The sequence below is a fragment of the Cryptomeria japonica genome, chromosome 4 (genome assembly GCF_030272615.1).
Source record: "Cryptomeria japonica chromosome 4, Sugi_1.0, whole genome shotgun sequence".
In the NCBI taxonomy this organism is placed as follows: Eukaryota; Viridiplantae; Streptophyta; class Pinopsida; order Cupressales; family Cupressaceae; genus Cryptomeria; species Cryptomeria japonica.
Genome location: NC_081408.1, coordinates 310,770,434 through 310,842,522, shown reverse-complemented (window position 1 = coordinate 310,842,522; position 72,089 = coordinate 310,770,434). Strand labels below are relative to the sequence as shown.

General features: G+C 34.5%; 1 protein-coding gene across 2 annotated transcripts; it reads left to right on the top strand.

Annotated features, from left to right (window-relative positions):
- Window positions 1-46,092: 46,092 nt before the first annotated feature.
- Window positions 46,093-51,769, top strand: LOC131043391 (copalyl diphosphate synthase 1). Of its 2 annotated transcripts, none has more exons than XM_057976586.2 (14): window positions 46,093-46,254; window positions 46,747-46,841; window positions 47,055-47,385; window positions 47,988-48,168; window positions 48,329-48,546; window positions 48,633-48,753; window positions 48,844-48,953; window positions 49,179-49,384; window positions 49,472-49,584; window positions 49,690-49,788; window positions 49,896-50,117; window positions 50,476-50,614; window positions 50,757-51,002; window positions 51,228-51,769. In XM_057976586.2, exons 1-14 carry the CDS (start codon window positions 46,125-46,127, stop codon window positions 51,513-51,515), a joined length of 2,499 nt encoding a protein of 832 aa, XP_057832569.2. In that variant the 5' UTR covers window positions 46,093-46,124; the 3' UTR covers window positions 51,516-51,769. The 2 variants fall into 2 exon arrangements, with proteins under 2 accessions (XP_057832569.2, XP_057832573.2); XM_057976590.2 differs by having other exon boundaries at window positions 46,099-46,254; window positions 46,791-46,841.
- Window positions 51,770-72,089: the final 20,320 nt, after the last annotated feature.

The window sequence follows — 72,089 nt, the reverse complement described above, 5'->3', positions numbered from 1 at the left end:
CAGATATGTGAAGTATGAATCCATAAATGATGCTGAAAAGAGACAAATAGAAGAAGTTGTCATCTGCACACTTCTGAAATTTCGATTGGTCCCATCGGAAGTATCGAATTCTCTTCCAAAAGAATTGTATGTGCATATTGATAGTAGGTGGAAATATGCAATGGAATCAGAAAAATAGATTAGAGAAAGAAATCTGGTACATCTCTTTGCAGACATGTCGGTAGATGAAATCAAAGAAAATCTAACAAACTACCACAAAAAATTCCTAGTCAAGCAAAAAGCTTTAAAATTGATGAATGGACTTTATCTGGAAGTAGAGAAAGACACCAAGGAAAAATGGCAGGAAACCTTTAGAATCAAGGATGCTGGTGAGCAAGCTACAGTTGAAATAGTTGATGTCACCGAGCAAGATCCTGATGTCATTGAGCAAGACCCTGCTGACACCATACAAGTAGATGAAGATATCATGGATACAGAGGCACCAGAACAGGAAATGATAGAAGGGAATGCTTATGCCCAACTTGTATCCAGTGAGTTAGTTTTGGAACAAGTTTAGCCCTATCCTCCCATCAATCAACCTATCTCAACCGAGGCCCCTCAGGATACGGAACAAGGCACCGAAGGTCACAAGTCTACAATAGGAGAAGGTACTTCTCAAGAACAGACCTCACAAGCACCTTCTACCACTGAAAATGTTGCAACCGAGACACCAAAGGACATGATAGAGGCTAAAGAAACTGACCAAAGTGTTGCCTCTACCAAGCAACCTACCGAGGGTCATCAAGCCTCACAAGCCATTGTCTTAGTTCAATCGGTGGAAGGTAAAGAAAATAAGATGAAAAAGCATAGTTTCAAAGTAGATTTGTCAAAACCAATAGTGTTGCCCAATGTTGATATATCCAAATTAAAGGGGCAAGCACTCATTGATTTCGGTGAACTATGCAAAGCCAAAGCCGAACAAGAGAAGCAAATGGCTATTCAAAAGAAAAATAAAGTACTTCAGAAGGTGAAAGCACTCTTAACCGACATGCTACCTGAAGCTACAGTGACAACAGATGTAGCCATCCATGTACAACTCGATGAACTCCTAACCACGATAGAGACATCTGGAGTAGATGCATCAGAATATTTGAGCAAATTAAAGGACAAGGAGCTCACTACAAAAATGATTGAAGAAGTATAGAAAGCTATTACCATTGGCAAAGTTAAACTTGTCAAATTTATTGCTGAGTTGACCCCTCAACTCAAGCACATTCTTTATTTATTTCAGAAACTCTGTACATTCTCTTTATTTATTAAAGATATCAAGAATAAAACTGAAGTGATTGAGAAAGAGATCACTGATCTCTCTAATAAGTTGACCATTGAGCCTAATTCCATTTAGAATTTTTATACCAAGCTACAACAACGCATGGCTCAACAATTGGAACTAAGGAATGAAGAACACAAGATAAGGATGGACATAATGACACTTCAAACATTATTCCTTCCTCATCTTTCATCCGTCCAAGAGAAGATTAACAAGGCTACATCCCTATCCACTCAACAAGAGGGAAGCACATTAGATGGACTCATTTCACTGTTAGCTGACATTACAGCTCAGAATTCATTCATGGATAGTGTTAAGGATGCCCTCTCTACCACTCTCACCGATGCAAGGACAAAGTATAAATCCATTTTTGACCAGTTGCCACCACTGAGTGGTAACTAAATTTTGATGTTTTTCAAAAAGGGGGGGTGATATCGTATCAATGCATCGAAGTATCAAACAAAAGGAGTGTAGTATACAGGGGGAGTATATACCGAGCAAAACATAGTATTCAAAATAGAGTCAATTTTGACAAAGCAGTGAACCGAGCAGTTATCACAGAACATTGATCACCGAGCATGCAAAATCAGAATTTTGTACAGTATATTGATAAAGGGAGTATATCAGAATATACTATTTCATTGACTAATGTATAGACTATTTGTTTAGTCAAATTTTGTAAGTATATAGATTTTTGAGTTATGACTTTGAAAGTAGTTTTGTCAAACATCTCAACTAACGTCAAAAGGGGAGATTGTTACTACTTATCAAGTTGTCATTAATTTTACATCCAAAGTCATTCTATATACTCTAGTTGGTTACTACTACCCAAATATTCAGTCATTATGAACAGAACAGTCGGTTAAAGAAGAAAGCATTCACAGACCCCAGTATGCACTGAGCTGTCTACCGAGTACCATTCCATGTCTACCGAGCAGAAATAATGATACACCAAGTTGATATACACCAAGTGAAATGTGTTACTAGATTCATTGAACCTGGACACACATATGAAAATGTGTTACAAGATCAAGGAACATAGAACCGTTATCACATTGGAAATTGCACTTAAAGATTGTGTATGATATTGAGGTCATTTATCCAATGAAATATTTTGTATAGTTATTCATTCGATAAATCATGTTTGTAAGATTCAAGCAATGAATCAGATCATCGACATAAGAGATCTATTTATACAACATGGATTAAGGATAGAAGTGTGACAGACAGAGATATACAGAGGTGTATGAAGCAAGACATGTGTGATACATGAGAAAGCACTAAGTGTTATGATTGTTACAGAGACACAGAGGTCACTGAGAAGGATTTCAGAGAACAGTCAAAGAATAGAGTAAACAAAAGGGTTTACCAAGTTACTTTATGGGTTACCGAGGTATGCTATAAGCAAGGTAATCTTATTTTGAGCACATAGAATCTGCTATAACATTCCAGATGTAAAGTTGCAGATATTTGTAAAGATTTTATTGAAATATTTTGAAGTTGTAAGAGAAACCTTTAACAGGGTAAAAGACTCTAACCAAGTCTATAAATTGTAAAGCCTCTAAGCAGGTACAACATTTAGTTTTAGTGTTGTAAAATCCTTTAGCAAGGTAGATCTAACAGATCTTGATACTCCTAACAGGGTAAGCTATCAGAAATAGCTAAACATGTAGCTCTAACCGAGCACTCTTTATTATTGCAGTAGTGAAGTTGTGGGTACCATCCCCACTACAGTTTTTCTCTCTAACCAAGAGTTTCTGCATAACCAAAATATATGTGTTATGGAGTGAATCATGTATGATTGTTATTTATTTGTTTTAGCTTTATGTTATGTTGCAACAATTTTTAGTTTATGCATAACAATAAAGATATTGTTGTTAAAAGGATTTGAAGTACTGATTCACCCCTCCCCTCTCAGTACATTAGCTTTCCATATTGGGCCTAACAAAACTAAAGACCAAGTTTCATTCTTCTCTATTTGATCTAATTCATCTTCCATAGCCTTTAACCAATGTTTATCCTTACAAGCTTCAATAACAATTACCAGTTCAACTTGAGAAATAAGACATACCTCTTCATTTGCTAGTTTTCTTCTTGTCATTACTCCCTTGTTTCTATGTCCAAAAACTTGATCTTTAGAATGATTTAATCTTACATACCTTGGTGTCTTTTGAACTTCAGGTTCACCATTCTGATCGTCAGTTACAGTTGAATGTTCTGATTGTGCCGATGTAACTATCTCAGCTTCCTATACTGGTTGAGGCATTGTCGATTAAGTTATTATCATTTCCACTACCATTTCCTAGTCATATGATATAGAATGATTTTTGTACTATTCATCCACTTTCATATTAGCACTCTCAACAATTTTCTATAATCTTTTGTTATAACATTTGTATGCTTTTCTCTAAATTGAATAACCAAAAAATATCCCTTCATCACATCTAGGATCAAACTTTCCAATTAAATCATCTCTTTTGATATAGCATTTACTTCCAAATTTTTTGAAATACTTAACAGTAGGTGTATGTCCAAACCATAGTTCATAAGGGGTCTTACCAATTTCACCTTTGAGATGAATTTTGTTGAATGTGTAGACTATCCTACTCACTGCTTCTCTCCAGTAGATATGAGGCAATTTGGCTTCCATCATCATAGATCTAGTTGGATCCAAAATGGTTATGTTCTTTCTTTCAACTACTCCATTTTGCCGAGGAGTCCTAGGTGCAAGTAGTTGTCTCCTAATTCCATTTGTCTCACAATAACTATTAAATTCATTAGAAGTGAACTCACCACCATGATCTGATCTTAGACATTTAATTTGTAATCCAGTTTCTGTTACAACCTTCGCTTTAACGATTTTGAATTTCTCAAAGGCTTCAAACTTCTACCTCAAAAATGTCACCCACATGATTCTAGAATAGTCATCAATAATGAACATGAAATACCTATCACCTTGAAATCTTTAGTTCTTGTTGGACCACATAAGTAATTGTGAGTCAAATCAAGTACATAATTAGATTTATCATGTATGCTCTTAAAATAACTTCTGACTTGCTTACCCTATTGACATTCCTTACATACCAGATTATGAGGCTTCATAATCTTAGGTATATCTCTAACTTCCTTAATTCAAGTGATCCTAACAATGCAATCAAAATTAACATGACACAAGCTCTTATGCCATAGCCAACTCTCATCAATATGAGTAATCAAACATGTCTTATTACTAGTGTTCAAGTGAAAGATATTACTTCATATCTGAATACTGGTTGCAATTTCTAAACTAGTCTTGTTAATGATTTTGCATTTTCTATCTTTAAACTAAAGTTGAAAACCCTTATCAACTAAATGACCAACACTCAAAAGATTATGCCTTAAACCTTCTATATAATAGACATTATTAGTTTTATTCTTGTCATCCAAAGAAATAATACTTCTACCTTTGATCGTACATGCCTTATCATCTCCAAATCTGACTTAACCACCATTGTATTCTTGTAGGGACATAAATTTTCTTTTATCTGCAGTCATATGATGTGAGCATCCACTATAAATTACTCATTCATCCTTATCTTCAACTTTTGCTGCCAGGGCCTTCTCTTTATTTTTTATAGCCGGTTCTAGTTCATCTTCCTTGAAAGCATAGAACACCCAATCTTTTCCATTTCCAGATCCACTAGTAGAGTCTTCTATCGGTTCATCTCTAGAGTCATCAGTTACTCCATCATCATCTGCTATGTAGCATTCTTTACTTTTCTTGAATCTATATCTGTTCGGGTTAGGCTTAAAAGTTTTCTTAACTCTTTCCTCAAATCTTGCATTCCTTTCAGGACATCTAGATGCAAAATGACCAATCTTATTACATACAAAACATTTAAAAGGTGCTTTTCCTTCATACTTACTTCTAATTGGTTCTTTAGGTATTCTTCTGGCAAATAAGGCTTCAAGTTGCTCAGTCTCTTCATCTTCTTTCCTCATGTCTTTCAATTATTTTACATATAGGGATCTCCAATCACTTTTGCACGTAGATGTTGATAATGATGCATGAAAAGAAGGTTCAAACTTTACAACTCTAGAAGATCCAAATTCTTCAAGCTCAAAAGCACATAATTTCCCAATCAGAATGTCTCTGTTGACTAGAGTGTTTGCCATTGTTCTCAACTCATTAATTGCAGTTGCCTTCATCTTGTAAACTGGTGGAAGGGATCTCAATACTTTGGAAACTATTTCATCTTCACTTAGAAATCCTCCACAACATTGAATTCCAATAACAATTTCATTTACTCTTTCCATAAACACAACAATTCTTTCATTTTCTTTCATTTTCAAGTTTTCATATCTTACCCGGTAACCATCAAGTTTAGAAATTTTGACAGTAGGGTCACCTTCATTTAGAGTTTGTAATTTGTCCGATATAACCTTATCCGATGATTTTTCAGTCAATCCCATAATCTATTGATCAGTAAGTGCACACAAGAGGGCTTCTCTAGCTCTGCAATCATTTCCAATATTCTTATACAGGTCTCCAGGAGAAGGATTGCCAAATGCCTGATCATAAGGTGTGTATCCTTTCTTAGTGATCTCCCAAATATCCTTACCAAGACATCTAAGATGAATCTCCATTCGAATATTCCATATCCCATAATTTGTTTCATCAAGCTTAGGAATTTATCTTCTGAAAATAGTTTCTGATGGATTAGAAGTGTTAGCTGCCATAAGATCTACCTCAAGTGGTTAAGCTTCTGCAAAAGAGGACCAAAGCTCTGAGAGAAATTGTTAGGATAACTGATGAACAACCGAGAGTGGGGGGGGATGAATCAGTTGTTAACAGATTATAACTTTTAATCCACAATACAATCTTAAACAAATGAAGTACATGAAAGGAACAAATACCGGTAAACAATACAACTTAACAATTAACCAAATAATCAATGCAAAGCAACCATACCACATAACACCATAATTTGTACGTGGAAAACCTAGAAAGGGAAAAACTATGGTGGGAAGCCTACCCACAGTCAGATGATACTTCTGCAGAAAGTATGTGTTATAATGAGGGGCCTGCACTTGCGAGAAGGCACACTGCCTAGAGCGTACTGCACATTACAAAAGAGATACTGCACATTACAAAAGAGTCTCACTGACTACAAAGAGGCTACAACCTTCTCAAGATAAATGGACAACAATCCAATAGAGTGAACTGCTAGAAATAGCATCTACCATGCCTGATTATAGTCTTGGTGAAGCTCAATGTCGGAGGACTAAATCCTCTTCTGAATCTAATTCAATCATCAATGATCGATCAACTCCTCTACTTGAATGATATTACAATATGCACACATTACATTCCTTGACCATGACCCTTTTAATAACCATGATACTTTACAAAGAGTTTATATCTCTTATTTATACAAACCCTAAGGCCTAGTCGGCCACCTAAAGATATTACAATAATATCATTACATAATTCCTTATTACAATGATATGCCATGTCGGCTTAAGACCAAAACAATAATAACAAGTCCATAAATCATCTTGAATCATCCAGATAACATGTAGAGTACATGATAGCATGATACTGATCCATAACCTAGATAGGTACAGACATATTTTGGGTCCACCACACCAAAGCAACGTCTTCAAGCAATTGAAGCATGATCAACAAACATCTTCAGCATCCTGAAATCCTTGAAGAAGCTGCACCAACACCAATTGTGCATCCTATCATGATTCCTTAATGAAATCTCTATCGGTAAAGCCTTAAACCAATGCCGGTAAGGGTTTACTAGAGTGTATGATAACATCCAATTACCAATCCAATGCCAACTGACCAAAACATGCTCATGGAGAATATAACTCTTGAAATCCAATATAATTAACTAATCCAAACATGTTGGAAGTGTCCAACAGATAATCTCTTCTACTGGTAACACTAGATCTTCTACTAGTAACCAAAACTTGTCTGTCGGTAACTACCCATATCAGCTAGTGTTGACATCAATGAAAAAACATCAATTCAACACATAATCAATTCATCCATAATGCCAAAACGCTTCAGGTACATTCTCTTCCAGTGTCGGAACATCTTCCTTGATAGCCAAGAACACCCATTCCTTCCTATTGTTGGAACCATTAGCAAATTCTTTTGTCAGTTCATCATCATAATCAGTAACACCTTCCTCGTTCACTATGTAGCATGATTTGTCTTTTTTTTTCCTGTACTTATACTCTTTCTAATATCCAGGATTAGGCGTAAATGATCTTCTAACTCTTTCTTCAAATCTTGAATTCCTTTCAAGACGTCTAGATGCAAAATGACCAATCTTATTACATGCAAAACATTTAAAAGGCGATTTTCCTTCATACTTACTTCCTAACGGTCCTTTAGGTACTCTTCTAGCAAATAGTGCTTCAAGTTGCTCAAATTCATCATCTTCTCTCTTCACATCATCCAATTCCTTTGCATATAAAGCATTCTAATCTTTCTTACTAGTTGACAATGCAGATGGATGAAAAGAAGGTTCAGACTTCACAGCTCCTGAAGGTCCAAATTCTTCAAGCTCAAGAGCAGATAATTTCCCAACCAAGGTATCTCTGTTGATAGAAGTTTTAGCCATTGTTCTCAATTCATTAATTGCAGTAGCCTTCATCCTGTAAGCCAGTGGTAGGGCTGTCGGAACTTTAGAGTCAATTTCATCTTCACTCAGAGTTCCACTAAAATATTGAATTCCCATAACAATCTCATTTACCCTTTCCATGAATGCATCAATCCTTTCATCTTCTTCCATCTTCGGGTTTTCATATCTCACCCGGTAACCATCAAGTTTAGCAATCTTCACAATAGGGCCACCTTCATTAAGAGTCTCCAACTTATCCCATATAGCCTTTCTAGATGATTTGTCAGTTAATCCCATTATTTGTTGATTAGAAAGTGCAAATAAGAGGGATTATCTTGCTCTACAATCATTCTCAAGCTCCTTATCCAAGTTTTTCGAAGAAGGATTGTGAGATTCCAGATTATGAGGTGTAACACCATTCTATGTGATCTCCCAAATCTCATTACAGAGACATCTCGGATGAGTCTCCAATCGAATCTTCCATACTGTGTAATTTGTTTCATCAAGCCTAGGAATATCTCTTCGAATGATAGCTCCAGATGAGCAAGATTAACTTGAACGGTTAGTCGCCATAGGATCTTCCTCAAGTGGTTAAGCTTTCTGCAGAGAGGACTAGAGCTCTGATACCAATTGTTAGACAATTCAAATAATCAGAAGACAACTAAGAGGGGGGGGGTTGAATCGGTTGTCACAAATTACCATAACATTTAGCAATTAAAACTTTAATACCGAAACCCAAAACATTAATACCGGAATGCTTAAACCAAATACCGAAATAAAAGATAAACCGATTAAGCATAAACAATAATCAGAGAATAATACCATCCACATGACACCAAGATTTATACGTGGAAAACCCGGTAAAGGGAAAAACCATGGTGGGAAGCTACCCATAGTCAAATAATACTTCTACAACAAGTATGTGAATTACAATTGAGGGGCCTACACTTGCAAGAAGGCCAACAACCTAGAGTGCACTGCTCATCACAAAAGGAGTCCCACTGACTACATATAAATCCAGACTACAATCCAAAAGAATGAATGAACTGCAAAGATAACATCTTCTATGCCTGAATATAGTTCCAGTTAAGCTCAATACCAGAGGACTAAATCCTCTTCCATAAACTCAATGTGATATCCAATGATTTACCAAATCCTCTGCCTGAATGATATTATATTATTCACTCCTTAGATATCCATATCCCATACCATGATGATCTACAATGATATCTTACAAGATATATATACAAACCCTCGACCATAAACAATAAGGTCGGCCACCAGACAATAAAACAATTACATAATTACAAAACATGTCTTCCTTAGACCAAAAAAATAATATCCAACCCATAAGACATCTCAGAAACACATCGAGAGGTCTAATCCATAGGTTACATTAAGTCGGTCCATAACCTAGATCAACCGGGACTCAATATAGGTCCACATGCTAAAGAAATAATCTCAATCCACCGAGTCTCAAACATGATCACCATCAACATCCTGAATCTCCACTAGAAGTCTCACCAACACCACTTATGCATTTCATCAAAGATTTTCATCAAAGCTCTACTGGTGAAACCCTCACCGGAACAACAAACCAAGCTTCCAAGCAAGAAGGATAGAATCCTATCACTAGACCAAAACCAACTGACTAAATATCAACATGAATAAGCAAATTCCATAACCCAAACATACTGGAGCATACCAAATCATGCCAAATCCAAACCAACCAAAAACCACACAACCTACCAAGACCAGAAGGGTGTCAAGTAAAGCATGCAAAAAAACTAGTGTTGACATCAATGACATCAATGAAATTTCTATTGGATGTGTATTTCTATTAAACTTGGAACCACATTTTTATAAGAATTCCACATTTTAGAGTGAACTAAGGGAAAACAAACATAAGGGATTGTGGTTGATTTCAACACAAGTAAACACAAAATATTCAAATAAATCTAAAGCAAATTATTATACCTTCACATGTATTCTCTTGCTCCTTAGATTGCACCTTTGATGAAGCCAAGGATGCACTCTTCCTTTGCTTGATTGGATTGGTCCTTGATATAGATGTAGATTTCTCTCCACTACACAACAATAAGGTGGATTGCTGGCATGGTAGATAGAGAGTGAGAAAAATGGTTAAGTGTGGATGAATTTGGCTATAGCATGAATGCTATGAGAGATTTCTAGGCTCAAAGTAGAAACATAAGATTGCATGAAAATGAGATATGGAAAGGAGGGGAGGTGACTCCAATTTATAGATTAAAAAATGCCAAAATGGAGGGCCAAGATCAATTTGAAATGGAGGGTGGAGATAGAATGAAAGTGATGGGAAGGATTGAGAGGAAATTGGTGTGGAGACCAAGAGATTTTCCATAAAGGTATTTCTTGTCTCCACACTCTTCGAGGTGCATAGGGAATAGATCCCAAGGCACATTGGAAGAATAAAAGGAATTTAAAATTCCTTGGGAAGGGACAAGGGAATTAAAAATTCCCAAATAGAAGACTGCATGAGAAAAAGAAAAGAGAAAAGGAATTAAAAATTCATTGGGAAGAGAGGGCATGGGAATGTGCAAAGGATTTGAAATCCTTTGACATGACCAAAGTAGGTGCATTTAAGGTTTGGAAGGTGAAGGGGACAAACCATTTATGACAAATGTTTGACTTTCTCCTAATCATAGTGATTAGGATTGTGAAAATGATTAAGAGAGGTGATTAAGTGAGTTGATGAGAGATTAGAGAGAAAGTGGATAAGTTAGAAGGATGTGACATGAGGAGAGAGAATGAATGGAGGAATTTAAAATTGAAGGATATTGATAAGAAAGGTTCTAGAAGAATTAATTAAGCTAAGTCAGCATTAGAAGAAATGATTTGTAGGAATCACATCATTGAGTTAATTGATTGAAATTAATCAACTAAGAATATTTTTAGAAGAATGAGGGAAAATAATTAATTTACTTGGCAAACTAATTATTAGACTATAGTTACAAAGTCAATTAAATTTGATTTAATTAATTTTAAGAAGAACAAGGATAAACATAATAAAATAAATAAATAATGTAGGAAGGCTAAATTAATTAAATATTTAATTAAATTAATTAAATATTTAATTTAATTAATTTTTTATGTCTACATTTGCCCCTCTTTTATGTAGTGACAAAATTGGTAGTGGGTAAAAGACATAATAAATATTCCCCAGTGTGAATACGTAGGTGGTATATTCCCGGTTGAGAATTTAACCAAAAAAAATTAAATTTTTTTTGGGAAAATTATCAAAAAAAAGAAAAAATTAAAGTCAAGGAGATGAGAAATGGGAGGACAAAATGTGGAAAAAAGGGAAAGATTTGGAAGGAAAGGAGAAGGGAGGTCCTATATATGCCACATAGGGCCCAAGGAGGGGTCTTTGTTACACACACAGTTGCTAGAATCTAAAGAGAGTAGAGAAACCAAGAGCTATGGCCTGCATTCCCCACCATGAACATCACAACGAGAGAGTTTGAAGGTACCGACAACTGGCCTATGTACCTCGACCTTGACTTTGTGATTTAAAAGAATAAAAATTATTAAGGGGTAATAAATGGGGGGAAAAGATAGCAGGGCATAGACATTGATTTCCATTTTGATGTCTACGCATGGGATCGATGCCTGCATAGGTGTTCCTTGCCCATGCAAATGAGACATTGTCTAAGAAAACACTGATCAATATATCAACATATTTGTTACTGGGTAGGGGAAAATAAGGACAGAGTATCGAATGATGTCTCCACCCTAAGGATCAACACAAGTCTCGTGGTATTGACGTCTCCACCTAAGGATAAATGACGTCTCCGCATAGAAGAGAAAAAGGTAAAAAGAGGAACAAGGAAAGGGTTATGGGGTGTCAAAAAGATGCTCAAGAGGTAGAAGTAGGCTACAATAGGCTAGAAAGGAAGGCTAATGAAGTGGTTTACTTGAATGTAGGAGGATCCAGATATTTTGATGTCATGGGAGCATTGGACTCCCATGATGGCATTGTACAGGTAGCTAGATCACATTGAGCAAGTTGTATTAGCCTCGTTAGGAATAGGATATGTTGTACGATGGCCACAAATTCATTGCCATGTGGCTCTGATGCCTGCACTACTGGAGAGGTAGAATAGTGAGACATGCACATTCCACCTACCTTCAGGTGAGGTCTACATCACTCTCCTAGGTGTGTGACAGATCCTAAAGGTATCATTCAGAGGGGTGATTCTAGAGTACCACCTAGAGCATGGTGAGGAGTGTCTTCGGAGGGTGTTCCTTAGAGATGATCTTCCTATGGATTATACATGGATGACCATGCGGAGGGTGATGGAGCAACAATGGGGAATCCCACAATTAGTCTTATTCATCTATTGATTGATTAGTGGGTGGATGATGCCAGACATGAGTGGACATGGTTTCTCTATTGGTTGGAGCAGATTCTTATATTATATGCTTGAGGACAAAGTGTAGTATGCTTGGGGTGTGGCGATGTTAGTCCAGATATACTATGACATGCATATGTGCATATACCGAGGTTATAAAAAATTTGGCAGCAATATGACACTCCTACATATATGGGCATGGGAGCATATTGCAATCACATGGTCTCCTGGAGAACATGACCAGTGGAGGAGATATCCTTATGTGGATAGGCACAAGGGCCTACTACACTATACTAGAGCTGGTGCTTGTTGGTTATAGAGGTATATTTTTGATGAGATGATGGAGTTCTCATGGCAGCCCTTCAGAGATATCAAGCAGTGGTGGGGGTACTATATGTTAGCTTAGGTGAAAAGAAAGTGTTGGTTGTTTGGAAGGACAATGTACATTATAGATCAGTACCTCTTGCATCAGGTGATGAGGCAGTTCAAACAAAGATAGGACATAATGGGTCACAAGTGGACACACCCACAAATTACCAGGGAGACAACCACTTGGGGGGATACCATTGTACCGTTCGACATACACCTCAACTAGACAAGAGTAGTCACAGTGGTTTGGGATGAGAGGCCAAAGGTAAATGATACTAGCTACACAAGGGCTTATACAATATGGTGGGAGGCTCACATGCTGTTTCAACTAAGCAGGCCAAGGATCTTATAGGAGGATGAGTTTGCACACTTTGTGGATGAGATACTAGGGGGAGGGGGAGATGGAGATGAATAGGGGAAGGCTATAGGGGGAGCCAGGGACCAGCTACAAGTGTAGAGGGGAGGTAGGAGGATACAAGTGCTATGAGTAGAGGTACCTTTATAGGCTCAGGCACCAACAAGACAGATTGGGGGTCCTCATCAAGAGGAGGCGGCAGGAGGAGTAGAGCTGATGGACATCCTTGCAAGGGGAGGAGAGGAGGGAGGACAAAAGGAGGAGTAGGTAGCAGGGAAGGTACCTTAGGTTGTTGTGGATCAAGCCATGTTGGAGAGGAATACAAAGAGATCCTGAGCATAGAGTCTACAAGATTAGTTGGCAGCTGAGCGACAAAGGTTTGAGAAGGAGAGCACTAGGGAAAATATCTTGTAGGTGGAGTTGGATCGGGTGAGGTAGGAGGGGGATGCTCTTTGTAGGGACTTGGAAGTTGTTATCTTAGAGTAGGATAGCTTTAGGATAGATGCAGAGACTACCTGAAAGTTGCTAGAGGCAGCAAGGAGTGGGGGAGCCATCAGGCAGATGGGAAAGGATATGTGGAGGATGGATGAGGAGATAGATACCCTCAGGGTCAGATTGAGCAGGGAAGAGGTTGAGGTAGTGAGGCTTTGGGGGGAGAGTAATATGGTGAGGCGGGCACTAGATATTGGTCATCGGATGATACTATTCATTGAGGCAATGGATGCATAGAGGGCTTCAGACAGGTCCCTGCAAGAGGCTCAATACTATAGGAGTCTATATAAGAGAGTATTTCCTCAGGAGTAGAGATATCCGAGCTATGTGGAGCACACCTAGTCTAGAAAGACACAGAATTCAATCCATACATCAAGAGAGTCTATAGGCATGAGAGCTCCCCAACCACCACTAGTAGGACCCTATGGAGGTGCAGGAGATAGAGAGAGCATAGGATAGTGCTCCCATATTTATGTGCAACATTTTGACCCTTAGGGGCTGTCATTATACTATGATTGGATGCATTATGATTTTTGATATAGTCATGATTTTGGTGGTGACATGCATGTGTACTTTATTATGGATTGTTTATGGACTTTATTATGGATATGTGATGGATTTGATTATTTTTTATTTATGATTATGATGATGCATATGTGTTGACATGTTTGTAATGTAGGATATATGCCTATATGATATGTATGCTTATGATTATTGATATGATGGTGCTAACATGTTGTGGATGCAAGGTGGGTGCATATGACTTATGTGATTATCTCATGATTTTGCCTAACTTATGATGTATGCAGGATGACATGATGATGCAATGTCTGATATTATATGATATGTAGTATAATGATGACATGGATATTTGTAATGTTTCTAATAATGTGTAAAAATGTGATGCCATGGATGAGATTAATAGAACTCTTTTTATTTCAAATCATGCCTTTATTACATTCAAGTTAAAATATAGCTTGTAATATACTTGTTATTGATACTGATGTAGGACAACGAATGCAATGAATGTACAATAACTAAAATAATAATGAAAAATGTTTATGCAACTAAAATGATTATGAAAATGAAATGTCATGAAAATGATGTAATGCAACTAAAATTATTATGAAAATGATGATGGATGTCATGCTAGTAAAATGATTATGATACTTCATGTAATGAAAATGCAACTAAAATGATAATGTCAAAAATGAAATTGGTTATGCAAGATGATAATAAAATGAAACTATATGAAATGCCCAAAGTTTTTATAATGAGTCAACCATAATACAATGATAGAGGATAGGATAAAAGAAAAGGAGGGGGAAATGGAATAAATTGAAGTCTTCAAGATAAGGAGAATGAATTGAAAAATGAAAATGAGTGAGTGATTTGTTGTTGTGTAGATGTGGAGGGAAAACCTAGTTTAATATTGCCAAGGATGATCTACATCACTGATTATAGGAATCAGGATGTTGTGAGGATCTAAGGTATGGACTAGACTCTCAAACAATAAGTATCTCTATGCACATAGGCTCACAAACATCATGATGATGGAAATGCGAGTCTGCGAGATCATATAAGAGAAACCCTCAAACACATCATACCATAAAAAAAGACGCCCCAATATATAGAAATCAAAGACATACGAGGATATAGAATTATCCAGGCAAGCTTTAGATAGGAGTAGTCATAGGACACAAAGTTACAAATCAAAGCAAAAAGATCAAATAACACAAAAACCACACATAGGCAACTAACATCTCTTGCCAAGAGTAGATCAAGGATTATAAAGGTGGTGCCTGGAATGGGAAGGATGCATCCCAACTGATAGGAATGATTAGGAAACAGAGGTAGATGACATGCATAAGTGAATGTGGATGTGAAACTCACTGCTAGGATTTGGTTAAGCTCATGTGGATGGATGTTTGGATGACGTGCAAGTCAAGAAGAATCTCAACATGATGGGATAAGTTCAAAAACATGGGAGGAAGCTCAGTGTGATGGGACAAAATCTAGGTTTATTGGGTCAATCATAATCCAAGGTCTAACCAAAAGCTCATCATCTCATGAGGGGGAGTAAGTGCAAGGGATGTGGGCAAGTGACCAAAACATAAGTGACCTATTTGTCTAGGGCTTGTGAAAATGAATGACTTGGGGTAGTCTAGGGCTTGTCGTCTTATTCTCACATGAGAAAACTTAATAAAAAAGGGTAAAGTCTGAATGATTGATGCGTAGTTCCTTAATGTCAAGACAAGTTATCTCATCGATGATATCACTAAATAATAAGTATGTAATGGAGGTGGGTATGTTGTGGCAGTTAGGAGACCAGTTAATGTCTTCCATGTCAAAATATGGATACCGGGTGGGAGGGTTGGAAAAAGATGAGCATCCAAAGAGATAATGGATCTGACCTATTTACCTTGATGCCTGGAACCAAGTTTCTACCAAGGTGCTTGTCGATAGCACCATAGAGTGGTTTTCACTGATGGACGAATTGATTTTTCTCTACTTTTTTCTATTTATTTTTGTTTTTAAAATTGGAAAACCTCCGAAGGCTAGGTATATAATCTCTTTAGATGCATGATATTCATGGGCTCATCTAGGGGATCTCCTTTAGGTATAGCCAACTGATAGGCTCCTGATCCATATTTTGTAGTGATCACGTAAGGTCCAAGACAATTAGGCTCAAACTATCCTTTCTTTTAATGACCTTTAAGATTCTTTTGATTTTCCATAAGCACAACATCACCAATGCCAAATTTTGAGGTTTTGACTTTTTTGTGGTAACTTAATCATAGGTGATTTTGATACACCCGAATATGATTCAAGGCCTTGAGTACGCCTTTCATCCAGCAGTTCTAGCTCTTGTAATATGGCCACTCGATATTATTCATCAGGGAGAATGTTTTTTAGCAAGACTTGAAGTGAGGGAATCTCTATCTTAAGGGGGAGGATGGCTTCAGAACTAAAGACTAGGGAATAGGGGGTAGCTCCCGTAGGAGTGCAAATGCTTGTGCGGTAGGCCTAAAGAGCAGGATGGAGTTGTAGGTACCAATCAAGACCAACTTCATTGACTATTTTCTTGAGGATCTTGATAAGTGTTTTTATTTCAAGCCTCAGCTTGACTATTACCTTGCGGGTAGTATGGGGTGGAAAACTAGTGTTGCATGGCAAATTTTTGGCACAATTATTTTACATCCTATCTTTTAAAAGGTTTTCCATTGTCTATGATGATGACTTTAGGGATTCTATAATGACGGATGAGGTAATCCAGGATAAACTTAGAAATCTAATTTCCAGTGGTGAAGGTGAGTGGTATGGATTCTACCCATTTAGTGAAGTATTTTGTAGTAGTTATTATGAATTTATGGCCATTGGATGAGGCAGGATGGATTTTTCCTATGAGATCTAGCCCCCATTGAGAGAAGAGGCAAGGTGTGATAAATGGCTGTAAATCTTGAGAGGGCACATGAATCTTGTCACCATTTTTCTGACAAGGGATACATTTATTTGCACAATGATAGGCATCTTATTCAATTATTGGCCAGTAGTATCCTATGTGCAAGAGCTTCTTAGCTAGAGTGAGTCCGCTTGAGTGTGCTCCATGAATACCCTCGTGCACTTCACATAGTGCCCATTCAACCTCCTCTTTTCCTAAACACCTTAGGAGGGTTCTTTTGGGACCTCAAAAATTTTGCCTAATTTTGGGTGCCCATCAAAAATTTTGCTTGATAACACTCAAAAAGCACCCTGATGAATAAGCTTGAGTTGCACATTTTGGAAGCCTGTATTTTGGTACCTGTTGGTTGTCATAAAAAATCCTCTTGGGAGATTTTTATGCACCTTACAGAGATGCCATTTGTCTATTTGAAACCTCCTATGATCAGTTTTGATGAGTTTGTGAAGTCTCCTTTGGAGGTCTAGAGGTTAAGGTTGTTGTTTCTAGATGTTTCACCTTTTTGAGTAAGCCCTCTTTAAGGCATTATATCTTTATGTCAGTTGATTTTCAAGCTCAACTACTGGTTTCCCGTGATTCTCTGCTATATTTTGAAGCCCCATGCCAAGTGGCTAAGCCCCATGAGTCCGTTTGACAATTTTTCAAAGTTGATTCCATTTGCAAAGGGTTCAGTTTTTGCAAACTGAACTATGTCAAACACTAGTTTGGTGCCCTCTTTGTGAATTTTTATTTCATGTCCAGCTGACCTATAATTTAAAGTGGATATACTTTGTGATTATCTATATAGTTATCTACCAAATCCCCAGTTTGTAACTCCCCAACTCATTATTTGATCAGTTTTTGAAGTCCATTCCAAATGAACATTTTTAGGGTTTCTCAAGTAGTAGCTTCAATGTTTTCAGAGTAAGCAAATTTGAGGGTTAATAATTTGCGCATGTGACCTAATCAGGCCAAAATCTCTTGCACACATGTTCGAGGTATATTCGTGTGCCAGTGTGCCAAGTGGCATCCCCTAAGGTGTTGTTTTGATATTTTTTCTAATCAGTGTTTAAAGGGGTCTCAGGTTGATTCAATGAGTGCAAATTCAGAAAACCCTAAGTAGGCAACTTTGATGATTAAAATATTTTCCCTCAGAAATCGTAATGACGATTTCCTCTGATGCCACAAATTCTTTATAATACATCCTATCAATGTGTCAGCTCTCAGGATTTGATCAGTAGTTTTCGTCAGTTTTTGAAGCTGATTCTAAAGGCTACTCAGGTGTTTTGGGAAAAATTTTAAAGTTGCAAAGTGTAAAATTTCATGATCCCGAATTCAATTTCTCACATCCAAAACATCTCCAGTCAATGTATCTGTAGGTCAAGTTGCTTACAAACGAAATGTTTTTTAGCCAGGGGCCCGCATGGCCACATGCGGGCCCTTCTAATGATCAATCTAATGGGACCAACTAAAGCTTATTTAATTAAATAAGTAATATTTAAATTATATTGATTTAAATAATATTTTATATATTTACTACAATTTAAACCCATCTTACATAAGCATGTCTTTTTCTCGTCAATTTTGAGCCCACTTCAATTAGGACAACCTTTATATGACAACAAATGCACTAATATTCTAGATTTAAATCAATAGTGCCTAACTTTCATCTATTACTATTTAAACCCATTTCTAGAAAAGTTAATATTGATTCTAAATTTTAATCTTTAAAAGAGATGTCACAAGTTCAAATCTGGCAAGGGTTGGGTATGTATGCCCTATTTGTACCATAGTTAGGTGCTTCCTGCATGGAGTGTAGGGTGGCCCCTTATATTATAAGCCATGTGTAGACCCAAAAAATAGATTCTCTCATATCATGGACTATAGAAGGATCCATTTTTTATTTCCAATGTTGTTTGAGTTTCAATTATAAATAGAGCTGGACCCAAGACTGGTGAGTACTCCCTAATATCTATAAGCATGACCTTTTCTCTTAACTTTCTAACCCACTTCAATTACGATGACCTTTTATATAATTACACATGTACTAATATCCTAGATTCAGCAAAACATAACCTAACCTTTATTTATTACTATTTAAACCCATTTTACATTAATGCATCATTTTCTCTTAACTTTTGAACCCACTTCAATTACAACAAGCTATATATAATAACACATGTATGAATATCGTAGATTTAATTCAATAAACCTTACATTTATCTATTACTATTTAAATCTATCTTACCTAAATATGTCCTTTTCTATTAATTTTTGGACCCACTTGAATTATAACAACCTTTATATACTAACACATGTACCAACACCCAAGATTCAACTGAATAAAACCTAATATTTAACTATTGCTAAATAAAACCCATTTTACATAAACATGTCCTTTTCTCTTAACTTTTGAGCCCACTTTAATTATAATGACCTTTATTTAATAACATATGTACTAATATCCTAGATATAAGTTAATATAACCTAGCCTTTATCTATCACCTTTTAAACCATTTTCACCAATGAATATTGATCCTCAATTTTAATCTCTAAAAGAGAGGTCAACCTTTTCAAATCCTCCAAAGGATAGGGTGTGTACGCCTGATTTGTAGCATAATTAGGTACAACCTACATCAAGTAGTTGCCTCATATACTATAATAATACATGCAATAATATCCATAATCCAACTCAATAGAGCCTAACCTTTATCTGTTACTATTTAAACCGATTTCCACCAACTAATCTTGATCCTTAATTTTGCTTATTTTCTTTCCTCAGTAAAACCTAACCTTTATCTATTACTATGTAGATCCATTTTACATAAACATGCGATTTTTTCTTGACTTTTGAACCCACTTCAGTTATGACGGCTTTTATATAATTACACATATACTAATATCCTCAATTTGACTCAATTGAACCTAAACTAACCTTTCTCTATTACTATTTAATCACATTTCCACCACCTAATCTTGATCAAAAATCTTAATCATTGAAAGAAAGGTCACAAATTCAAACCTTGTACAAAATAAGATACGTACACCTTATTTATCTATTTATCTTTTCTAATAATTTTTAGACCCACTTTAATTACAGAGACCTTTGCAATATACTAAACTAAACTCAATAGAACTTGACCTTAATCTATTACCATTTAAACTCATTTTTACAAATCTTGATTCTCAATTATACTCCTCTTGAACAAAGCCGGTGAGTACACCCTAATCTCTAGCTCAATGCAACGTGGATTCAGAGGATTTTGGTCTGTGGTCGTTGACGCTGATCACATGCTCAGAGTCGCAGTGCTTGCAGGGAAATCAACAGGCATAACTGCACCACACCCCAACTCTGCCTGCGTTATTGCGCGGGGGGCCAAAATTATAGTCCAAGGTTTCTTGCTCACCAGAGTGGAAATGTTATGCATTTCTCATAGGACGGTTGCTGGGTGGGTCGTTAAAGCTGATGTACCTTCTTTGAAGTATTTCTCAAACATAACGCAGGCAGAGTTGGGGTGCGGTGCAGTTATGCCTGTTGATTTCCCTGCAATCACTGCGACTCTGACCATGTGATCAGCATCTATGACCACAGACCAAAATCCTCTGAATCCACGTTGCACTGAGCTAGAGATTAGGGTGTACTCACCGGCTTTGTTCAAGCTTCATTTATGGATGAAACTCTTATAGAATGTAGGAAACGAAAGGAGGGGAGAGGAGAGGAGAGGAGAGGAGTATAATTGAGAATCAAGATTTGTGGAAATGAGTTTAAATGATAATAGATTAAGGTAAGTTCTATTGAGTTGAGTTTAGTATATTGTAAAGGTCTTCGTAATTAAAGTGGGTTTAAAAATTATTAGAAAAGAGAGTGTTTATGTAATTTTTCTAAATAAATGGTTTATAGTATATAGAATTACTTTGTACTTCTCAGGTATCTAGTTGTGCTACAAACAAGGTGTACATATCCTATTTTGTACAAGGTTTGAATTTGTGACCTCTATTTCAATGATTAAGATTTTTTGTCAAGATTAGTTGGTGGAAATGGGATTAAATAGTAATAGAGAAAGGTTGGGTTCAGTTGAGTCAAATCGAGGATATTAGTACATGTGTTATTATATAAAAGGCGTCATAATTGAAGTGGGTTCAAAAGTCAAGAGAAAATCACATGTTTATGTAAAATGGGTCTACATAGTAATAGATAAAGGTTAGGTTTTATTGAGGAAAGAAAATAAGTAAAATTAAGGATCAAAATTAGTTGGTGGAAATGGGTTTAAATAGAAATAGATAAAGGTTAGGCTCTATTGAGTTGGATTGTGGATATTATTACATTTATTATTATAGTATATGAGGCAACTACTTGATGTAGGTTGTACCTAATTATGCTACAAATCAGACATACACACCCTACCCTTTGGAGGATTTGAAAAGGTTGACCTCTCTTCTAGAGATTAAAATTGAGGATCAACATTCATTGATGAAAATGGTTTAAAAGGCGATAGAAAAACGTTAGGTTATATTAACTTATATCTAGGATATTATTACACGTGCTATTGAATAAAGGCCTTTATAATTTAAGTGGGCTCAAAAGTTAAGAGAAAAGGATGTGTTTATGTAAAATTGGTTTTATTTAGCAATAGTTAAGTATTAGGTTTTATTGAGTTGAATCTTGGGTGTTGGTACATGTGTTAGTATATAAAGGTTGTTATAATTGAAGTGGGTCCAAAAATTAATAGAAAAGGACATGTTTAGGTAAGATAGATTTAAATAGTAATAGCTAAATGTAAGGTTTATTGAATTAAATCTACGATATTCATACATGTGTTATTATATATAGCTTGTTGTAATTGAAGTGGGTTCAAAAGTTAAGAGAAAATGATGCATTAATGTAAATTGAGTTTAAATAGTAATAAATAAATAAATGTTAGGTTATGTTTAGTTGAATCTAGGATATTAGTACATGTGTAATCATATAAAAGGTCATTGTAATTGAAGTGGGTTAGAAAGTTAAGAGAAAAGGTTGTGCTTATAGATATTAGGGACTACTCACCAATCTTGGGTCAAGCTCCACTTATAATTGAAACTCAAACAACATTGGAAATGAAAAATAGATCCTTCTATAGTCCATGATATGAGAGAATCTATTTTTTGGGTCTACACATGGCTTATAATATAAGGGACCACCCTACACTCCATGCAGGAAGCACCTAACTATGGTAAAAATAGGGCATACATACCCAACCCTTGCTAGATTTGAACTTGTGACATCTCTTTTAAAGATTAAAATTTTGAATCAATATTAACTTTGCTAGAAATGGGTTTAAATAGTAATAGACGAAGGTTAGGCACTATTGATTTAAATCTAGAATATTAGTGCATTTGTTGTCATATAAAGGTTGTCATAATTGAAGGGCTCAAAATTGAAGAGAAAAAGACATGCTTATGTAAGATGAATTTAAATTATAGTAAATATATAAAATATTATTTAAATCAATATAATTTAAATATTACTTATTTAATTAATAGTTTAAACCATGAAGCAAAAAAGAAAGATAGAAGCAATAGTAATATTATATCACTTGGTACCAATTTGAATACTTGGTTCCCCCCCATTACTTAAAAGATAATACTATGCTCTAGATGTCAAAGGATATTTGGTCATGTGCATTGACCGCTACAATTTGGAACGCAAAAGATGGAATGTACCAGACAATCCGCTACAATTTGGAATGAAAAAGAGGACATGTACTTGATAGTCTGCTACAATTTTAAGAACAAAGAGATTCTATGGCACTGAGAGGTTGCAATCATAGCCTATGATGGCCATAGTCCCCATTGCAGCAATAATGAGATGTGAGGTAACAGTTATAAAATTTGGATGAACTCAAAGAGACACTTACAAATACAACCTACCCTTTATAAAACCTAATTGAAAAAATGGATGCAATGCAAGTCCTTGTATTGATAATGTCTGGCAGATAGTAAAAAAATAGACCAATAAAATCCACATTAAAGTGGTTAGACTTAAAATGATAAGGAAATATTAAAAATGCTAAAGAAAATGTCAACTAATAAAAAAACTTACAAGGATGAGGCAAATTCATAAATTTTGCAGTCCCACCATGGATATCAACACTAGAAGCAACTCATACTGTTAGTGTACATACAAGACAATATGGGAGTTCTTATACCCAACAACTTGTGGTGTTGTTGTTCATGTTGGCTCTGTTGCATCCTGCAATTAAGATTGAATATACATTATTCAATAAGATTAACCGTGCAACATAATGAAATATTGAAAAGTATGTTATCTTATTGAGCTTCGCTTGGTTTCGAGAAGAGTTTAATATTGTCTACTTAACAAGGCCAACCACGTGAAGGTGGAAGCTCATTTGGCCCCTCCCCCCCCCCCCCTCTAACATCACTCTAAATTCCTCGTTAACATCTAACATTCATTCATTGTTTCTACCAATAATAAAATATAACATTCATTCATTAATATCACATAATGTTCATTAACACATAACATTAATTAACATGCAACATTCATCAATATTAATTAACACATACCATTCAGAACCATTCATTAGCACATAATTACATTCATTAACAAATAAAAATAAGTCATTATCAAATAAGGTAGACTACAATCATTTCTTTTTTGTGTGTTTTATTTGAAGATATGTAAAGAATAAGTGGAGCATCATGTTCTTCATCATTTCCCCCCTCTTCAGTTGCTCTGCCCTCTGCTCGTGATCTCGATGTATGCCTAATCCTATACTGAGGAGGAGGACACTGAAGCAAAGGGGGGTCCTCTACAATAACAAAGAAATGGGTTAAATTCAAAACATTTTTTATTATTGTTACAAGTATTTCATTAATTTAAAGAACATAACCATGGCCCTCTTTACCTGATGGGGCCACATCATTTTGTCTAGCCCTAACCTCAACGTGCTGAACACCCTCTAGATCCTCTAGAGTTGAAATACTAAAGATTACATTAATGTTGAACACCAATTACAATTAAATTTGTTTAAAGGAATAACAATGGTCCTCTTTACCTGATTGGGGAACATCACATTCCCGATATTGTGTACCCGAATCATGCTCCACTTGGTCACCACTGACTACATGCTCTAAAATATTAACAAAAAAGGTTACATTAATTACTACATTAATTACAATTTAAGATGTTTAATTGTATTAATAATTACATAAATAAATTTGAATAGCAAATGAATACCTCCACTACTGGGATGCACATCTGGACTTTCATGTGCAGCTCGTTTTTCACGATCAGCAGGTTGCATTCCAATGTCATGTGCATTGTTATCATTGCCTGCTTATTTAAAATAGATATAGTCACTTTATGTTGGAACTCAACATCAATTAGATTATTGGTAAAGTATTCAATTTGAAAGAATTTTCATTTAGCTTATTTACCTGTGTGACAGATGCACCAGAGTCTTGTATTTGCCCACTCAATTCTCATTGCCATTCAGCCACGACTGTATAGCCTTGCTGGTAGGCAATTCTCTTATCATCTTCTATGGGCACTCTATTGAATCCAGAGCCCTGCAATGTTTGAAAAAAAAATTCATTTGCAATTTATAAATATTTTGATGCAATATTTCATTTACTGATACTTACAATTCATGTGACAAGTTTGTGTTGCTCGTGCTTTTCTTGTCTTGCCTTGGTTGCCTTTGAAGTGTCACTCAGTCTATGAAAAGGTTGAAATATGTTAGATTATATAAATCTAAAGAGTAATTAATTAGTACATAATTACATTCTTAATAGTATCCCATACCTTCTTTTGGCGTCTGCTGGTGTATTTCTTTTTTTCCTTTCAATTCTCTCCTTGGCATCCAAAATCAAGTCCTTCCACTCCCTCTCTGGAATCATGGGGGGACTCTCGTACTTTACATTCTTCTCTAAATGGGTCTTGTATTGGTCCCTCGCATACTTTAGATATGTGCTATCTTTTTCAAGGAGCTTGGTTTTGTTGAATGTGTCATTTCCAAACAACTCAACCATATGGTTTGTCAATTCATCTTTTAACCTTTTTTCTTGGTCATTGCACCTTTTAAAGAAAAAACAAACCTGTTAGATTCAAAAATGAATTGAAGCTACCTTTATTATAGTTCAATAAATGGATCAAAGGAAAACTATTCTAGCAATGATATGAAATCAAAATAGTGGATTAGGGTTAGTTCACATATGTTATTCCACCTTTTACATATGGTGGGCCCAAATATCTACAATGCAATGTCATTAATAGATTTTTATAAAAAATATCATTTCCTCCAAAATATTCATGGGATCATTAGTCCAAAATGAGTGATCAGTAAGTAAATTACAATTAGACTATATATAATAATAGTTTTAAAGTACCTCCAACCTTTTGTATCTTTAAGGGAATCAATTCTTCGTTGCTCACCACCAATGTGGCCTGCAATGTTTCCGTACTAGCAATACAAGAAGATCCAGGAAATGATGGTATGTTATTAGTAGTAGTCACCTCTGGCGCATCCTCATGTGCATCTCCTACTGCAGAAAATAAATCCACTATGAAATACCCCCAAGAAAAAATGCTTGAAGGGAAATAAACACATAACAGAAGATAGAGAAAAAGAGGGATCTACAAACAGTGGGCGGGCAGCCATGACGTGTAGTAGAGGATGTCTGCATGATGCATGTTGTCGACATTGCAATCGGCAATACAGGTGGGGCTAACCTCTGAGGAGGCGAAATTTGCATAGGAACATTGACAACACCTAAAGAACAACACATTAAATATATAAAACATTAAATATATGAAAATTGCAAGAATTGTAAACAAGGATGAACCTTTATTATGAACATTGATAGTATCAAGTGTGATGTCTCTTGGGTACTCAATGCGATAAGCCAAGCAAGTGATAAGCCAAGAAAATTGTCATCACCTAAACTACCTACAATACCCTGATCATAGGCACCAGGTTAATGAGGACACATAAAATCTTGTAAAAACAACACATACATATTTTAGTTAATGACATAAAAGAGAATAAAATATAAACCATCATTGAGCTTTTGTTATAATTAAAGATTTCATTACTGCTTACTTACGAGTTTTGTGTTGTCCGCATCAAATGTTGCACCCTCTCTTTTATTTCATCGGTCTGATGGCTCATGGATGCCAAAGCGAGAATCTCTCTATTAATTTTTGTAATAGACTTTTTCATCATTTCTATAGGGTTTGTGGTTGATGTGATGTCATCATCACATAATTGTTGGGTCCGCATCCCTATAGAGGTGTTGATGTACTACAGGTCCCTTTCCCTTTCCCTTTCCCCGAACATCCGTCTATGACAAGAATATTATTAACACTATCAAAATTACTCGAAAACACTCAAGAAAAGAACATAATAATGTAACAGTTTGCTTCTATATAATTTATACAATTACAATGAGGTTTACCTGCTTGATAGAAGTGTCATGACCTACATCTCTGTCTGTGCTATGTGATGGATCCATGTCGCCCTGTGACAAAGAAAAAAAAAACGTTAGCGAAATGAAACCAGTAGACTTAGCAAAAAAACTTAATAATAAAATGGTATATTGGAGTCATTAATTGGAGGTTGGTTAATTTAAATGGTATATGGTACATACCACTCCCATGATAGTAACTTTGATTGTATTTATATGATTCAAATTGTAATCGATTAGCAGCTCTTCCCCTGCACTTATTGATTTTATCGCACATACTAATATGCAATTGGGTTGCTTATTAGTTGACCCAGGTTGCGTAATATTTATAAAACCTGCAATATTCCCTGTTGCTTTTAGCCTTCCATCAATGTATACAACCACTCATTTACTTTGATCATTATCTTTCTGTTGTATATAATTTGCTGACAATGCCTACACATACATTTTTTATATCGAACAATATGCGTCCAACTTTTGTAATTGTAACAAGGTCCAACATACTCTATCAATTCAACAACTTTTTTGTAACAGACCTTTATATTTTCCATGGAAAATAAGCCCAAACCATGTAACGACGAAGATGTTATGCGATATATCCTCTCGTTAACACAAAAATCAGTGTTTATTGGAGGAAGTTCCTTGGGTACCCATTGTTTCTATAGATGTTTGTACCTTAAGGGAACCTCGATGTCACCTTTGGTCTCATCATCATAAGAACATGACCCCCCTTGAGAAAGGAAAAATTCCATGCATTTATTGAATTTTCTTCTAATCTTTTGACCTCTACTTGATCTCCCTATTTTAGATCTACTACATGTCTCACTTTCGTTGACTATTCCTACATTTCCCTCACTCGAGGAAGATACATCTGACAAATACCTATTTGGTGGTACCTGTACTCCATCAAATGAGAGAGATATTTTGCAAATGAGGGTAATGTTGATGAAGAAGTCAGCCCTGAAGTTGACTTTGAGATTAAAAATTGAATAAGTCCAACTGGGGCCTCAAGTGTTGATAATTGTATTAGATTTGCTTCCAATGTCGAGGTTTGACGAACTGAGGAAGTTTGTTTTCCTAGTAATTTTTAAAAAATAAACTATTTCTATAGGGTGTATTGACTTATACCTGTCGATTCATGAGACTGTGTAGGATCCTTGTCAAAGGGGTTCAAGTTCCTTCACATGTAATTCAATTATCTTATGTTAGCTAAAAATTACATGATACGTATACTAAAAATTACATAGTACGCAACATGAACAACATGAACTTTGTAGACAAGAAGAGTATTAAAAAAAACAAGATGTCATCAAAATCATTGTAAAGTTTTTAATTCCTTACCTTTACTTTATGTAGACTATGCAAGATCCTCAACTAAAGGGTTGACGATGTCTGTAGTCAATTACCTGTTTCCACCAAGGGTAATAGCATCACACAAAACCTATACATGAAATCAGCACCATCAATTGAGCATCATAAGCATTACATATGTATCATAAGCATCACATAATGTATCATCATATATGTAATTGAGCATCATAAACATCACATATGTGTCATCATAAACATGTAATACATCACATATGTATCATAAATCACCAACCATCACATAGGTAATAAATAATCCACATGCTATAAATAAACACAAAGTTCAAAAAATGTCACATGTATCATCATAAACATGTAATCCATCACATATGTATTTTAAATAAACATCACATAGCTAATAAACAGTCCAAATTCCATAAATAAACACAAAGTTTAAAAAATGTCACATAAATAGTCACTCTCCCTATCTCCATCTCCTCGGGGTGGCATAGTTCTACTATTAGGACCTGCTAGAGATGGAACATGAATTAAAAATATTAAAAGGTGCATCAATATTAAATATATAATATACTAATCTCATACCCCATTCATTTCATTCATGTCATTGATCTTCTTCTTCATCCAACTCATCAGCATAACCATGATGATGATGATGATGATGATGATGATGATGATGATGATGATGATGATGATGATGATGATGATCATGATCATGATCATGATCATCATCATCATGATCATCATCATGATCATGATCATGATCATCATCATCATCATCATCATCATCATCATCATCATCATCACCATCATTATCATCATCATCAACAACAACAACAACAACACCACCACCACCACCACCACCATCGTCTTCATAATTGTCATCACCATCACCATCACCATCACCATCACCATCACCATCACCATCACCATCACCATCACCATCACCACCACCACCATCATCATCATCATCATCATCATCATCATCATCATCATCATTATCATCATCATCAACTTCTTCTTCATCATCATCATCGAGTAACTGTCGATCATGATCATCATCTACATCATCTTCAACTTCTTTGGTATCTTCTTCTTCCATCACATTATACTTTATCAACAACAACAACACCACCACCACCACCACCATCATCGTCTTCATAATCATGATCACCATCATCACCATCACCATCACCATCACCATCACCATCACCATCATCATCATCATCATCATCATCATCATCATCATCATCATCATCATCATCAACTTCTTCTTCTTCATCATCATCGAGTAATTGTCGATTGTGATCATCATCTACATCATCTTCAACTTCTTTGGTACCTTCTTCTTCCATCACATTATACTTTATCAGCCTTCCTCTTGGATCTTGTCTAATAACAAATGACCAACCCGGTTTATGTGGAACCTCTCAATAAAATACCTGCTCACATTGGCTTGGAAGAACATAGGGCTCATCCCCAACTGGTTCAAACGACCTTGTATCAACCATTGTAAAACCATTATCATGTTCAATAACAGTTCTATTAGGATTATTTTTATTCAGTTGTAGCCTATACCATTTGACAACGAACAAAACTAATTTGAAGGAATTAAAGTCACACTCAAGTATATCATCCAAAATGTCATAGTATCGATTTTGAGACTCTTGAGGATGTATGTTGTTTCTCAATGAAATATTTGTCACCTCAAAGACTGCAGTTATCCCAGAATCACAAATTTTCTTCATGTCATCCAATTTTTTGATGCAAAATTTATGACAATTGGAGCACATAGTGTTGTGGTGTTTGACCTACAATATGTCAAACATGTAAAAAATATTGCATCGTGAGTTGATAAACATATGGGTGATTAATAAATTTATACATACTTGTTTATCTCTTAAACCATATGCTAAATCAATTTCCCTTTGCATAACATTGGAATATCCATTACGATGAGCTTCTTTAACCAATGAAGCCACACCTTCCTATGTTAATCTGTGACCAAAATGTTGACAACATTCAATCCATGTCGTCATCCAATCAAGTTTGTTTGCAATATACAAATGTAGTGCATCCCACTCTTGGCCAACTGTACAAATAATAAATAGAGGTCTTACAACCGATTTATTTTGAAGATCAAGAATTAATTAACTACAATAACATCTTATAATTACCTATCACTTTTCTCAATCTACCTTTCCCTGTCAAGTACTCCCCTTCTAATTTGTTAATGGGGTTGGGATCCCAAATGCTATTCATGTGGATCTTTACTGCAAACTTAGGAAGATATTAAAAAATGTACACCATAGTCTGGTATACCATATATCCCTCCACCATAGAACCCTCAGGATGTTCTCTTTGTCAAACCAAAGCCTTCAAAAATTTTAAGTGCCTCTTAACCATCCACATTGACCTAGTGTGTATAGGTCCACACAATTCAATCTCCTCAACTTGCTGTATGAGGTAGTGTTCTTGTGCATTGAAAAAAACTGAAGGTAGACACTTTTGCATTTCACACATTAGATGAGGAATTTTTCTCTTCCAATATTTTATATCTTCTTTATGGATTTCTTTACATGACAACCACCTACAAGATATTCAATATGAAAAAGTATATATTACATAACAAGTAAAACAAATCGCAAATATAATATCTATACAAAAAATTGAACAAATATCACCACTTACCTCATGTATTTTCCAAGATCATATATATGACTTGCTTGACATTATTGTCAAAGTGGTCTGGGAGAGATAGAGGTAGAACGTACTGCAACAATTATAAAATTATCTTTTCATTTTTCTCTCACATAATACAATGAAAAGTACATGTGAAGTATACAAATATATATTAAATACACAAGAACATGAATTACCTTAATGAAGGTATGCCAATCATGCATTTTCATCCCTGGTCCAAATTCACTTTTCTTTGATATGAGATTGTTTATGTTCACAACAAATCCTGTGGGAAATCAAATTTTTTGTATGACTTCTTTTATAGCATTGCTTTGTTGGTCTGTTAATAACCAAGGAAGATCACTTAAATATTAATCTGGTCTCTATGGCTATTTTATTGAATGACATTTTTTATTGCATGATTGGATTCCTGAATGTCAGTACGAGTTTTGACAATTTTTTCTTTGTCACGCCTTCCATCCAATATTTTCCATAATGTCTCTGTTATATTCTTTCCAATATGCATAGTATCAAACAAATGCACAATTTGTAACTGTTCATAGTAGGGGAACCTATTAAATTGTTGGGGATAACTTTTTAGTCCCTTAGGAAGGTGGTCATTAATACCCTCACAACCTTCACAATCATCAATCAGATCATCAGTAAACAAAACACGATAGAAAAGATGTTTGGCATTACCTTGATGATTAATTCTATTTTATTCCAACTTCCACAAGTGAGGTGTCATTCTTTGTGGCTTTGATGTATTCTCTTCTTTCCCATTGAAAAGATGTTTTTCAGAATTTCATTACTTATGATTTTTGTGGAGAAAGTGCCTATACTCATCAAACACCTGCTTTCCTAAACTTTTTGAATGATGAGATTTCATCTTTGGACCACAAAGTGGACATGCAAATTTTCCCTTTGTTTGAAGACCTACAAGATAATGTATAATTGGACTAAATATGTTAAATTTTTTAATTATAATTATTATGCGAAACTTGAACACTATAACATACCACAAAAAAGTGTTAGCCCTGGGGCATCGTGTATTGTACATACAAGCATCGCATGGAATTGAAATTGTCTTTGTCCTATTGGTCTAGAGACATCATACATAGTGACACCATTCCATAACTCAAGCAACTCATCGATAAGAGGCTCAATATATACATTCATATCTTTAACTTGGTACTTACGTAATAGAATGAACAAAAACATTACATAATTAATATGCTTATTTTACTCCAATATTTATAATTAAATGTAGATGATTATTAAATGATAAAATACCTGGAACAATCGTTGCCAACATTATGTGCTCCCTCTTTATTGACATCCATGGAGGAATGTTATTGTTGATAACAAAAATAGGCCACACTGAGTAAACAGATCTCAGCTCTCCAAATGGATTGACACCTCCTGCTGCCAATAAAAGCCTGAGATTACGAGGTTCTTCTTTAAAGTGTGGCCACTTTTCCTCTATGTCCATAAATGCTAAACCATCTGCAGACATTCGAATAATGTTATCTCAACTTCTATTGTGTGCATGGTAATCCATAAATTGTGCCAAGCTAGTGCACTTGAATAATCGTTGTATACGTGGAATAATGGGAATATAATGAAGAACCTTGCGAAGCACCCTTTTTGTAATTTGATTTATTAGATATCTATTGATATGACATTCTGGGCATTCAATTCAAAATTCATGTTGTTTGTGATATATAATATGATCATTGGGACAAGCATCTATTGCTTGATACTCTATTCCAATATCTTTCATAATGGCAGATAATTCTCGGTATGAGCGAGGTAGAATATTTTGATGGTGGTAACAAAAACTCACCTATCAATCTACAACAAAAAAAAATAATTTGTTAATATAAAGACTATTAATGGTACATGATTCACCATTTATTAACTATAATGACATATATGACATACCTTTACATCCATGAGATTTTTATGTTGGAAAAACTATTCATAACCTTCAAGTTCACCAACAACAACACAACGGAGAGAAGAGTTGTCTGGGAGCCTTCGTAAAGGGCCTTAGATGCCTTCTTAAGTAGAGGTAAATCATGAACAACATCAAGGTCATCTTCATCATCATGGTCAGCTGTGCCAATACTAAATGTGTCATGGATCAATGTATTTGTACCATCATCTTCAATTGTGTTTTTTGGCTCATGATCGTCACTTCCATGGGATCATTATCTTCAGCTTCAATATTCACACCTCCATGTTCTTCCACTTCGAAAACCATATTCTTCGGGTTGTGTTGATCCATATCATGTGCTCTGGGGTGCTCGACCAATATAAAAATGATCAACATAAATAAACCATGATCGTGATCTCATCATCAAGTGATTTCTTATGTATATAAATTGTTAAAATGATATAATGAAAAAATTACCAATGGATGATAATCTTGTCCCCCTTTAATGTGACCATGTAACCTACAATGTTTCTTAGCTATTTTGATTAGAAGTCTTCTAGTCTTTAACCCCTTACAAATTTTGCAAGTACAATAACATTTTCCATCACCTTTTCTTTTCAAGTTAGACCACAATCTAGCAATTGTCTCCTTATTTTGTTGTTCACTAATATTGTCTGACATGGTCTTTCTTCACACGGAAGAAAATTGATCTAAAGAAATAGTTATATAGAAGTGATACCAAATTAAATCACTTGAACATAGAAATAATGCAAATTGAACCAAAACCATTTAACTCTTATTTTTTATCTCAAAACATATCTAATGGCTTTGTGGTGATTTAGAGCAGGTGATATGCTAATGGCTTTGTGGTATGTAATCCTTGTATCATATCTTAAGTTGACTAATGTCTAATTGGGGTAATCCATGAGTGTCTAATATGAATTCATTATAAATGTTTTGAAGTCATGGAGAGTATGGTGATAGTCATCCTTATAGGGTCCTCTCAATACTCTCCAAATTAGTGACAACTAAGACAAAATTCTCAGTCACACCTTAGGTGCAAGCGAATGATATTACATATACTTTTGGGATGAAAACCATTGAGAGTCATAGACCCAAGTTAGTCTAAAAGGAAAGTACCTATCCACTCCCATTCTCATGCATACTTACATGACTAATGTTGCCCTCGTGTATCCTAAACATTGGAGAGACCCTATTTGACTTGTCTAATCAATGTGGTTATTGTCCTAATATGAAATACTGAGTTCTACCCTTGCCTCTACATCAAACTTCACACATCATGTTTCTTCAAAAGAACACACTATTCCCAATCTTCCTCAATACCCTCAATGGAGGGGCATGTATAATGGTTTCAACATACAAAGTCAATGACCATACACTCCATTCTTATAGACACCCTTGGATAAATTACTTGGCTTCTAGGCTAGGGAAAACTAATATGAATTGAGCCAACACCATGAGGATAGGGTCAAGTTGTTGGCATTACAATAGAAAGGAGATTGTTGGCATTTCAATAAGGATATTGAGAAGGTTGTTGGAGATTATTGATATAACTGAAGAAGGATGATTACTGTCTTAATAATATTATTTTGTCATTGATGTCACGAAATTGATTTTCTGATTCAGTATGATGTTTTCATATCTTGAGAAGTATGTTTTGATGAGTATTAAGAGGTCGGTAAGTGAACAAAAAGAATGTGATAATAAACGGGAGATATAAGTTATTCAATGGTCAACTATTACCGAGTTAGACAATGATGAGATCATGTTATTTTGATTGCTTTGATATCCTACACATGTTGATTATAAGTTTAATACTGTATTATGTCACCGAGCAAGGAACCTAGTCGGTAAACCCTAAGGTTATCGATATCGGTTAACGAAGGCAGAATGTCCACCGAGCAAAGTTCAGTATTAACCGAGTAACAACCAAGTTATAATAGATCGCATTGGATGGATATAAACATTATTTAATGAAGGATGTTGATGAGCTGGAGATGAATAAATGATTGGTATGTCAAGCAAGAAGTTTGTTAAGGATCTATGGCAATGGAAAATCAAGAGGAAGATCTACAGCACAGATTGAACTGCAATAACCTAACACAAGTTCCTAGGAAGGAATGCAAGTTCCAAGGTGAGGTAAAATGTTTTAAGATCGAAGGATACATTGAACCTAGTCAAGTTTGATGATCTGATGGCTAAGATTGATCATGGAAAATGTGATCAAGGAGATTAAGCGGTCAGAAATTGTTCATAAATAAGGAATTGTTGATAAACACTACATGCGAGCAAATGTATGCACAGTGATGCTACAGGAATGTTTACCGAGCTCAGAATCTTGAAGATCTAATTGAAGAATAGATTGAGAAGCCCATCAAGGGATTAGATAAGTCTTATGACAAGATTTTTTTGAGCAAATAAGAATCTACTTTAGCATTTTAGATGTGAAGTTGTAGATATATTTTATTACTGTTGTTTATTTTGTAAGTGACAAGAAATCTCTTAACCGAGTGGACCTAACAGTCTTATTTGTAAACCCTCTAGCAAGGTAACATTCTAAATGAGTGTTTGAAATCCTTTGACAAGGTCACTTCTAACAAAGTGCAAGACTCTAACAAGTCTGAGGGAAATCCCTTAACTGGGTCACATCTAGCAATGTGTTTGTAATCTTTAACATGATTTGCTTTTAACCGAGCATAATCTAGAAGGGTATATTTCTTAGTGGGTCCAAAATCCCACAGTGGTTTTTCCCTATTTGGGTTTCCACATTAAATCTGGTGTTATATGTGTTGTGATGTTAACTGTTCATGAGTTTGAATGTTTTACAGTTTTGGTTATATATTCAGAAGTATAAGCTACCGAGGTTGAATCGGTTGAATATATTGAAGATTAAGTTTGTATGTTTCACCCCCCCCTCTCATCTTGTTTTCTATTAGCATCAGAGCTTTACAATTGGTATCAGAGCTGTGGACTCCGGAAGAAAAGTTTAAAGGTACTTGAGGCAAAGATTTGAAGATGTATAAAAGGGATCCACCAAAGCTGAACAAGTCAAGTTTCTCCACATGGCAGAAAAGGATGAAGCTGCACTTATCAGGAATTTGAGAATGATTACATAGCACCTAGCACCAACCTGATGACCTTGGAAGAGTTAAAGGCAAAGCAAGAACATATTGAAGCTATGATTGAAATAACATCAGCATTGACCGACTCAGAGTTTAATGATCTAGAAGGCTATAATGATGCAAAGGCAATGTGGACCAAGCTCATATCTATGTATGGTGGTGATGAACATGTCCAAAGAGCCAAAGTAGATAGTCTAAGAGGACAACTTGAATCCATGAGAATGAATGAAGGTGAGAACATAACCCAATACAGTACAAGGTTAAAAGAAATTGTCAATCAAATTAAAGGAGCAAGAGGAACTATTGAAGAAAATGATGTAACAAGTAAGTTGTTGAGAACCCTTCTACCTGCTTATGCCATTCGAGTCTCTGCAATCAATGAATTAAGGTCTGTACCAAACATGCCAGTCTCTTTGGATGCCACTATTGGTAAGCTACATGCATTTGAGTTAAGTAATTTTGATAATAGTGGGCCTTCGGTAAATAAAGTAGAATATGCATTCAGTTCTTTTCATATTGGTGAATCTGATGACTATAATGATAGAATGAATAAGTATTCTGAAGGAAATCACAGTGGAGCAAGTAAGAGATTTCTTAAAAACATGGAAGAAGTACACAAACTGTATGAGGAGATCAGAAAGTAAGAAGAGTTTGAAGCACTATTGGTCAGAAGGTTACCAAGAGGCAAAGGTAAGTATAAAGGAAAGCTACCTTTAAAATGTTTCAATTGTGATAAAATAGGACATATGGCTTCTAACTGCCCTGATAAAGAATCTAGTGAAAAGAGAGAATACCGAGAAGACAGACATAAAGACAATCACTATAGAGGACATCAAGACTTCAAAAGAAGAGACAGAAAGACATGCCTCGTAGCTGATGAGGAATCCAACAATGATAAATTTGATGAAATAGATACAAAGGAAGTTGTTTATGTGGCTATTAAAGATGGATCAGATGAAGAAAGGTGTGAAGAAAAAGCCCTAATATCTCACATAAATAATAATGATTCTTGGATCATAGACAGTGGATGCTCACATCACATGACAGGTGATAAACAAAAGTTTGTTAAATTAGAAGACTATGATGGAGGATATGTAAAAATTGGTAATGATGCACCATGTTCGGTGAAAGGTAAAGGATCTATAACACTTCTTGACAATGCTAAATGTGATGATGTATACTGGGTAGAAGGTTTGAAATACAATTTGTTGAGTGTAGCATAGCTAAACAATATAGGATACTGAATAGAATTCTAGAAGGGATGTGTCAAAGTTCATGGCAAACATGGAAAGTTGGCTGCTACCGGGACACAAACAAAAGGTAATACATTTCATCTTGACTCAACTCAGAACAAATGTATATATAAAAAAATAGAAGATACCTGGTTATGGCATAAAAGGTTTTGTCACGTAAATTTTGATAATCTGATCAAAATAAGTAAGAAGCACCGAGTAAGAGGTCTACTGAGCCTAGAAAAACCTAAGAATGCTATGTGCCGAGGATGCCAGATGGGTAAGATGACAAGATCAAGATTTAAAAGTAAGTCCTAAACTTCTAAAGGAATTTTAGATCTAGTACACACTAATCTTTGTGGGCCCATGAAAGTTCAAAGTTATTATGGTGACAAATACTTCATATTATTTGTGGATGATTACTCAAGGATGATGTCAGTTATGTTTTTAAAAGAAAAATCAGAAGCTTTTCAAATGTTTAAATGGTACAAGGCAAGAGTTGAAAATGAAATAGGAAGACAGTTGAAATGTCTTAGATCTAATAGAGGAGGAGAATTCACTTCTGATGAATTTAACTTATTCTGCAATGATCATAGTATAAAAAGGCAAGTGTCTACACTGAGAACACCTCAGCAAAATGGGATAGCTGACAGAAGAAATAGATCAATTGTAGATTGTGCCAGAACCCTGATGATAGAAAAGAGGGTACCTCAAACATTTTGGAGAGAAGCAATCAGCACTGTTGTTTACACCCTAAACCAAGTACAACTAAAGAAAGGAACTATGAAGACACCATATGAAATCTGGTATGATAAGAAACCTAATGAAAGTTATTTTAAAATCTTTGGAAGTAGATGTTATGTTCACAAAGATGATAGAAATAGAAAGTTTGATCAGAAAAGCGAGGAAGGAATATTTCTTGGTTATTCTTCTAGAAGTAAAGCATTTAAATGTCTGATCAAATCATCTAACAAAATAGTAGAAAGTGCAAATGTGAAAATTGATGAATTTGCAGAAAGAAATGATGAAGGAAATTCCAAAGAACTAGAAAATTATGAACAATTTGTTTATGTTCAACCAAGAAGTCCTACCGAGAAAGTTGCTGAAGAAAATGAAGATAATATCCAGTTACCGAGTGATGAAGAAGATCATACAGAGCCTACCAAGCCTATATTAGCCAAATATGTTAGAAGAAATAATGCATCAAATCAGATTATAGGGGATAAGGATGATCCAGTGATGACAAGGAACAAACTGAGACAAAACACATGTCTAATATCTGAATTTGAACTGAGAATAGTAAAAGAGGCATTTAACAATGAAGATTGGGTAAATGCTATGACAAAAGAGATTGATCAAATCAAGAAGAATGAAACTTGGACATTGGTCCCAAGATGGAAGGACAAAAATGTAATTGGTACAAAAATGGATTTTCAGAAACAAGCTAGACTAGTTTGCAAAGGTTATGCTCAAGAAGAAGGAATAGACTATGGTGAGACTTTTGCACCTGTGGCTAGACTTGAGGGAGTAAGAACATTGTTGGCATATGCCGCTTTCAAAAATTTCAAGGTATATCAAGTGGATGTTAAATCTGCATTTTTGAATGGTATACTAGAAGAAGAAGTTTATATTGAACAACCTGAAGGATTTGTTAAAGACAAGAGTAAAGATCAGGTATGTAAATTGAACAAAGCTTTATATGGTCTGAAACAAGCACCTAGAGCATGGTATGAAAGACTTCACTCTTAGTTAATCAAGATTGGTTTTATAAGAACAAGTGAAAACAACAATATGTACATGAAGAATGATGAGGACAATGGAATACTGATCTCAGCCATATTTGTTGATGATATTATTTTTTGTGGAAATGATTCTCTATGCAAGAACTTTGGAAATGAAATGTGCAAAGAATTTGAGATGTCATTAATCGGTGAGATAAAGTATTTTATAGGTTTACAAATACTACAAATGAAAGATGAGATTTTCATTACTTAATCCAAGTACATGAAGGAAATCTTGAAGAAATTTGGAATGGAGGATTCTAAACCTGTAAGTACTCCTATGATTACTAACTATAAACTATCAAAGAATGATGAATCTGCATCTGTTGATGAGACACTTTACTGATCTATGATTGGAAAGCTGCAATATGTTGTTCACAGTAGGCCAGATATAGCACATGCAGTAGGAATAGTTGCAAGATTTTTTGCAGATCCCAAAGAAACCCATATGATAGCAATCAAGAGAATTTTCAGATACCTGAGAGGCACTGAACACTATGGCTTAGTATATGAAAAGAGGAATGATTTTGATTTAAAAGTTTATACTGATGCTGATTGGGCAGGAAACATTGATGACAAGAAAAGCACAAGTGGTGGAGCTTTCTTCTTGGGAGATAGACTAGTAAGTTGGCTTAGCAAGAAGCAAGGATGCATTTCACAATCAACAACTGAAGTTGAATATGTCATTGCAGCATTGAATTGTACCAATATTACATGGATCAAACAACTGTTGGAAGGTATAAATGAGAGAGTTACCAAGCCAGTAACTATATTCTGTGATAATACTAGTGCCATTAACATTTCAAAGAATCCGGTAATGCACTCTAAGACAAAGCATATCTCTATAAAGTATCATTATCTCAGTGAAGAAGTTCAAGAGAAGAAAGTTGTGCTGGAATATATCAGTTCAAAGGAGCAAATAGCAGACATCTTCACAAAGCCACTGCCAAGGGACACTTTTGAGTATCTCAGAAGCAAGTTAGGGGTCCTACCCCTATCTTATACTAACTGACAGAGTTCGGTGAAAGCATCAATTCGATGACTCTATTGAATATTATTTGTCGATTGATGCTGATTTATGCACTTTAGGAGGTTTTCTAAAGGTGTGCAGGAAATAGTGATTGGAGACAAGTTGCTCTGACCAAGACTGAGATAATACATGTGTAACACAGCAAGGCAAATCACTTCACAGGGGAAGAAACCATGAATTAGCTTTTTTTTCTTTTTGGCATTGTTGTCAAAGGGGGAGAACACTAAATGGAGAAGTTAGACTAATTGGAGAAGATAACAGAAAACCAATGCCAGGGGAAGAAGACTTCAGGAGAAGGTTCGATCAGCTCAAAGATAACAGAGAAGACTAAATAGCAATCTGAATCCGAATCAGGTGCAACAAATCAAGTTGGTATTACCATTTAATTGTTGGTTTTGCCATCAATGCCAAAGGGGGAGATTGTTGGCATTACAATAGAAAGGAGATTGTTGGCATTTCAATAAGAATATTGAGAAGGTTGTTGGAGATTATTGATATAACTGAAGAAGGATGATTACTTTCTTAATAATATTATTTTGTCATTGATGTCAAGAAATTGATTTTCTGATTCAGTATGATGTTGCCATATCTTGAGAAGTATGTTTTGATGAGTATTAAGAGGTCGGTAAGTGACACAGAAAGAATATGATAATAAAGGGGAGATATAAGTTATTCAATGGGCAACTATTACTGAGTTAGACAATGATGAGATCATGTTATTTTGACTATTTTGATATCCTACACATGTTGTTGATTATAAGTTTAATACTATATTATGTCACTGAGCAAGGAACCTATTCGGTAAACCCTAAGGTTATCGATATCGGTTAACGAAGGAGGCAGAATGTCTACCAAGCGAAGTTCAGTATTAACTGAGTAACAACCGAGTTATAATAGATCGCATTAGATGGATATAAACATTATTTAATGAAGGATGCTGATGAGCTAGAGATGAATAAATGATTGGTATGCCACGCAAGAAGTTTTTTAAGGATCTACGACAATGGAAAATCAAGAGGAAGATCTACAACACAGATTGAACTACAATAACCTAGCACAAGTTCCTAGGAAGGAATGCAAGTTCCAAGGCGAGGTAAAACATTTTTAGATTGAAGGATACATTGAACCTAGTCAAGTTTGATGATCTGATGGCTAAGATTGATCATGGGAAATGTGATCAGGGAGATTAAGTGGTCAGAAATTGTTTATAAATAAGGAATTGTTGATAAACACTACATGCGGGCAAATGTATGCACAGTGATGCTACAGGAATGTTTACTGAGCTCACAAGCTTGAAGATATGATTGAAGAACAGATTGAGAAGCCCAACAAGCCCATCAAGGGATTAGATAAGTCTTATGACAAGATTGTTTTGAGCAAATAAGAATAGCATTTCAAGTGTGAAGTTGTAGATATATTTTATTACTATTGTTTATTTTATAAGTGACAGGAAATCTCTTAACCAAGTGGACCTAATAGTCTTATTTGTAAACCCTCTAGCAAGGTAACATTATAAATGAGTGTTTGAAATCCTTTGACAAGGTCACTTCTAACAAAGTGCAAGACTCTAACAAGTCTGAGGGAAATCCCTTAATCGGGTCACATCTAGCAATGTGTTTGTAATCTTAAACAGGATTTTCTTTTAACCGAGCATACTCTAGAAGGGTATATTTCTTTGTGGGTCCGAAATCCCATAGTGGTTTTTCCCTATTTCGGTTTCCACGTTAAATCTGGTGTTATATGTGTTGTGATGATATCTATTCATGAGTTTGAATATTTTACATTTTTGGTTATATATTCAGAAGTATAAGTTATTGAGGTTGAATTTGTTGAATATATTGAAGATTAAGTTTGTGTGATTCACCCCCCTCCCCCTCTCATCTTGTTTTCTATTAGCATCAGAGCTTTACACAAGTATCATGGCAACTGATCATAATTTGTGAAGACAGGGTTCACACCTAAGTGTTGGCTATCAACAATTCCACACTTCCAAAATTATTAGTCTCATTGTTGAAATGTGATAACTAGATGTGGATTATGTTGAAATGTGACAACAATATCAACCAATGCTTATTGCAAGAAGATAGAATATATTCTAAACTAGGACAAAAAAAACCAGCTGATTATCTAGCTAATGTTGGTATCTCACCAAAATCATACACTGAGGAAATATCGACTTTTGACTGGTAGAATGAGCTGAAATAGATTGTAAAGGACGATTTGGCTGAATCTGTCTGCAAAGTCAGGTTAGGGATCGGATAAGAAGTAGGAAGGTACCTGGGCCATCATGGAAAATTTCGATGAGTAATTCTATGGCCCAAGGTGCAGACATAACCAACATGGATCTTGATCTCTCTTATGATTGCGCATTGGATGTCAGTGAATGTGGATCGAGCATGGAAGCTTCGTTTTAGCTAGAGGTAGGCCATACCTTAGTGGAAGGACAAACCGAAGACCTCTATTTTTTCATGCGATTTGGCAGATTGGTATTAGGTTGGTTAGATAAAGTATGTATGACCAATGACTTGAAAAGCTCTCAGAATAGTAAATATATGCTGTTCGGATGAAGCTTGATTGGAATTCAGGCCTGTTCTGGTCTCTAGACTTCTCTAGACTTCTCTAGAAAGTCTGAAACTTTATATAAGGAATGGTTTAGATTGTAGTCTTAAGCCTGGAAGTATCGATCTCATCCGATGGTGCATCAGTTTGGTCTCAGTTGCATGTGTAGAGAGGAATTGATCCAAGCCCAATGCAGCCGGCTATTTCAAGCAAAAGATGTGGTCAGGAATGCTATATGGTAGGTGGCTAATGGTACATTGGGTGGTAATCAACACTGGTGTGATGGGTTTTTTTACGAGGTTGTCATTTGCCCTATGGTTGAGATATTTGATTCAAAGGAAGTAAGCATACAGAGGATTGATGACTTTGTCCGCTTGTCTAATGGACAAGCCCTAGAAAATGTCATTCTAGAGTTGGATTCTGATTGTTGGTAAGCACCCTCGAGATCTATTTTAACCACACCAACTACATATCCTCTAAATTGGAGGAGTCAGACAGTGAAGACAAGGAAATTGCCCAAAAAAGGGTAGCACGAGAGATGAGCAAGAACTTCATCCAGGAGGCATGGGAGGTGTTTAGGGTAGGGGTCAAGAATGGGAATCTCGAGCCCTTCCACAGAATACTCAACTCCGATGATAAGTGTCTCTTGGCATCAGCTACTGTCAAACTAATGGAGATTGGAGAGAACATGGCTGTCATACTCCAACACATCGAAAAATAGTCTTTCTCTTTATCTATAATTTCTTGTTTTGCATATGTCACTTGAAACTACACTTCTATGACCCTATTGCAGACAATAGGAATAATTTTGTAAAATTAGAAACAACGCTATTTTAGGTACTTACCCACTATGTTATAAAACATCTTGTTATGGTAAATAGAAAAAGTCTCAGGTGACACTATGTTAGAAATGACTCACCATTGTAGGTACATTTAGCACCTTTGATGGTTATTTTGCAACTCAGCTTGAGTCTACATGAGCTGCAGGAGCTTGTGATAACTATGGATGATTGTCTCCTTCCAATATGCAGACCTAAACAATAGCATAAATCTCTGTCATATTTTAGGGCCTTTCTTACCTTTGGGGTTGAGTTTATCTTCAATCAATATTTTGACGTTTAAAGATGTCATTTTCATCTAGATGTACTAATGATGGATGCTAGACATTAGAATTTTGTAAAGAACCAATGCTTCTTAGAGTTCTTGGTGCCAACTTTTGAACACAATGTGTGTTAAGTATTGATGTAGTCAAATACAATTTTTCTCTCATAGTTGCCATAAAATTTACTTTTCTTCATTTGTATCTTTTGGAAAAATCTTCCTTGATGACCTCCATGAAACCACCCAAACTAAAATTCACCTCCATCACTAAATCAAGTGGAGTTTCTTCAACTCCTCCTTGGCTAGAAAGCTAGCAATCCAACATTGTTGAACTAGAATTCTAATTTTAGTATTGCAGACATAATTCTCTATAGTCTAAGAAATTACAGAGAAATAAATCTCCAATTTAGAAATATAATCATCAACAACATATACCAATTTTCCCGTCAAACTTAGGGATGTCACAACTTACCTAGGCTCTAAAGGGAGTCCAATTGCCAAATGACCTTTCTAATGGGGCCCACTACTTATTTTGGTTACTTCGGAGCATCAACACAAATCGGTTCATCATCCTTGATCTTTGTTTTCCTCAAGCCACCTAGATCAACAACTTGAAGGAATTTGAGGAGTTAGTAGCTAGTTCTTCAATATCATTGAATCTCATCTTTAATTCAAATATCCAATATATAGTTGCATTTGATGGTACATTAATATAACCCAGGTATTTTTTGAGGTTTTGGTTAAAGATTTAAGTCCAAACTTTAAATAACCAAAATATTTTCATAAGATTTTGCGGCTATGTTTTCCAGCTTATCAGTCAAAGATGCTTTGGTGGTTATATTATCTATTTGGGGGGTCAGTTCACAGACTTTTGAACAAACCAAGAAATACCAAAGGCTACTAGAGAGGGAGTAGATATTGCACAATTTACTTGGTCTTGCACAAAATTCAACACATGTTGGCTACCCCAAAAGATGTGTCTTATTTTGCATAGTTGGATCATACCTCTCTGATGAAGGATGCATTGTTCTTGTGAGCAGGCTCAAACCATTGTAGGCGAAATAAAAATAACATAAAAGATGCTTCAGAGTTCAAATCGATTTCCATCACCTATAATGATGAATGCTCACAAATAGAATAAAGAAAATTTGTCTTATCGCAAATTTTATTTTCCTTCGTTAGTCCAACTAATGTTAACAATGAAGAGAGTAGGAAGCTTCCCATCTACAATTATTTGGGCAATGAATGTAGCAGTCAAAAGGCATCGAATGTGTTAAAAGGTTATTGTAGTAGTAAAACATCATTTAACAAGTGGATGATCAAAATATTACAAATGCTCTTATTAGATATATATGTAAATTGTGGAAACTTAGATATGGCATGAGATGGTAGTTGTTTCACAAAATGTCTCAGCAAGTAGGCAATCTCTCTAAGCACAAAGAGAATACTATTATTAGATTTTGTAGTTGAAGTATTTGAATTTCAATATCATCTATAGACAAAGTTTTAATTTGGAATCAATGTAAATGTTTACTTTATATCCATGTGGCTATTGTGGAGCTAAAGTGATGCATTTAAATTTGTAGTTTAGAAAAGAAAGAAGGATGAACAAGCCTAACAATAGTAGTGACTATGATTTTGTCCAATGAATAATGATGAATAGAATATCGCATTTTAGTGTCCATTGAATAATGGTGAATTATGGAGTTACTCATGGAAGGACTTAATATCCAAAAATATTCATTGGCATCATAGTGATATTCCTATAATGACATGGTAGAATTGGATTAATGAACCTGTCACATCTCTACTGCTAATCTAGCTTTGGCAATAGGCACATGCTAGTAAAATTTATAAGAAGTGGTACCATTTATTTTAAAGTTCATTTTAATATTTAAACTCATTAATAAGTTATAATGTATATATTTAGGGGAAGGTGGGAAGCTAAAAGATATGATTTTGTAATGAATTTTCAAGAAGTAATTACCAGAAGTTGAAATAGCTCATTGCTAATTTCTTAATAGGTAATAAGATAACAGTGGAGGGGTCTAGATTTATAATCCTTCTTATGCTTTCACATATGAGTTATAACTAATTAGAAGGAGGGCATTTTAATTCAGTTTTGGAGGGAGAGATAGAAGTATATTTTCTTTGCCTTTAAATTCTTTGATTTTGTCCAAGAAATGAAGGAGATTTTAGGAATCTTTATGTTTATTTGTATTTACTTTTGAATAAAATTTTGCAGATGACGCTCCCCACAAATGTTTGGTTTTTTAAAAAATGATCCCACATTATGTTTTTTTTTTTTTAAAGTGCCTGAGTCCATCGGAATTCCGACGAACTCGGGCACTTTAAAGAAAAAAAATCAAATTTTATCACAATATGCCTTGTCCGTCGGAAACCTTCGTCGGAATTTGAGGCCAAATGTACTAGTGTCGGAATTCCGACGAAGACGAGGTAATTTTTGAAAAAAAACCAAATTAATCCGACAAAACAAAAGAAATCCCATAGCTCATGGGAAATGCTCATCCGAAAACTGCTCCAAATGTATTAGTGAACCCAAGTTCTTATCTGTATTAGATTAAAATGAATATCAAATTTCTTTCCATATAATCATTACAATTATTAAATTTATCTTTGAATTTATATAAATTTTATAATTATACTCTAAGAGATTAAATAGATAAAAGTTGTAAAACAATACAAATATTAAATAGATTTATTTTAATTTTTATTATTATAACAAAAGTAGTTGTACAGATTATATAAACAATTATGGATCTTTCGGATTTTCTCATATATTCCATCTTTGTCTTTTCCTACACAAACCACTCCATTTAAACATCAATTCACATAATCAAATAGCATTATTCTCATCGAGATCAGCAAATATGGGAGCTCTTAACTTTTCTGTCATCCTAAATTCTGCAACCACTGTGCTTCCATCTCCATACCCATCTGCCAGATTTTCTCAATGGCGATTCAGAAATGCAAAATGCAATGTTTCCACCAGTTATGCAGGTGAAATGCTGTTAATTTGTATGTCTAGTTTTTCATATGATAGGTCATATGAGTATTCATTAGCTATTTTTGAATTTTATTGTGTATGAGATTTATCAATGTTTGGAATTAAATTTTATGATCAATGATGTTAAAAATCTCATACACAATAGCTAATGAATATTTCTATAGATCATAGAAATCTAATAGCATTAATGATCATACACATATGAATGCAAATTAACTTCTTTTTATTTCCAAATTGCCTGTAACAAGATGTTGTTAGCTCTTAGTTATCTCATATGAATAGGCATTGATCATAATGATTTGGAAGATGAGATTACTGGAGAGTTTATAATTGGAAGTTCAAAATTTTGTGTGGAGCATATCATACACATTTTGATTTTTTTAAGATAAATTTCAAGTTTTGTTAGTAGAAAAAATTATACATTTAAGTTCTCATTAAGTTCTCAATCCGTTTCGTATTGATGTTTTGTTATCATTTATTGATAGGATCTGCTATCTCTGAGTTCTTTCATGGTAAAACGTCATGTCAGGTCTTCAAATCTACAAGTACAAGTACACCCCTTAACACAGATTTTTCAAAGGTGAATTTTTAAAACAGATTTAACTTTCATAATGGTAAGAAAGTGCAACTATACTAACCATCGGCAATGGTATTTTGTAGTGACTAAATTCACATTTTGAAGTATAAATAAAATTGCTATTTATTTTATTTCTAGAAATTTATAAAGGATAATTTTGAAATCTCTCATGTGTCTATATTAGATTTATTAATTGTGCATCTGGTTATTTGATAGGTTGTTCATACAAAGACAGAGCAAATTTCTTCTACTTTTGAGTGCGTAGATGCTGATATTAAGAGGATACAACTTTTATTTTCAGAAATTGAGAAAGGACATGCATATGTTTCACCTTATGATACAGCTTGGGTAGCAATGGTCCCCTCTTTGGAAAACTCTCAATTACCACAATTCCCACAATGCCTTTCATGGATAATGGACAATCAACTCTCGAATGGATCTTGGGGATTATCAAACTTTCCTTATAATAAAGACCATCTTTCTCACACCTTGGCATGCATTATTGCACTTAAAAGATGGAATCTTGGCATAAAAAATGTGAACATGGGTAAAAATATTTTTTCAAAATATTTGGCTATAAACCATTTTCAATTATTGTGGATATTAAAATGTTCATTTTTTAAATATATATACATGAGTATATATATATTTGTGTGTGTCAATATATGTACATATATATAAATATACTCGTATACATATATATGTATATATATTATATACACATATATATGTATATATACACATACATGTGTGCACACTTCCTTCTCCATCTCTTTATTAGATATTTTCTTATATATGTTTCCTTCATTATCATCACATTTGAAAGCTTTATTTTTAACATTTTTTTTTATTTTTAACATTGATAATAAATGTAGTATGCTTTATTATTATAATTCACAAGACAAACATATTCATTATTTTTAATATTAAAAGAATCGTAATCATCTCTTTTCATTCAATTAGAATCGACATTATGTTAAATATATTCTCATGAGCATGAATATCCTCTAACTATATCACATTTTTGTCAATAAAATTTTGAGTCTTATGTTATATGCTTCAGTGTGATATGTCTACATATTGATCTACAAGTACATATATATAGAATCTCTCCTGTAAGATTTTGGGTCATCTTTTATTCTTCAACAGGTTTGAAGTTTATAAAAGAAAATATCGGACAAATAACCAATGAGGATTGCTATAATCCCACTGGATTTGATCTGATCTTCGCTGCAATGTTAGAAGATGCAAGAGACTTGTCCTTAGACCTCCCTTATGATTCGCCTCCTATAGAACTAATGCTCACTAAGCGAGAACAAATCCTTAAGAGGTAATTTTTGCAGTCAGGTTATTTATTCAAAGCTAATTTTTGCAGTCGGTTATTTATTCAAAGGTAATTTTTACAATTAGTTTATTTATTCAATACTTTTGAATCCCCGTACTTATTTTTATTTATTCTTATAGTTTGATTCTTGCTTTCATTTTTCCAGTATAGGAATAGATCATCTCAATGAGTATAAACCATCTATGGTTTTCATCATTGAGGGTATTCGGAACATTGTTGACTGGGATAAAGTGTTAAGACATGAGAGCACGGATGGCTCACTCTTCCATTCTCCCTCTGCAACTGCTTGTGCTCTGATGCATACTAAAAAATCTAATTGCCTTATGTATTTGAATTCAATGCTAGGAAATTTGGAGAGTGGAGGTTGGTCCTTAAAAGTTTATGTATATGCTTTGATAACATTTTATCATGTTCATACACATTGAACATGCATTATTTTGTTGGTGCAGTGCCTAGTGTTTATCCCATAAAGTTGATTACTGGTCTTTCAATGGTGGATATGTTGGAGAGGTTAGGTATAGCAAGACATTTCAAATGTGAGACAAAACAAGTTCTAGATAATGTCTATAGGTAAGTGATAAATCCTTTGCTTATGATTGGATAATGTAGTTTCTATCCTTGGTTTCCGTTTTTTCTGAAATCAATATTTTCAATGGGCAGATGCTGGAAAGAGAATGAAATAATTCAGGGAATATCATCAACATCAGACATAATTAACAGTTCTATCAGTTTCAGGGTTCTAAGATCCAATGGATATGATGTGTCTCCAGGTTTTTCGAACAAACCAAACAATGTTTTGACTTTTCCATTGATTGTCTCTCATATTTTTGTCTGTTAAGCATGAATACCAGTTATCATGGATATGCAATTTTGGTTATGGTAGTTTCTAACTCAAAAGAATAATTTACTACTAGAGTCTAGATTTGGGGACATTTCATGTGATGCATAATTCAATAAATTTTTGTTTCTTACTAATGAAACGAACAATTCTGTAGATCTCTTTCTCAATTATTTAAAAAATGGCGTCTTCCTACAATCTCTAGAAAATAGTGGCCAAGCTGTGATAGCAATGCTGAATTTGTACAAAGCATCTCAGTTGATGTTTCAAGGTGAAAGAGTTTTGGAAGAAGCAAAATCCCTCTCCCAAAACTATCTTGAGAATATCAAAATGGATGAACAAAATACAGTCCTCTGTGAAGAGGTAATAAACTTAATCCTTAGGGTGGAAATGATTATTCTTTGAAATTATGTCTTTGATTAAGCTTTGTAGGCAATCCATTCCTCGCAGGTTAAGTATGCGCTCGCTGTCCCTTGGAAGGCTAGTTTGGAGAGAATAGAACATCTAAGATACATCAAAAACTTTGGTTTTGATGATATTCGGATAGGAAAGACCTCTTACCGGTAACCTTTCATAGATCTACATGGTCCATTTCATTTATTTTGGTTTAAAGTATATATCACCTACTTCAATAGTGTTAAAAATTGATCCTTGAAATTCGATTGCAGAATCCCTTGTTTAGGCAATGATTGTTTTCTAAGTTTAGCCAAAAATGACTACAATATTTGCCTAGCAGTGCAAAAGGAGGACTTGCAGGAGTTAGAAAAGTAAGTACAAAGCTTTTGGAAACAATTGGAATAACACGACTCCCTCCACTGAGTTAGATTTACACTGAGAGGTTGATAAGGGTTTCTGTTTTTGTCTACCATAACAGATGGAGTGTAGACTCTAAACTTGGTAGCCTACACTTTGCTCGAAACACTGTTGTAGACTCCTATTTTTCTGCTGCCTCAACACTTTTTAGCCCTGAAATGTCTACTGCACGCATCGTATGGACTAAGATTGCAGCTCTTACTGTGTTAATGGATGATTTTTATGACGTGGCCAGTTCAGACTCCATTGAAGAGCTTCAGTACTTTGTTGATGCTGTTAAGAGGTAATTGTATCATAAGTTATATAGCTATCATACATTCCACCCTAAAAACCCTAATTCTGTATATGTAGAGAGGAATTGCCTATATTACTTGTTCTTTATATAGTTTCTGGATTAGATTGTGTGAGTTTGTTTGCATCAACGTTTCAGATCACACTCGGTGATCCATCGTCAGGATGATAGATCCCCAACTTTTTACTTTACTATTTCATGAGCTTCATCCTGATGATGGATCACAGAGTGTGATTCGAACCGTTGATGCAAACAAATTCACATAAACTAATCTAGAAACTATATCAAGAACTATTATGAATTGTGAAAAACTAATATCTTTATATTACTTGTTTCAAATGTCTCGCAGGTGGGATCCAACAGTGATTTGTAATCATTCGGACAATGTGAAAATTTTGTTCTCTGCAATTTATAACACTGTCAATGATATTGCTCAGGATGCCTGGGTCTTTCAAGGCAGGGATGTGAGCACCCATTTAAGGGAAATGGTGTGTATATTTTTCACGAATATGAATTACTTGATGGTTCATTTATATTGTGCAGGATGGGAACAAAATTTCTTTCAACAAGCTTTATAAAACAAAATCGTTAGAATAACCCATTAATGCTTTTTTGTGCTTAATCTTATAGTGGTACAAGCTAGCAATCTCAATGATGGAGGAGGCTGAATGGGTCAAACACGGATATATACCAACATTGGAGGAATACATCGAAACTGGAAAAATTACTATCGGACTGGAACCAATTGTTTTTACAGCACTCTATTTTGTAGAGCCTGAGATTTCAGAGCTAACCATCAACCATCATGAGTACAACAGTCTAATGGATCTCGTCAGTATTTGTGGGCGTCTTTTGAATGACATTCAGACCTACGAGGTAATAGGTTGGATTTAAACAATATATTTTAAATTTTGATATCAAAGTATATGATTTTTCAATTAAAAAACAATTTATTATTGTAATTTAAGATGAACTATCTAAACAGATTAAAACTTATAATATACTTTTAGTTGAAACATCTCAACCAAATCATGTCTTTGCAATACTTCAATTTTTATGAAATGCTGAGATGAGAAAGTAAATTATTCATATGTTTTTCAGAGGGAGACCAAGCAAGGAAAGATCAACTCCGTGTCACTGTTCATGAAAGAATATCCAGGGACATCTGTTGAGAATGCTACTGAGTGGATGAGACAAACAGTAAATGAAAGCACACAAAAACTACTGAGGAACTTATTGCAGCCTAGCGTTCTACCTCGCGAGAGCAAGCAGTTATATTGGAATCTAGCCAAAATTGTCCACCTATACTACCTCAACAGTGATGAAATCACGTCTCCCACTGCAATGCTTAAACATATAAGGGCAATTATTTTTGATCCTGTATCATAAATTCTAAAAGAGAGTGTTTGAGATAGTACCACCTGGTGCTATTAATAAAGAGAATCCTTGTCAATGGATTAAGGAAATATCTAAAATATTTCTTTTTATTCAATAAAAATAAGAGGTCAAAGAATAACAGTTATTATAGTAGTTAAAAACAAAAAAATATTGGTAGAATATTTTGAATTTGTTTCTATGTAAAAATAATTAGAATATGTATCATTTTTAATTGAAAGTAATTATGTATTGTCTTGCCTCATCAATTTTTGGTTAAAAATAGTTTGGTGTCGTTTAAGTTTCTATTTGTTGAATTTCAATTAGCTATTTATTCATTTAATTAAGCTATCCATTCAAATATAAAATAATGTATCGATCCAAAACATTAGGTTATAATTAATTGTATACTTTTAATTGTAGAGTGAGAAGTAATGAATTTTTTAATTTTATTTATTTGAGGTTTCAATTTCAATTGTATTTCTTTAATTTTGGATTATGGTAAGTGATTCTAGTTAAAGTTATGAATTAGAGTGGGCAAATCCTAAAAGTGAAAATAGCAATCAATGATAATAAAAATTATTAAGGAACACTGGGAGACAAAACACAATAATAAACCACAACACCCCACCCAAGAGAAGAACAAACCTTATGGCAAAATTCCACAAAAGAATAGAACCACCTCTTAAAGTGGTTTGAATCCAAAATGCATTAGAAATCTTTCTTTTGATCCAACAACATAATACTTATCCAAATCAAAGCCCTTCTTGTTGAGAATTACAATCTTAATTTTTTGAATAATTAGTTTCATTATCAAAAATATCCAGTAGAGATTTTAATGTTATTTCTAAAATCCTACATATAAAACCAAGAGTTATAATATCTATTAGACATATATTAGGTCTAAGTCAAAGTCATATTTGCAACCTAATTAACACATAATTCAATTTTGTTTAAATTCTATAGATAACTTTCCCTTGCAAACTATTTTCCTCTAGTAGTGACATAGATTTATTGCGATGCTTCATTGATAAGTCCTCTCATAAACCATATCTATCTGTACTTATTTCTAATGGTTTAAGCTACAAATCTATCATATCAATTAGTAGTCATTATAATAATAATAGTGTTTTTGTGGTTCATTAAAGCTCATGCCTTTTTTTCAACTACTGCCATTTTTTGTGGGTGTGATATGTTTGGAAGCCCCTTTTGATTGGTAAGATATAACTCTTCCCTTGTGTTGAAGGCTTTCATTAATTATTTTTCATCTTTAGAGGATCATAACTTGGTCCTAGATCAAATTTGGGCTTGGAGAGAGAACTCTCTCATGATCAAACCTTATTCTACTTCTTTAACCCTCTTATTGAACCACTCTTTGTGTGTCTGATGTGGGTGAAGCTATCAAATATTCCCCTTCTATTTTGAGGCCACCAAGAATTCTACGAGTCATTTTTTAAGGTTAGTGATCTACTACTTTGTATATGGGACTTTCTACCTCCACTCACATTTTGGTGGATCTCGACATCTCCTCGCCTCTTCATAAAGAGGTAGTTCTAATCTCCTCACCTCTTCATGAAGAGGTGGTTCTAATGGTTGGAAATAAGCCTTGGATGCTTTTGTTAGATTATGAGGTCTCCCCTTCATATGGCATTGATGCTTCACTATTGGTCATTTGGTTACATATTGCTCTCTTTCATCTTAGAAAAGTACTACTGCCTATGAAAGATTATTTCTTAGGCTGCATTAAAATATTTGTGTTGTATAGTTGGCATGTGATTTAGTTTACCTACTCTCACCTAACCTTGCATCTCATTAGATGTCATCTTGGGCTCTCATATCCTCTGGCCTTTCTTTATAAGCAAGGCTAATATACATTGTTAAGCATCTCAAATACATTCATCATTTGATGAAACTATCATATTCTCTTACTGTGAAGACGAATTTGCTATTTGTGGTTTGGGTGGAGTCAATAATCCAACATGGTATCGAGCCTGCTTGTAGCATCTCCTTCCATTCTTGAGAATTTTCATTAATAGGTTTTGAGGTTAAATTTAAGGAAGTTTTGGTTTGCAATTGACGCATTTCCTTACATCGAATTAATTACAGATCTTGGTTTCTTCCTTTTGATTTTACGATTTCAGTTACCGGCATTTAAACCCTTTTTTCCCGTTTTTCTTATTCGTAGCTACGAATTTCTTATTGACATGATCAATAGCCTGTGGTTCGGTTGTTAGGCAATTTATTCCTTACAGGGCTGATACAATATTTGCTTGGATGCTCACATTTGGTATTTTCGAGGTTGGGTGATATCATATAATTGTGGCTTGAGGAGTCTTTGAATGGCACTTTTGACTTCTTCATTGAGCATGGCAGAGGGATGGTGGATCAGCCTAGCCTCTTCATTGGAGGCGATATCATGTCAGATTGGCTCATAAGCTCCGTTGGCTGGAATGCAGATTTCATAGACTCAGTCTATGGCAGTTTCTAGATCAATTGTCGACTATAACTCCAGGCTTGTGCATTCTATGTTCGGTGAAGTGCTTTCAACTCTTGATCTATGTGCAACATATCATTATTGATGATCAAGCACTTTATTGATGAAGTGCTTTCAACCCTTGATCCATGTGCAGCATATATTTTTTGGCCATCACATGTCATCATTTGTATTGAAGCTGGGGTGGCATATTGCTTTTTCCTACAGTTCATGGCAAGCTTCAAGGATCAGATTGGCTAGGGATTGGACTTTAGTCTTTGAAAATTATTTACTTTGTGCATTGCAAGTTCGTTGGTGGAGCTCGCATATCCTGAGTATTGTTTTATTGGATTGTACGGGTGGATTCATCAAGATTTTTTTGGAGCGTTTGATCGTGGTTTTTGGTACATTCACGGGCACATAAGAGGAGCACGTGCGCCCAATTTTGAAGGTTATTATTTAGAATATTAATTGCACATGGGGGCCCAAAAAGTTCTTTTGCCTATTAAAAAAATAGCCTGTCTGTGACCACTTAAATGGTGAGCTAAGGCTTACATGCCTTGGGCAAGGAAAGATTGAAAGAAAATTTGATCATATGGCTGATGTCATGTTGATGCTGGGGTTATTTTTTAGATTGGAATCAATTTTTAAGATTGGCATTAATTTTTTTTCAATATTATTGGTGTATGGCGATGATTGTGGTGGTATGGAGTTGACTTTATTGTTGGCATAATTCATCATCTAGGTCTACTTTTTATAATGGAATCAGCTTTTGTTAATATCTCATTTGCATGATTTTGACTTTGTATGCCCAAATTATGACAAAAATAAAGCATATGTCAATTAGCGCAAGGAAAGATTGAAAGGGGACCAGAAGTTGACCATATGGCTGATGTCATGTTGATGTTAGTGAATATGCCAAAATATTCCCTTCTTGGAAAAGATTTGCCTCCCTGAAAAAAATTGCCAAAAAAAAATAATGACCACCGAAAAATTGTTAAGGTAGAATATTCCCCTATAATCTCTAAGATTCCATGCACTATGGTAGGTATGCCACCTGAAATCGGCGTAGGTACTACCTATACATGCATATGCATGCATAGATATGGACAGTGAATGTTGCATACAAATTTAATTTCCAAAAACATTTTAAAAAAATATGCAAAAAAAAAATTAAATAAAATTTGAATTTTTTTTGCATAGTACGATTTTGAAGCCTGCACAAGATTTATATAGGTTATATAGTCATTCTAAGAGTTTTCATCTTGCATCCGTGAGTTTGAGTTTGAAGCAATTAGCAATTTTAGAATTCTTATCATAGCTTAATATCATGTTAGCTTAAATCATTTGCATATGCATATCATAGTATCAGTTAACTATCAGTCCATTCTTCATATGCCATCTTGGAAGCTACCAGTGCTTGTTTGAGAGAAAATCATTTGCAACCAGGAATAGTGGAGTCAGGACACAATGAGATGTAAATCATGGATGATATATAATATTGTTTATTTCATTTACTTCATGTTACATCATTGGTTGAAGTTAAGTTTCCTTTTTATATTTTATGATGGACTAACAAGTTTCGGGACATTTCTTTGGAATTCAACTTTAACCTCAACATTTTTGGCGCCCACTATGGGGCTCAAGCCTCACTCATATCCTTGTAATATCCTGTCTAATTCTCATAAAAGTAAATTTAATGCATTTGTAATCTAGTTTCACGCCTGTGTGAAATTTGGTAGCGCATTCATCTAATAGGTTAGCACTTTTGTAACGCAGGTTAGCACATTTGATAGATATTTTAGCCCATTTGACTAATCTGTTAGCACATTTGACAAATATTTTAGCGCATTTGACAAATATTTGAGCGCATTTGACAAATCTTTTAGTGCATTTGACAGATATTTTAGCACATTTGACAGATAGTTTAGAGCATTTGACAATTGTGTTAGCGCATATGTTCTCTGTTCTGGCACATTTGAAATAGAGTGCAAAATTGGTAATCAAATCTTTAAATAAGGTTTGTGGAAGGACAATATATATAAAATATAACATTTAAGTATAAGAAAGAGAAAAGAGAACTTATACTTTAAGTTATATTCCATATATATTGTCAAGATGTTTGAGAGGGGTTTCGGACCTCTAGGAGTTATAATGCAAAATCTAGTTTTTGGAAGATCCTCCAAATTTCAAATGTAGTCAAATTTCAGGGCATTTCAGGATCAGGAGTGAAAAATTTGTACCAAGATTTGAAATTATGCTTGTGGAAGCCCACCTAGGTTTTGTATTTTCACTAGCTTCTTTTTCATTGCATGTTTCTAATAGGTTCTTACAAATTTGGAGGAGTTACGTTAGGATTTAGTGATTTCTTTTCTAGCTTTTTCAAAGTTGGTTAAAAAGAACTCATATTTCCTTTTGGGTAAAAAGAACTTCATTTTTCAATTTGGTGTTCTCAAAAGTATCTCACTTGTTTTTGGGCTCTAAAAATAATTACATTTGCAAGGCATAAAGAACAACAAATCAAACATTTACTTTCTTGCAAAGTTTGGATTCACACCTCAAATTTTGGGTTCTTAAAAGAACAACAATCTTTCATTTTCTTGCAAAGGTAAAAAGAACAATCAATCTAATTTTTTGCAAGTTAAAAATAACAATCAACTTGTTCATTCTTACAAAGCAAGTTACTTTTTGCAATGATTTTCATTTTGTTGACCAAGATTTCCAATTCCTAGTTTAGAAAATAATTTGCTATGGGGGCCTAAAATAAACACCATGCTTATTGGAGCAACATCTCCAAATAGAGGATAGATCACATTGCTATGGAAGGTTAAAACGAACACTTATACTCCTGTCTTGAAAGTGGTAGGTATATGCTCTCCCCTTAATTGGGTGACAAAAAAGCTAAACCCACTCTTTTATGCTTTCTTTACTTTCAAGCAGTTAAATCCTTTAGGGGGCTAAAGAGAAGGGTACGACCCAAATGGGTAGCGACTTTATCGCCAAGTTTACCAACCCACTATAATCAAATGTGGAGGCTGACAAAAATCCCCTCCAATGGAAGTGTGTATTTGATAGCCTTCCCCTAGTATCCTTGTGATGCGAAAAGCCTTTGTTCTAAAGGTTGGAAAGCCTCTTAATTAAGTTTATCATTTTTCATTCCGAATGGAATCTTTACTAGGAACCATAGAAGTAGAAGCTTTGAGCCAAGTCAATTGCCATACATTGGCAATATCATAGTGCAAGGGTGGGGAAGAATCCACCCTCAAGGTTACTCACCATATATCTCCCAAGATAAATACTCAATTGAGGAGCAATTCTCTTTGGGTTAATTTTTGAAAAAAGGCAAAAAAATGGGCACCCTCTAGGGGGTGACAAGGTTGTTTGAGCTGACGGAGTATCGAGACTAGTGGGCTATGATATTGTCAATGACCCTTGAATAAAGAGTCTACTTGGTGTGTTTTATTTGTATCCAAACCAATGAAAACATCAGGGATTTGAACACATCCTCAAAATAGCATACACTAAATATTTAGCATTAGGATGACCATTGTCTTCATGTGTGCTATGTATTCTTGTCACAAATGATTAAACATGTTGCTAAGTATCAATCAACAAATAATAAATAAATAAATAAAAAATCAGTTCAAACAAGGAGAAATCATAAGTGGAGAAGTTTTCAAATCCTACAAAGCATCTTTTGAGGTGGTTATCAACTTTTCAAATTATCTTTAGGAAAGATTTTCATCCAACAAGATTAGGGGAGTATCAAATCAGGTGATCAAGAGTTTATCATCCAACTATCTCAACGACAATAATACCTAGCTAGGTATTCAAGTTAGTCAAATCAAGTGTTCATATCGAGAGACTTTATCCATATAATTTGATGTACTTTACTATAGGGGCCTGTTGAACAAACCCTCTATTAGACATAGTGAGTTTGGGTATTCGAAATGAAGTATCCATCAAGTCAACAACATCAACCTATCCAAACTAAAACTTTGACCACTCATGTGACCATCCCTTGTCGCTTGAAAAACAAAAAGCTTATTCAAAGGAAATTAGTCCTAGCCTAAATCAAGATCAAGATATCATGGATCTCCAATCTAATCCCATTTTTTATCAAGATACTACCTATCAAGAATCTTACAATGATCCCCTAATATTTTGGTATTCCACCGACGATGATCCCCTTTTATCTCAAGAGCAGAGTCCCATTCAACATCCACCTCCTAAGAAAGAGCATGATATCCCTTCCATCTCCTTCACTAATCTAATTCAAAATCAAGAGAAAAGCACAAACTTAAATGATCCTACTCCAAGTCAAGATCAATATCAAGGAATCCTTTCATCCTCCAAACCCATTTTAGATCCTTTCATTCCAAAGTCAAACGCTTCATCCTCCAAATCCATTTTAGGTCCTTTCGTTTCAAAGTCAAACTCTTCATCCTCCAAATCCATTTTAGGTCCTTTCATTCCAAAGTCAAACTCTCCATCCCTTCCATCCATCTTGGGTCCTTACTTCCCTTCATCCACCATTCCATCACCTCAAATGATCCATAAAAGAGATCAACAAAGGCACACATCTTTGAACTTCTTTCAAACATCTATCTAAACATATTTTCAAAACTATTATTCCATGATTTCCTTTATCTATTCTGGGTTCTTATTTCCCAAAATTCAATTTTCCTCCATCTCTTCATCACTTCTCGAGTTGTGTACCAACACTCATTTTGAATACATTTCCATCTATCCTCACACAAATCTTCAAACATTCTATCTATTATCCAACACCTCTTTTCCATCATTTAATCCCTTTCATTCAATCTTTTGCATAAATTCATCATCTGTGAAATAGGAATTTGTGTCATTTTGTCACATGCTTGCCCATGATCGAATCTCATGCTTAGTCCATTTCCTAGATATCTATTCATGATACACTTAAAAATCCGAGGTTGTTCCTCTTTAACATTATCTTTTGGTTGGAATACACACTCAATCCAGAAAAGAACCACTTATCATATCTTGGTACTGATATTTTTTTATTACTATATCTCATACACCTAATCAATTTCTCTAGATCATTGTGATCTCTTAGTTGAAGACATGGCTAGTGAAAAATCTAAAATCTTGCTTCAGTACCACTGTAATTATCAGACCTGTGTAAGTTTCATTACTTACAAGCCAATGCAATCAAAATAAGAAAAGAAAAATACAATATCAAAAGATCGAAAGCATGATCAGGAAAGAAATATCCAAATTAAAAAAAAAAATGAAATATCAAAATGCTTGGCCATGGGAATATGCGAGTAACTCCATTGGGGATATGGACGTCTCATTGAAAATGGAGCTATATTTGTGATATTACAATGATAACCTCGTTGGAGCTATGGCCGCTTGCTGGCAGCAAGTCTCTATCTAGGATGCTTTGGAAGTCAGGGTAACTCATGTAGCTAGCCACATTAGATTCTAAGAATTACAATGACCATATGAGCCAGAATGAACCCAATTGCACACACATGGGTAATCAAAGACTAAGTACCTTGATCCAGTTTGGAATTCTTCTTCGCTTTTGGTTGAATTTTTTGGAGGTTTTAAGTGTGGGTTGGGTCTCTATCTTGAAAAGTTCAGGAACACTTATTCAGGTGGTGCTAAATACCATGACAAGCTTACATATCACCTCTTTACAAATGGAGACCTCTATACTTGGGGTCAAAGTTTCATCCACTCTATTCTTCATACCACATCTCCCATTATCCTATCTCTAGTATCCATTACCCTATCTAAATTCATCCAGTGCTATCTCCAGTCTTTCTTCATGCTAATCTATACCATCTATCCTAACTATTCATTTCTTCCATCATCTATCACTATATATGATCTAGTTTCTCCTATCCATATCCTATCCCCAATCCATATCCCCTTTTCCACCCTTGATCTTGATGAAAACTAAGGACAAAAACATGATTTTGAGAAGCTCTTGACGTGTCTCCTCATAAGCTACTTTCATCTTTCTCCTATCCATTTCCACCTCAATGGTTCAATCATCTATTCATCCATTCCTTGTTTTTCTATACATTGGGGCAATCAAATACATCTTTCTTCTAATTAAAAAATATCTAAAAATAAAAAATGTCGCAAAAAATAAAAAAATCAAAAGAACAAAATTGAAAATCAAAGCATGAGTGGATGGCCCACCCATCAAATCAAAAATAGGAAAACTATTGAAGTCTACAACCAAACTAATCACATGTCTTGTTAATCAATTCATCACTCAAAATATATCAACATCAATATGTCTTATACTGGGATAGGTACACTCGAAACCAGACAGATCGGTCTTATATGGGGTACTCACTCTTTGAAACCAAACATTCTTATCAATCATCAAATAAAACAAAACAATGACATAGATCAATATGGCTATTGGATTTTGTTTTGGTTAGTCTTATGTCTATCAATTGAAGGTAGGAAATATTTCATCACTAGTACATTTGGGGCTCAATTCCGACGGTTGCTTGTCAGAATTCTGACTATTTTTTCTCGAACTACTGACAAACGCAGCCTTTAAAAACTTTTTGTCAGATACTCTGACGGTGCTCGCCAATGTTGGAATTCTGAAGGAAACCATCAGGTCTCTATTGGTGAATGTATTACCAATAGCCTCATTGGCTATCGACAAGACCAAATGTTCCCTTCGCTGCTAGTGTAAGTACCACCGATGGATTTCATCGACATGTACTACCCCAACGACACCTGAGACATCGGATCTCAATGGCTATCGGTAAGACATACACCGATAGAAACCTGATGTCTCGGGTGCCATCAGGGTAGTACATGCCAATGAAATCCATCGATAGGACTTATAGTAGTAGCGAAGGGAACATTTGGTCTTGCCAATAGCCGATGAGGCTATCAGTAAGACATAGAGCGATAGAGGTTTCAGGTCTCCATCGATGTATGTCTTACCGAAGGCTATCGACAAGACCAAATGTTCCCTTTGCTACTAGTGTCGGTCCTGCTAATGGATTTTATCAGCATGTGTTACCTCGATCACTCATCTACCGAGAGAATGTCGTTAGGCATACAACATCCTTGTCAGATATTTTCATTGATTTCCATCAAAATTTTGATGTCGTCTAACACCAACCAGGAACTATGTAATGACGAGGATGCTATATGCCCGAAGATATAGTCGTTGGTGCAAATATAGAGGATGTCAGAATTCTGACAATTATTTAAATTTTTTTTTAAATAATACAAAAAATCATATAATGACTACTGAAATCCGTCAATTTCACCTCAACCCGTTAAATGTTTTACAACATGAGATAGGTTTTAGGTCAAAACCACACACAAAATGTAGCCTATGGCTAATAATGCAACAATATTTTGATCAATTCAAGAAAATCATTATAGCTTGTTAGGGCACTATCCTTCTTAACTATGCTCGATACAGGGATTTGTCTCTAGGTTTCTATCATGGCTTGTGCTCTATCAAATCTTGTATATTTGAGCTACCTTGAATGCATGCCTACCACTGTTTGAAACTTTGATAATCTATATCCTATATGTTGCTAATGTTGAAAGGCTCCTTTATCACTATGAATATTGGTTCAGGTGTATGGCTTCTACAATAAGCATAGAATAGTATTTATATTGATTTGATACAAAAATTCTTACTCACAATTGTCTTTGCAATAGTGAATGTCCTTATTGTCACATACAATGAATATGATGGCATCCTTGTCATCTTTTTAAAATGATCTCTTATCTAAGTGTTTTCTCATATTTTTTTGATTATCTCACCACTGAAAACCTTCATCACTGTGAATTTATAACTATCTACACTCGTGGAGAGTTATTTGATCGCTCAAGTTGTGTCATCTATCGATCTAGGGCTTTTGGTTTGACTGACAACTCTTGGTCTCTAACTTTATATGACTTCTACTGCCAGTACTCATTCTCTTCAAGTTGACATCTACATTACTGTTTCTATATCTTTCCTATGATTGAAAGCTTTGATATCTCAACTATAGTGAGGTTTAATTGTGAATGAGGATAGTTCATGACCCCTTTTGTGATAAGTTTCTTTTAGATCAAAAGTTGACCTAGATGATCATCTATGAGAACTATTGGCTATCATAATCACTATGCATAACAATTTTTTGTTAGGGAGATCAAGCATTATATTAACAAAGTAATGAATTTACAAGGCTACTTTGATGCATTTTATTCCTACCTCTAGGAGGTAGCAACTTTCTGATGTGCACTCATCTAATTATATGTTAATTCAGGCTTCTAAAAGATTGAGGTTGTCTAACATGCACATAGATGACTCAAGCATCTTAATTATGTCTCTTGGAGGTTGAGACCTACAAATGGGTCATTGTGCATTTCACTATATCCTCTTTAGCATTAGAAAGATTTGTTCCTCCCCCTATTAACAAATGTTGAAAGGTGCCTATGTGCTCAATGGGTCTCTTAACATGTAAAAACTTCCAACATTCATGAAGAAAAATGAAAAAATATCATTAGTGAAATGATTACTCATTGAGATCATCTTAAGATGACTTAAAACACAACCATCATATCCCACAAAAATAAATACTGGCCAAATATGCCTCATAAACCTCTAATTAATTAAAAGTTAATACTATCCTCTAGATGTCAAAGGAAATTTGGTCATGTGCATTGACCGCTACAATTTGGAGTGCAAAAGAGGGAACGTTGGCCATAATCCCTATTTCAACAATAACAAGATGTGAGGTAACAGTTATTAAATTTGGATGAACTCAAAGAGACATTTACAAATACGACCTACCCTTTATAATACCTAATTGAAAAAATCGATGCAATGCAAGTCCTTGTATTAATAATGTCTGACAGATAGTAAAAAACTAGAACAATAAATTCCATATAAAAGTGTTTAGACTTAAAATGATAAGGAAAATTAAAATATGCTAAAGAAAATGTCAACTAATAAAAAAAATTACAAGGATGAGGCATATTCACAACTTTTATAGTCGTGCCATGCATATCAGCACTAGAAGCAACTCATAGTGTTAGTGTAAATACAAGACAATATGGGATATCATTATAGCCAACAACTTGTGGTGTTGTTGTTCGTGTTGGCTCTGTTGGACCCTACAATTAAGATTCAATATACATTATTCAATAAGATTAACTATGCAACATAATGAAATATTGAAAAGTGTGTCATCTTATTGAGCTTCGCTTTGTTTCAAGAATAGTTTAATATTATCTAATTAATAGTGCCAACCACGTGAAGGTGGAAGCTCATTTGGCCCCTCCCCCCTAACATCACTCTAAATTCTCCATTAACATCTAACATTCGTTCATTCTTTCATCTATTATTAAAATATAGAATTCATTCATTATCACATAATGTTCATTAACACATAACTTTCATTAACATTCATTAACATTCATTAACACACAAAATTCATCAATATTCATTAACACATATCATTCATGAATAGTCATTAGCACATAATTACATTCATTAACACATAAAAATCAGTCATTATCAAATAAGGTAGATTACAATCATTTAAATTTTTTTTTTTTAAAGCTATGTAAAAACTAAGTGTAGCATCGTTTTCTTCATCATTTCACCCATCTTTAGTTGTTCTACCCTCTGCTCATGATCTTGATGTATGCCTAGTCCTATACAGAGGACAAGGACACTGAACCAAAGGGGGGTCGTCTGCAATAACAAAGAAATGGGTTAAATTCAAAATATTTGTTATTATTGTTACAAGTATTTGATTAATTTAAAGAACATAACCATGGCGCTCTTTACCTGATGGGATGACATCATCTTCCACATCATTTTGTCTAAACTCAACTCAACATGTTGAGCACCCTCTAGATCCTCTAGAGTTGAAATATGAAAGGTTACATTAAGCAATACACCAATCGCAATTAAATTTGTTTAAAAGAATAATAGTGGTCCTCTTTATCTGATTGGGGAACATCACATTCCTGATGTGGTATACTCGGATCATGCTCCACTTGGTCACTACTGACTACATGCTCTAAAATATTAACAAAAAAGGTTACATTAATTACTACACTAATTACAATTTAATTAATATTTTTAATTGTATTAATAACTACATAAGAAAATTGAATAACAAATGAATAACTCCACTATTGGAATGCACATCCGGACCTTCATGTCTAGGTTGTGTTCCATGATTAACAGGCTACATTCCAATGTCATGCACATTTTTATCATTGATTGCTTATTTAAAAAGAATATAGTCACTTTATGTTGGAACTTAAAATCAAATAGATTATTGGTAAAGTATTCAATTTGAAATCTTTTTTATTTAGCTTATCTACCTTTGTGAGAGATGCATCAGAATCTCTTGTTTACCCACTCAATTCTCGTAGTCGTTCAACCACCACTGTATAGCCTTGCTGGTAGGAAATTGTCTTGTCATCTTCTGTGGGCACTCTATTAAATTTAGAGCCCTGCATTTTTGCTTGTATTGTTTAATAATTTTTTTTTTTGCAATTTATGAATATTTTGATGCGATATTTCATTTACTGATTCTTACAATTCGTGTGGCAAGTTTCATATAACCACTAGAGCTAAGTTTGTGTTGCCCGTGCTTTTCTTGTCTTGCCTTGGTTGCCTTCGACGTGTCACACACTCTATGAAAAGTTTTAAATATGTTAGATTATATAAATATAAAGAGTAATTAGTACATAATTTTATTCTTAATAATATCACATACCTTTTTTTGGCGTCTGGTTGTGTATTTCATTTTTTCCTTCAATTATCTCCTTCACATCCAAAAATAGGTCCTTCCACTCCCTCTCTAGAATCATGGAAGGACACTTGTACTTTACGTTCTTTTCTAAATGTGTCTTGTATTGGTCCCTCCCATACTCTAGATATGTGCCATCTTTTTCAAGGACCTTGGTTTTGTCGAATGTGTCATTTCCAAACAACCCAACCATATGGTTTGTTAGTTCATCTTTTAACTTTTTTTCTTGGTCATTCCACCTTTAAAGCAAAAACAAACCTGTTAGATTAAGAAAAAAACTAAAGCTACCCTTGGTATAGTTCAAGAAAAGGATCAAAGGAAAACTATTCTAGCAATGATATGAAATCAAAATAGTGGATTAGGGTTAAGTCACATATGATGTTCCACCTTTTACATATGCTGGGCCCAAACATCTGCAATGCAATGTCATTAAGATTTTTATTAAAAATATCATTTCCTACAAAAAAATCATGGGATCATTAGTCCAAAACAAGTGAACAGTATGAAAATTACAATTAGACTATATATAATAATAATTTTAAAGTACCTCGAACCTTCTGTATCTTTAAGGGAATAAATTCTTCGTCGCTCACCACCAATGTGGCCTGCAATGTTCCTGTACTAGCAATACGGGAAGATCCAGGAAATGATGGTATGTTATCAGTAGCAGTCGCCTCTGGCATATCCTCATGTGCATCTCCTATTGTAGAAAATGAATCCACTATGAAATAACCCCAAGAAAGAACGCTTTAAGGGAAATAAACACATAATGAAAGAGAGAGAAAAAGAGGGATCTACAAACAATGGGTGGGTCAACATGACATGTAGTAGACAATGTCTACATGCTACGTGTTGTCGATATTGTAGTTGGCAATACAGGTGGGGCTAATCTCAGATAAGGCGGCGTTTGCACAGGAATATTGACAACATGTGAAGAATAATAAATTAAATATATAAAGCATTAAATATATGAAAACTCTAAGAATTGTAAACAAGGATGAACCTTTATTAAGAATTGTAAAGAAAGATGAACCTTTATTAAGTGTTCGATGCTAATCTTAATGATAGAAGACTATGAAGGAGGAAAAAGGTAGGTAAATTTGTGACAAGAGGGGAGTGTAAAGGAAGAAGGAAGGAGACTCCTTGAAGAACACTTTAATGTATTATGGCTTGATAAAATCAATAAAATTTTGTGTTTTTGAACTTGTTAATTGCAAATTTCCATGACAGTCACATTTCATGCACTGTTTCAAGTTTCTTCTCATCAAGCAAATAGATTAAAAATGTCTAATCAAGGATTGGAGGGTGAAGTGTAATGAATTAACTTTGTTTTGTGCCAAGCTAGAGAAATAGCCGTTAAGAATGAGGAGAGTTTGATTTTTTTTTCTCTAAACTATCCAAAACCCTCAGTTCTGGGTCAGTCACAAGGGTTTGTTAATATCCATTGATGTAGTCATTGAAAAATTCTGAAATTTTGGATTCCTATTGTCAACTCAAGTATCTTAAATGTTGAATTTTTCCTATGTTGAATGGTTGTACAAATGTCAAGAAAACTAGTGCCCTAGCAAACTGAGACAAAGTTTTCCCTGTTTTGGGACAACAAACCATATTGTTTTGTTGAGTGATGTCCAATGGGTTGAAATAAGACTATGTTGATTAAATAAGGTTGGAACAACTCTAAATAACCTTCCCCAGTATGATGGACATTGATAAGCCAAGAAAGTTTCAATCTACTTGTTTGATCATGATAGTCACAATGAATGGTAGTTTGCGTTCCTTATTTTGCAGTTTTGGAATTTGTAAGGATTCTAGGAGTAAGTGTAGATTATGAGTTCTTGGGCAGTTGGAGCAGACATTAATGAGATAAGGACAATGAAATAACACTCTTGGAAGATAGGGGTAGGTATATGTTAAGGTATGATGGTTGAAATGCTTGGTATTTTCACAATGTTAAGGCTAACATGGAGTTGCTTGAGCACGTAACTTGTCTTGTTGGAAGTTGAGCTCAAGTAAAATGTGACAAGCTTTAAAAGGAGAGAGTATCATATAGTGAGAGGTGAGCTGATAGTGAAGAACAAATCACAATATGAAGCTCTCAAAAATTATAAGTGATGAAATGAGAGGTTGATCCAAGTCAAGGATCTAGAAAAAGGATGTGTTGGGGGTTTGTTGAGAACTAGTGAAGGGATGTGTAAGGGGGTTTGTTTTCCTAAGGTATGAATGATCATTCATGAAGAGCATCAACTAGATCCCTCTGCATCAATTAAATGATAAATATATGATCAATAACTCTAGCATTAGAAAAGCAAGTTCACAAGTCCAAAGAAGGAGTAGTTTTAATGTATAGAACATGGTCATCACCTGAACTACCTGCAATACCCTGATCATGGCCACCAGGTTGATGAGGATGCATAAAATCTTGTAAAAACAACACGTACATATTTTAGTTAATGACATAAAAGAGAATAAAATATAAACCATTATTGAACTTTTATTATAATTAAAGCTTTCATTACTTCTTACTTGCAAGTTATATGATATTCACATCAATTGTTGCACCCTCTCTTTTATTTCATCAGTCTTAGGGCTCATAGATGCCAAAGCAAGAATTTCTCTATTAATTTTTCTAATAGACTTTTTGATCATTTCTATAGGGTTTGGGGTAAATGCGATGTCATCATCATATAATAATGTTGAGTCCACATCCCTATAGAGGTGTTGAGGTATTGCATGCCCCTTTCCCTTTCCTCGAACATCCATCTATGACAAGAATATTATTAACACTATCAAAATTACTCCAAAACACTCAAGAAAAGAACATAATAATGTAATAGTTTGCTTCTATCTAATTTGTACAGTTACAATGAGGTTTACCTACTCAGTCGAAGTGTTAGGACCTACATCCCTATCTATGCTATGTGACGGATCCATGTTGCCCTGTGACAAAGAAAAAATATAAAAATATTAACGAAATGAAACCAATAGACTTAGCAAAAAAACTTAATAATAAAATGGTATATTGGAGTCATTAATTGGAGGTTGGTTTAAATGGTATATAGTATGTACCATCCCCATGATAGTAACTTTGTTTGTATCTGTATAATTCAAATTGTAATCGAATACACAATTTCCCTCATGCGCATCAAATATTCAATTGGGTTGCTTATTAGTTGACCCATCTCGTGTACTATTTATAAATCCTGCAATATTCCATGTTACTTTTGGCCTTCCATCAATGTATACAGCTACTCATTTACTTTGATCATTATCTTTCTATTATATATAAATTACTGACAGTGCATACCTACGCATACTTTTTTAATATCAAACAATCTGCATCCAATTTTTCTAATTGTAACAAGGTCCAACAAACTCCATTGATTCAATAAATTTTTTGTAAAAGACCTCTATGTTGTCCATGGAAAACAGGCCCAAACCATGTAATGACAAAGGTGTTATGCGATATATCCTCTCATTAACACAAAAATTAGTGTTTATTGGAGGAAGTTCCTTGGGTACCAATTGTTTCTGTAGATGTTTGTACCTCAAGGGAACCTCGATGATGCCTTTGGTCTCATCATCATAAGAACATGACCCCCTTGAGCAAGGAAAAATTCCATGCGTTTATTGAATTTTCTTCTAATCTTTTGACCTCTAGTTGATCTCCCTATTTTAGATCTACTACATGTCTCACTTTCGTCTTCTATTTCAACATTTCCCTCACTCAAGCAAGACACATTTGACAAATACCTATTTGGTGATACCTACACTCCATCAAATGAGAGAGTTAGTTGGTAATGAGAGAGATATTTTACAAATAAGGATAATGTTGATGAAAAAGTCGACCCTAAAGTTGATGTTGAGATTAAAATTTGAATAAGTCCAACTGGGGCCTCAAGTGTTGATAACTATATTAGATTTGCTGCTAATGTTGAAGTTTGAAAAACTAAGGAAGCTTGTTTTCCTAGTAATTTTTTTAAAATAAATTGTTTCTATAGGGTGTATTGACTTATACCTGTTGATCCATGAGACTGTGCAAGATCTTCATCAAAGGGGTTTAGGTTTCTGCATATGTAATTCAATTATCTTCTGTTAGCTAAAAATTACATGATACTTATACTAAAAATTACATAGTACACAACATGAATAATATGCAGTCATCATAATCATTGTATATTTTTTTATTCTTTACCTTTACTTTATGTAGACTGTGCAGGATCCTTAAGTAAAGGGTTGATGATGTTTGTAGTCAATTACCTGTTTCTACCAAGGGTGGCAACATCACACAAAATATATACATGAAATCAACACCAACAATTGAGCATCATAAGAATTACATTTGTAATTTGATGAACAATAAATACATATGTATCATAAGCATCATAAGAATCACATATGTATGATCATATATGTAATTGAGCATCATAAGCATCACATATGTATCATCATAAAAAGATAATCCATCAAATATATCATAAATCATCATCCATCACATAGCTAATAAATAGTCCACATAAAGAATTTATTATGTAACCATATAAGTCAAATAAATTTCTATCAAGAAATCAATATTAAATAGATAATATACTAATCACATACCTCATACATTTCATTAATGTCATTGATATTCTTCTTCATCCAACTCATCATCATGACCATCATGATCATGATCATGATGATGATGATGATGATGATGATCATCATCATGATCATGATCATGATCATGATCATGATGATCATCATCATCATCATCATCATCACCATCATCACCATCATCACCATGACCATCACCATGACCATGACCATCATCATCATCATCATCATCATCATCATCATCATCATCATCATCATCATCATTATCATCATCAACAACAACATCATCAACATCATCAACTTCTTCTTCTTCGTGAACATTTTTGTCAGGAACATCATTGACTAACTATCGATCATGATCATCATCTACATCATCTTCTTCTTCTTTGGTATCTTCTTCTTCCATCACATTATACTTTATTGGCCTTCCTCTTAGATCATGTCTAATAAAAATTTACCAACCTGATTTATGTGGAACCTCTGAGTAAAACACCTTCTCACATTGGCTTGGAAGAACATAGGGCTCATCCCCAACTGGCTCAAATGACCTTGTATTAACCATTATAAATCCATTATCATGTTTAATAATAGGTCTATCAGGATCATTTTTATTCAGTCGTAGCTTGTACCATTTGACGATGAACATAACTAATTTGAAGGAATTAAAGTCACACTCAATTATATCATCCAAAATTCCATAGTGTCGATTTTGAGACTCTTGAGGATGTATGTTTTTTCTAGATGAAATATTGGTCACCTCAAAGACTATAGTTATCCTAGAATCACAAGTTTTCTTCGCTTCATCCAACTTTTTGATGCAAAATTTATGACCATTGAAGCACATAATGTTGTGGTGTTTGACTTGCAATATGCCAAACATGTAAAAATTATTACATCTTGAGTTGACAAATATATGGGTGATTAATAAATTTATACATACCTATTTATCTCTTAAACCATATGCTAAATCAATTTCCCTTTGCGTAACATTGAAATCTCCATTACGATGAGCTTCTTTAACCAATGAAGACACACCTTCCCATGTTAATGTGCGACCAGAATGTTGACATCATTCAATCCATACCGTCATCCACTCAAGATTGTTTGCAATATACAAATGTAGTGCATCACACTCTCGACCAACTGTACAAAAAATAAATAGATGACTTACAACCGATTTATTTTAAAGATTAAGAATTAGTTAACTACAATAACACCTTATAGTTACCTCTCACTTTCCTCAATATACCTTTCCCCATCAAGTACTCCCCTTTGAATTTGTTAATGGGGTTGGGATCCCAAATGTGATCTACGTGGATCTTTGTTGCAAACTTAAGAAGATATTCAGTAATGTACACAATAGTTTGGTATACCATATATCCCTCCACCATAGAACCCTTAGGATGTGCTCTTTGTCGATAAAAAGCCTTCAAAAATTTCAAGTACCTCTCAACCATCCACATTGACCTAGTGTGTACAGGTCGACACAATTCAATCTTCTCAACTTGGTGTATGAGGTAGTGTTCTTGTGTATTGGAAAAAGTTGAAGGTAGACACTTTTTCATTTCACACATTAGATGAGGAATTTTTCTCTTCCAATATTTAATATCTTCTTTATAGATTTCTTTAGATGACAACCACCTACAAGATATTCAAGATGCAAAAATATATAAATGAGACTTTACAAAATAATATACAATGTATTACATAAGAAGTAAAACAAATCGCAAATATAGTATCTATACAAGAAATTGAACAAACATCACTACTTACCTCATGTATTTTCTAAGATCATATATGACTTTTTGGGAGAGATAGAGGTAGAATATATTGCAACAATTATAAAATGATCTTTTCATTATTTTCTAACATAATATAATGAAAAGTACATGCGTAGTATACAAATATATAGTAAATACAGAAGAACATGAATTGCCTTAATGAAGGTATGCCAATCATGTGTTTTCATCCTTGACCCAAATTCACTTTTCTTTGATATGAGATTGTTTATGTTCACAGGAAATCCTATGGGAAATCAAATTTTTCGTATGACTTCTTTTATACCATTTCTTTGCTGCTCCGTTAATAACCAAGGAAGGGCACTTATATTAATTTGGTCTCCATTTCTATTTGATCAAATGACATTTTACATTGCATGATTGGATTCCTGAATGTCACTGCAAAGTTTGACAATTTTTTCTTTGTCATGCCTTCCATCCAATATTTTCCATAATGACTCTATTATTTCCAATATGCATAGTATCAAACAAATGCACAATTTGTAGCTTCTTATAGTAGGAAAACCTACTAAATTGTCTAGGATAACTTTTTAGTCCCTTTGGAAGATGGTCATCCATGGCTTGACAACCTTCACGATCATTAATTACATCATCAGTAAACAAAACATGATAGAAAAATACAAATTCTAAACATAAACCATTAGATGGAATGACATTACCTTGACAATTAATTCTATTATATTCCAACTTCCATAGGTGAGGTGTCATTCTTCGTGGCTTTGATGTAGTGTCTTCTTTCCCATTGAAAAGATGTTTTTCAGTATTTCGATACTTATTATTTTTGTGGACGAAGTGCCTATACTCATCAAACACTTGCTTTCCTAAACTTTTTGAATGACGAGATTTCACCTTTGGACCACAAACTGGGCATGCAAATTTTCCCTTTGTTTGAAGACCTAGAAGATAATTTATAATTCTATTAAAT

Excerpts from the sequence above, each read along its gene's own strand:
- LOC131043391 (XM_057976586.2), top strand. The coding sequence starts at position 46,125 with ATGGGAGCTCTTAACTTTTCTGTCATCCTAAATTCTGCAACCACTGTG. Across the intron at positions 49,385-49,471 it reads ATACAGTCCTCTGTGAAGAG|GTTAAGTATGCGCTCGCTGT; the intron begins GTAATAAACTTA and ends CATTCCTCGCAG. Across the intron at positions 50,118-50,475 it reads TTTGTTGATGCTGTTAAGAG|GTGGGATCCAACAGTGATTT; the intron begins GTAATTGTATCA and ends AATGTCTCGCAG.